Here is a 56,498-nt window from a genome sequence, read left to right as displayed (position 1 = left end):
CGGTAGGCCGGATCGGAGTGTATTTGGAGGCACTCTGGGCCGGCCTACGGTTCCCGCTTCATGGGTTTGTGAACGAGCTGCTCGTGGAGTACCAGTTAGTCCCGGCGCAGCTCGCTCCAAACGCATGGAGGACCATCATCGGGTTCCTGTCGCTATGTCTGGCGTACGGGATCCCGTCCTCTGTGAACGTCTTCCGGCGACTTTTTATGTTAAAGTCGAATCCGGAAGACGGGGAGTGGCTCTACATCGCCCTTCGGGCGGGTCGGCCACTCTTCCAGGGCGCTCCGTCGTCCATCTATGACTGGAAGAAGAAATTCTTCTTTTTGGGCTCGGAGCGAACATGGGGGTTTGACCCTAGGTGGAGGCCGAGCCGACTTAGGAGTGCCAATAAAATTCCCAAGCTTACTGCGCGCGAGCAGGGGATCCTCGACGACATTCGCAGCCTCGGGGACGGTATCCTCCTAAGCGGCCTCATAAGCGAGGACGCTTTAGTGAATGTAGGCCTGAGCTCGGCGCGTCCTCAGGGCAAGGGTAATAGTAGGAAGTTTGTTTTTTCCTCTCTCCTCTTTTTGTCTAACACATTCTGCTCGTCCCTGCAGACATCGCAAAGATGGTGACAAAGAGCGAGGTCATATATGCTCGGTTCCGCAAGAGGGCCGCCGAGCTCTCGGGGGAGCCGCTGGAGCCGAAGAAAAAGGCGAAGATCGCCGCTCCCCGAGTCGGCCCTTCCGAAGGCGCGAGGGGAGGTCGAAGCTCCGATCCCGGAGGCTCGGGGAGTGAGGTCTTGGTGCTGGCGTGCCCTGCGCCTATTTCACAAGTACCGGGCCGGCCTTCAACCCGGCCCGGGGGCTCGGCATCCGAGCCGAGCAGCAGCAGAAGGCCTGCGAGGCCGCCTTCCCCGGTGGCGGCGAGGCCCGGCTCTCCCGCCCCGCCAGAGGAGGAAGAACGAGGGGAGCGGACCTACACCGTCGAGTGGAGGCTATCCGAGGGCGACTCCGCCCTCGAAAACATCGAGACGGCGCGGCAACTCTTCCGTGTCGCAATCCTTCCCGCCGATAGGGCGAAGATTCAGGCCATGAGCCTGAATCAATTTCTGGATTCGGCCCGCCTCTCGGCCGTTCGGGTAAGTTTTTCTTTAGCGACTCTTTGTACCTAGCCCTTTACTTGTCCTCGACCTGACCCCTGTTTCGCTTACAGCATCTCCTCGAGGTCGACACTCTGATCACTCTGGGTGCCGATTACAAGGAACGGGCTCGCCGGTGCATGCGAGCCCAAGAAGAGGCCGAGAAGAGAGCACGAGAACTAGGGCTCCAGAAGGAGGGGCTTTTGCTTAGAGTAGGCGCTGCCGAGGATGAAGCCAAGCTCCTGACGATGGGGCTTGACGAGGAGAAGGCTGCCCATTCTTTGGCCAGGTCGGAGCTGCGGGCCTCCGAGGCTCGCCTGGCCGAGGCGCGGTCCTTGCTCGCCGTGCGTGAGCAAGCAATAAGAGAGGCGGAGCTCAAGGTCGAGGAGCTCCAGGCTCAGCTCGGAGTCCGAGAGGAGGAGGCCAAGAAGCGGGCCTTAGACGCTGTCCGGCTCTTCAAAGAGTCGGAGGAGTTCCAGGAGCTACTGGAGGAGGAAGCCGTCAACGGCCTTGTCCAAGGGTTCGACGACTTCCGCAACCAGCTGCACCAGCTCTGCCCCGAGTTCGATCTGGATCTGCTTCAGCCTGGAGCTGGAGTCGAGGGCCTCGGGACAGAGCCTGCCGAGGCGGCCCCGGAGGTCCCCGAAGAAGAGGCAGCTCGGGAATCCGCCCCCGAGATTGCGCCCGAAGGCAACGAGGTCGGTGAGCCCGGAGCTACCGCCGAGAGGGCCGAGGCCGAGGGCGCTGAAGTCGAGCCCGGGGAGATTCCGGTTGAAGGTGCCGCGCAAGCCGCGCCCTGACTTGTATATATTTTTTGTAACTCGGGGTCGGTCCGCGCCCGTCGCACGGCCGATCCCCAATTTTGTACTTGGCCTCTGGGCTTTTTTAAATGAATATACTTTTCAACTTTTGGTCTTTGTTCTCTAATGCTTCAAACCGAGCCGCTAATCGTACTATAGATCGGAGGATGCTCGGACCTGCCGAGCTGAGTTTGGGTCGCAATTTGGCGACTGTAGGGCTCGGGGTCCCCAAATATGGGGCGCCGTGCTCTTAATCATCGCGAGACCTCGAGCTCGGGATTAAACCTCACCGAGCGGTCAAAAAAGCAAACAAAGGTTAAGTAGGCGCATTCGACCAGGTTTCTGGCCGTAGTTGGCTCAGCTTAACACCCCGGTATCTATCGAGGTACTTCTCGCTAGAACTATCCAACGTAGGAACGAACATAGCATATATATCGAGCAGTGCATAGGCGCTAACCAAAGCGTACCTTTTCGGAGCTATAGAGGAGCCGTTCTCGAAGCCGCTACTGGCTTTCTGGGGCCCAGATCTTGATCTGGGTCTATCATTGGAATTATGCATCGATAATCGAGGCGGGCTCGATGCCGGATGGAGATCGAGCCGAGCTCGATGCCGGATGGAGATCGAGCCGAGCTCGATGCCGGATGGAGATCGAGCCGAGCTCGATGCCGGATGGAGATCGAGCCGAGCTCGATGGCGGATGGAGATCGAGCCGAGCTCGATGGCGGATGGAGATCGAGCCGAGCTCGATGGCGGATGGAGATCGAGCCGAGCTCGATGCCTGATGGAGATCGAGCCGAGCTCGATGCCTGATGGAGATCGATAGATGGAGGTATCGGCATTCCGAGTTTTTCGCTGCGGTGCCCGGCTTTGCTCGGTTCTATTTGCATCCGAGCAGGGTCGTATATACGAGCTGGGCCGGGTCATCTGGAAGCATGTAGACACCAAGAGAAATTTAGCATAGTTAAACAGTTGCAAATAAGTCAAATTTACAATTGATGCGGAGGACCCTTCGGGACATTATTGGTAGTACACCCGAAGGTTTTCGGAGCTCCAACTCCGTGGAATGGGAGTCCCGTCAAGAGATTTTAGCTTGTAGGCTCCGGGTCGCTGGACACGTGCGGTCCGGTAGGGTCCTTCCCAGTTCGGGGCCAGCTTCCCTTGTTCGGTTGGCTGGGAGGCTTCCGCCTTTCTGAGAATAAGGTCTCCTTCTTTGAAGGATTTGATTTTGACTCTGGCGTTGTAGTATTGCGCCGTCCTTTGCTGGTACTTTGCCATGCGAACTCGAGCAGCTTCTCTTACTTCCTCGATTAAGTCAAGATTATTTCTGAGCTACGAAGAGCTGGAGCTGGTATCAAAATGTTCTACCCTCGAAGAAGGGAGCCCAATCTCTAAGGGGATGACGGCTTCTGTCCCGTACGTCAAATTGAAGGGAGTTTCGCCGGTGGGCACCCGGAACGTGGTCCGGTAGGCCCACAGGACGTTGTACAGGTTTTCGACCCACTGTCCTTTGGACCGATCGAGCCTGGCCTTAAGCCCCTGCAAGATGGTTCGATTTGTTACCTCGGTTTCTCCATTTGTCTGTGGATGCGCGACCGAGGTGAAACGGTGGTCGATGCCAAGTTCGGAGCAGAATTTTCTAAAACGGGCGTTGTCGAACTGGCGACCATTATCTGATATGAGGATGCGGGGAAGCCCGAATCTGCAAATAATCGACTTCCAGACGAAGTCCCGCATCTTCTGCTCGGTGATCCGGGCAACCGGTTCGGCCTCCACCCACTTCGTAAAATAGTCGATGGCGACGACTATGAATTTCCTTTGCCCGGTCGCCAGAGGGAACGGTCCCAAGATGTCGATCCCCCACTGGGCAAATGGCCAGGGGGAACTGATCGAGATCAGTAGGGCCGAGGGTCATCGTTGGATGTTGGCGTTCCTCTGACATCGGTCGCACATCTGGACGAAGTCCAGGATATCTTTCTGGAGCGTCGGCCAGTAGTATCCTTGGCGCAGAATCTTGTGCGCTAATGCTCGTCCCCCCATATGGCTTCCACAAATCCCCTCGTGGACTTCGCGCATTGCATAATCCGCCTCGGACGGGCGGAGGCACCTGAGGAGGGGAGAGGTGAAAGATCTCCGATAGAGTTTACCTTCGTACAATATGTACCGGGCAGGCAAGCGCTTGACTCGGCGAGCCTCGCGTTCATCGCTGGGGAGGACTTCATCCCGCAAGTAGCTGATGAGCTCGTCCATCCAGCTCGGCTCAATTTCAATGCAGAGAGCCGGCTCGGGCTCTTCTGTGCTGGGTATTCAGAGGTACTCCAGCGCCGCTGCTTTTGGGAGCTCGCTCATGCGGAAGGACGCCAACTTCGATAGTTGATCCGCTCGGAGGTTCTCTGTCCGGGCGATGTGTTGGATGTGGAAGGAGCTCAGGGTCGAAGTGAGATCCCGCACTTTTCGGAGATACTCCTGCATCGTGGGTTCTTTGGCTTCAAAATCACCCAGGACTTGGTTCACGACCAGCTGGGAATCACTAAAGACCCTTAGGTCCCTTACTCCCAGCTCGCCGGCCAATTTGAGCCCGGCGATGAGAGCTTCATACTCCACCGCATTGTTGGAGGCGGGGAACTCGAAGCGTAGGGCCTGCTCGGCGACCACTCCATCTGGACTGGTGAGGATTAGGCCCGCTCCGCTACCCTCCGAGTTCGAGGAGCCATCGACATGTAAAGTCCAGATCGGACTCGGGGTCTGCTCCGCTGGAGCTAGCCTGGCTTCGGGCTCGTCCGGCACTGTGCACTCGACTATGAAGTCGGCGAGTGCCTGTGCCTTGATCGCTGGCCTGGGTTGGTACTCGATGTCGAACTCCCCGAGTTCAATGGCCCACTTCGTAATTCGACCGGCGCGATCTGATCGCTGCAGGATCTGCTTCACCGGTTGGTCGGTCAGCACGGCCACTGTGTGAGCTTGAAAATACGGCCGGAGCCTTCGAGCTGAGACGACCAAGGCATAAGCGGTCTTTTCCAGCTTAGAGTACTGGGTCTTGGCGTCCCTCAAGACCCGGCTCGTGTAATATACCGGCTTTTGGAGCTTGCTCTCCTCCCGAACTAGGACCGAGCTCACTGCTACGGGAGAGACAGCCAGGTACAAGTAGAGGAGCTCGCCCTGCTGAGGCTTCGTGAGCAGCGGGGGAGAGGCAAGAAGGCGTTTGAGCTCCTCGAAGGCTTGCTGACATTCGGCCGACCATAGGAAGTCCTTCGGCTTCTTGAGGGCCGCAAAGAACGGAAGGCAGCGCTCGGCCGATCGGGAGACGAACCTTCCAAGAGCTGCAACTCGGCCCGTAAGCCGCTGCACTTCCTTGATTGTCCTCGGAGGCATCATTTCCTGGAGCGCTCGGATCTTCTCGGAATTGGCTTCGATTCCTCGCTGTGTGATTACGAAGCCAAGGAACTTGCCCGAGGTGACTCCGAACGCACATTTAGCTGGATTAAGCTTCATCCGGTGCCTCCGAAGTGTAGAGAATGCTTCACTGAGGTCGGCCACATGATCTTGCGCTATCTGGCTTTTCACCAGCATGTCATCAACATAGACCTCCATGTTTCGGCCTAGTTGGTCTTTGAATATCCGGTTGACCAGCCTTTGATAAGTTGCTCCGGCAATTTTCAAGCCGAAAGGCATCACCTTGTAGCAGTAGGTACCTCCGTCGGTGATGAAGGCCGTCTTCTCCTCATCTTCTGGCGTCATCCGGATCTGATTGTATCCGGAGAAGGCGTCCATGAATGTCAGCAGCTCGTGCCCCGAAGTGGAGTCCGCAAGCTGATCAATGTTGGGGAGGGGGAAGCTGTCCTTTGGGCAGGCCTTGTTCAGGTCGGTGTAGTCCACGCACATGCGCCATTTTCCGCTAGCCTTTTTGACGAGGACCACGTTGGCGAGCCACTCTGGATAGGATATTTCCCGGATGAAGTTGGCCTTGAGGAGCTTGTCGACTTCCTCAGCTATCGCCCGTTGCCGCTCTGGGGCGGCGTTCCGCTTCTTCTGCCGCACAGGATTGCAGGGTTTCACCTGGAGTCGGTGGACCGCGACCTCTGGGTCTATCCCTGGCATGTCTGCGGGCGACCAAGCGAAGACATCCATGTTGTCCCGCAGGAAGCTGACGAGGCGATCTCTCTCGCGGACGTCAAGGCCGGAGCCGACCTGCACGGTTAGCTCGGAAAAATTTTCTCGTAAAGGAACTTGGATGAATAGCTCACCGGGCTCTACCCGATTTTTCTGAGGGCCGACCCGTGCCTCCAAGGCCTCGGCCGAGAGCTTTTTGTCTGCTGTCGGTTGCTTCGCCTCACGGGTCGCCATGTAGCATCGCCTCGCTACCATTTGGTCCCCACGAACCTCGCCGACCCCTTGGCTGGTGGGGAACCGCATAAGCAGGTGGCGTGTCGAGACCACAGCTCGGAGGACGTTGAGCCCTGGTCGTCCAAGGATGGCGTTGTAAACCGAGGGCAGGCGCACTACAAGGAAACTCATTTTCACGGTGCTCTCTCGGGGGGCGAGTCCGACCGTAACAAGGAACCTCACCCCAGTAAAGCCGACCAGCGGGGCGTTCATCCTCCGCAGTTGCTTTTCCGTCATCCCCATTCTGGAATAGGCATCAAAATACAAAACGTTCGCCGAGCTTCCATTATCAATCAAAACACGTTTTACATCAAATTTGTTCACAACCATAGAGACGACCACAGCATCGTCATGGGGAGTTTCAACTCCCTTCAGGTCCTCATCTGATAATGAGATGGCCTCCGAGGCGCGCAAGTGCTTTGAGGTGGTTCCTTCCTCTGGAGCTCCTCCAGCCGAGGCCCCGCCTCGGATGGTGTTGATAGTGCTGGCGATGGGCCTGTTGGCATTTGGATCTTCAGGTTGTGGGGGATTCTCCATCGGCCTTCCGATGGGCCGGTTCCGCACGAACCGGTCGAGCACCCCTCGGCGAATGAGTGCTTCGATCTCGTCCCGGAGCTGGAAGCACTCCTCCGTATCATGGCCGTGGTCCCGGTGAAAGCGGCAGTACTTCCGGGGGTTACGCCTGGCCCCGGGGTCTCGTCTCGGGGGCGGGGGCCGGAAGTAGTCTCGGCCCTCGATCTCCATAAGGATTTCGGCCCGAGGAGCGGTAAGGGGAGTGTAGTTTTCATACCTCCCGCTGGATGTGCGGGCTTGTGGAGACCTCGGGCGAGGCGGGGACCTCTGGCGAGGTGGCCTCCGCAGCCGGGGCGGACTCTTCAGGCGGGTCGGGTTCTTGGCTCGGCATGGGGACGGGCTCCTGGGACGGCCACGCTCCTCGCGGCGCCTTTTCTGCTTCTTGGAGGCCTGCTCGGCCCCGCCCCGTCTGGAAGCAACGGCTTCTTCGGCCTTCGCATACTTCCGCGCCCGAACCAGCATCTCGGTGAGATCAGCAGGGAAACTCTTCTCGATGGAGAAGAGGAATCTGTAGGACCGGGCTCCAGTCTTCAACGCTGACATGGCGATTGACTGGTCAAGTTCCCGGACCTCCCATGTTGCGGCGGTAAATCGGTCCAGGTACTCCCTGAGAGACTCCTCCTCCTTTTGTTTTATATCGAGGAGGGAGTCAGAGGTCCGCCGCTGGGGTCGGCTGGCAGCAAAGTTGCTGGCGAACTGCCTGCCGAGCTGCTCGAAGGATGAGACGGTACTAGGCTTCAGCTCGGTAAACTAGAGCCGGGCTGCTCCTCGGAGTGTTGCTGGAAAGGCTTTACAAAGCAGAGCCTTCGAGGCTCCCTGCAGGGCCATTAAGGCCCGATAGCTTTCCAGATGGTCGAGAGGGTCGGTCCTGCCGTTGTAGGGCTCCACCTGGGGCATCTTGAACCTTGGCGGGACCGGCTCATCTTCGATTTGCTGGGAGAAGGGGGACCTCGTGGTGAACTCAAAGTCACCATCGCGTCCTGTTTTCCTGCCACGGAGCGCCTCAATCTGACGCTCCAGGTTCTCGACTTTCTTGTCGAGCTCATCACTTGGAGAGACCGCCGCAGCGGTCCGCCCCGGCGGGAGTTGTCCTGGGACTGACTCGGCTTCTGACGGTTGTGGCCAGTCTCCAGGACCCCTCACCGGGTGTTCCCCCCAGGGGGAGGCCGGAACACGGTGATCTTGGTCTGGGAGGAGCGGTCCACTCACAGGGGGCGCCGGTTGAGCTGGGGCCGGAGGGAGTGGTGCCATCGGGACGCCCCTAGGTTGCAGGCCTTGGATAGCAGCAGCCAAGGCCTGAACCTGCTGCACCAGGGCATCAAACTGCTCCGGCCGAACTTGGGGAGTCGAATCGGCCGGAGGCGGCGAGTTCTGGACAGAGTGTCCAGGGCTAGGTGGAGGACGTCGGGAGGCGTTGGAAGCTCCCTTGCTTCTCAGCTTCATGGTCGCGACTCGGGCCCTTCCTCTAGCGCCAACTGTTGCTGGAAATTGGACCCGGGGGCGACCGTCGGCCGGAAGGGGGAGGCTCCGCCGCCTGAGTGGCGAGTGACGGTCCGTCGGCGGGTGGCGTCTTCCTGGAGACCTGCAAGAAGCCGGCGCCGGAGAGCCCGGCGCCGGCCCTCCGATGCTTTTGTCAGCACAGGGGCAATATGTGGGAAAATGGACCGAGAGAGAGAGAGAGAGAGAGAGCCCCCTTGAGTGGAGAAATACTCCTTTTATAGGAAGAGCTAGTTCACCTGTGATGTGACAGAGTCTGTCGTACGATCAATCTTTTAATGCCCGATCATGTAGGTCAATGCCATCATCGCAGGAGATTAGGCCGGAGCCCAAGTCGTCATGGAGCCATGCCGTCATTTATGGGCATGTGAGTTTGCCGTGAAAGGCTTGGTGTCCGTAAGCGATGGAAGCCATACGCCTTAATTGTTGAGTAAGCTGAGGGCCTGCGAACGCCATGCGCTTTGATTGTTGAGTAAACCGGGAGTCTGCACGACTCATATACGTCGGCTATTGGTGAAGTCAACACGTAATCTCCCGACTAAGCTGCGGGAGGACGTGGCCTCAGGATATGGTTTGGGCGTTCTTGGGTTGGCCAGACTAAGTATTGCTAGGTCGGACCCCGCCCAGGGGGTCCGCTCGGCTGGCTCCTCCTCAGAGGAATGCGCTCGGCTGGCTCCTGCTCGGAGGAATGCGCTCGGCCGGTTTCCGCGCAGGGGCTTGCTTGGCCGGCCCTCAGCCTGCTCGGCCGGCCCCTGCTCGGCGGAACGGGCTTGGCCGAGGATGCGGCAACACTTTTCCCCCCTAGCGGAAAGGTCTGTGCCTTATAATGAGGAGGTGCAAATCTTTCCTCCAGAGAGCCCTTTTGTAGGACAAAACCGTGCGGGCACGGAGATACTCATCAGGCGAGCCTCCGGAGCGGGGATACTCATCGGGCGAGCCCCCGGGACCCAGAGCGGACAATACCTCTGGAAGGGACGCGGATGCTTTCCCTGCTCGGTCGATGTGCGGGCTGGTGCCGGGGTGCAAACCCCGCATCAGATGGCGCTAGAGAAAGGGACCCGCCCACGCACAGACCTTCCCACTAGGGGAGCTGTGTTGTGGGATGGGGTTCCCAGTTTAGTCCCACATCGGCTAATCAGCGGAAAGGTCTGTGCCTTATAATGAGGAGGTGCAAACCTTTCCTCCAGAGGGCCCTTTTGTAGGACAAAACTGTGCGGGCACGGAGATACTCATCAGGCGAGCCTCCGGAGCGGGGATACTCATTGGGCGAGCCCCCGGCACGGGGATACTCATCGGGCAAGCCCCCGGGACCCAGAGCGGACAATACCTCTGGAAGGAACGCGGATGCTTTCCCTGCTCGGTCGATGTGCGGGCTGGTGCCGGGGTGCAAACCCCGCATCACTTATCATGCGCGCCTAAACCGGAAGCACCCAGTATCAGGATATACAAGATAAAATTTTTGAATTCAGCACCCTTCTAATCCTTCCATTCTACTTTCCATACACCATGAATATGTGGACATTGCACTGGTTCATGGGAATCCAATGACCGTGGACAACTATACAAATATACTAAAGAAAAGAAAAGAAAAAAGAAGTTAGCATTGATGGTCTATCTGGCTGACTCTCCACAAGTTCAGTAATCATCTTTTTCACCTTTGTATCTTATTCAGTGGCGATTTCGGATCCATCCAATGACTCTAATATTGTAGATACAACCATTAAGATAATTACACTGGTCGGAAATTTGGGAGCCTTACTGTAGGAGATAATACTTGTGCTTGACTATGCTGCTGCAGAATCACGAGGCATCCTTTCATACAATCGATAAATCAAAGCTGACCTCGACATTTGTGGCTCCCTCTCCAGGACCACAATCACGTCTTTGGCAGAGATGCGGCGTGCAATTTTTGGCAGCATTGTTGCTGAGCCCCTCCCAGATTTTCTCATGCCCCCTGAAAACATTTAAAGAGAACACTTAAATTAGAATACCACATTATCTCAGCATGAGGAGGGGATCCTCCATCTTGCAGTTCTTGAAATGAATTGATACAACGGTGACCTGCCTAGCAGCTCACTGTGCAATCCTAAACAAATATGAGAACCACCGGCTGGTTAATTATGAAGCTAAAGGAAACCTCTGAGCTAGGAAGAATGAATACATTACACTTGCCACATAAAAAAGCAGCAGGGGCGCCTCTTCTTCCAACTTCTTGTCGTTCACTTGAACTTCTTCCAGAGTTCGGCAAGGACTTGTTGCCTGTAATCTTATCTTGATGGCAACAAGAAGCCCCCTCCAGTCTCCCTTCACGCTTCTGCCTGGCCTGCTCAGCCATAAGTTGCCACTTTGAGAGAATATCATCCCCTCCAACTGCAGCTCGAGCAGCAACATTGGCAGCTGTGGCCCTGATTTTATCATCCTCCTTACTGATCTGCATGCAACAGAGTTCTACTGGGGGGAGAGAAGGCGAGAGAGAAGCACCAAACAAGGTCCATGAATCTCAACCATTACCTTGTGAGTCTTGGAACGACCTTCGTCTTTGTGCTTGTCTCCATCAGCCCCCGTGTTCCCCTCCCCCTGCATTCAACAATGTTGAAAATTATGTCAATTAAGGTTCTATAAATGCATAAGCAGCAGTCGGTGATCCTTCACAAAATCATAAAAGAAAACGTTATGATGATTTAGTTCAAAGAGAAAACATCTCGACAAGGAAAAGATATTTAACTTGCATGCTCCATCTGAAAGCAGCCAAAAATCTCTTCTTTCCAAGTGCTACTTGTGAATTAATTTCGGTTACTAAGGATGTTCACATTTATTACAAGAACAAACATGTGCTTTCATTCTGCCATATAATCTTGCTTATCTTATGGATGGGGGAACTCGAGCAAAAAAAAAACCTATAAACCCATAAATCAATGCCTTAAATAGCTTTTGGGAAATCTAAAAAAATTATTGCAAATAAGATATATGGTGAAGATGAACATCAACGAACTTAGGTGCATGCATGTGCACATGCAAGTGCATGCATACACACACGTGTACATGAATGTATGGATCTTCCAAGTGACAATTTTTTCTACCAAATTTTCAATGGTTTTTTTAGGTTAAATATTATTCAAAGAAATACATCTGAATGGTACACTACTGTAAATATTAGAAAAGTAATGTCCAGTTGCTTAAACTAACTCTTTGATACTTATCTCTAAGGGCTCGTTTGGTTTGCAGAAAGCATTTTTCCTCCTAGGTATATGATTTCTGGGAAGCAGATTCCTGGAAAGAGGATGCCTAAAAAAGTACTTTTGGCATGTTTGGTTGATAATGGAAAAGTGACAGATTTTCAGAGTACTTATGTTTGGTTGAGCATTCAATTTTCTAAAAAAGTTATATGTAATTCCAATTATACCCTTAATAAAAATTAGGTCTTTAATGCCTCTTTAATGCTGAAGGGCTTTTTTGAAAAAAAATAAAAATAGAGTGATTTCCGGCCAATGGAAAAATAACTTTTCCATATTTCTCATGGAAAAGACTTTTTCATGAAATGTGGGAATCATATTCCCATGGGAATACGACTTTTCCGTCTCTCTCCTTTGAAAACTCCAACCAAACAAAAGGTATTTCATTACTTTTCTGTTGACCCTACTTCCTCCCCCCCCCCCTCTCTTTTCCTGCGAACCAAACGAGCCCTAAATAATCTTCTCTCTTTCCAAAATTCTATCCTTCTAAACCCATTTGAATTTTTGATAGATCTCTTTTTTACTAAATATGCATATACATAGATAATGACCCATGCAGACCAGCCATGGTCCAGTTATCACCAGTGAGGTGCACGAGCCTAATCAATCTATGTATCTCAAATCCTCTTGTCAAAATATTTGAGGAAATGAGCAGTTATAGCTCTTTTAACATAAAATGTGTATCCTGTCCCTACTATATAAAACATATAACAGCTGGGTCCTAGGATGATATGACAATTGACTAGTAAAAAAAAATTAGAACACTCCCAGAAGGTGGCAAAGTAGCATGATAATTGAAGTGGAACCCACTATTTGTTATATAGATATCATTATCAACGTGCAAATTCATCCAAGAAAAAACACTCACCTAGTTTGGATTAAGAGAAATAGAGAAAAGAGGAGAAAATGAGGAGAGATATTGAGTTTCTCTCATTTGGTTAAGAAAATAATGGAAAAAGTGGAGAGAAAGAAGAGAAATGGAGAGAGAGTTCACATCTCTCCAAACCCACAAATTTCTCTATCCAAAAATTGAGAGATTTGGAGAGAAATGAAACCAGAAGCTCAAACTAAGTTTTTTTTATTCCTATTTTTCCCAAAAAAGGACAGTCCTAATACTTTTTTTCTTTCTTGTGCATCCAAACAAAAGAAGAGATGTGTTTTATTTCCATGCCTCTTCCTTTCTTCTCTTTTACCTTTTTCTCTTCTTTTCTCCTCTCCGTTGTAACTAAACAGAGTGTAAGAGTACTCACTTCATTATGTTTTCGAAGCTTGTCAGCTTCTTCAGCCTGCCTTTTCTCCCACTCCTCCTTGGCTTTACGATTCATCATTGAAATTTGGCGACAAACATCTGAGGTACCAACAAGTTGGTGCCTTGTCTTTTCAATATCAATCCTCTACAAACATATATGAAAAGGTCAGTACGGGAATATGAAAGCAACTCAGACCAACGAGCAAAGCAGTAAAACTTTACTTGTTTCGATAGTCTTATCAGATTGACTACTAATCCCCGCAAACGTTCCTCCAGGCACTAAAGAATGAAAATGAGTACGATCATGTAATCAAATTACAACAAAAAAAAATATTGCTACAAAGTCTCACCATTGACAGGCAGTGCTCCACATCACTGCTAACGCTCTGAATACCACATTTGGACACTGCCACAGACGCCAGAAATCAATCATTCTTTTCACATCTAGATCAATTTATTCAGTGGACAATGATGGTAACTGGCTCCGAGGTTAAGAGTAAATACTGATTTTTGCTATTTTTTTCTGAAGAGGGCCCTTCTGCAGAATTAACCTTTCTTCTTCTTTTTGTACCATTCTACGAGCTGTCTCTGAAGCCTGACTCTCCTCCTCGGGAGTAGACAAAAGTTGCTCTTCTTCTTCCTGTCATCCAATTAAATATCATTTCAGTCATGAATTCATGAATTAGATCATTTTACATTGAACAATGAAAACCAAAGAAATCATCGTACCTTCAAATCAACTCCACTGACAGCCGTAACATCATTGAGCTGTTCAATGCTTTGGGCAAGAAAAGCTCCAGAAGTCTTCTGCTTTTTGCTGTGTGACATCACTCAAAAAGATTCGCATAAGGAGATAGAAGAAAGATAGTAAGATTTAAATGACTTAGATCTGTTAAGTACCAAAAAATGAGAATCACCTCGACTGGGGAGGGGAAGTTTCTAGCACTTCAAGTGGTTTTTTCTGTCCAACAGTAATCTTCTTTGGAGGGGTTTTCGTAGCAGTTCCTGCAAGAACTGATGGGGTTGCAGATGAAATCTGAGAGTGCATCTGGTTTTACATGTAACAGAAGGCTCATGTTAATTAAACCATATATCTAATAATCAAGGGTGCAAACTATAGGTACTTCATTGCTCATGTAGCAGAAGTTTCGTAATGATGATTGGTTAAAGCATGTAAAATGCTACATAAAGTAATAGTGAGCATCCTGAAATGAAAAATATTTACACAAAGGTTTAAGGTCTTCTGCAGACATTGAGTAGATCAAATTGGAAACTATTTTGGCATGACAAAAGCAGTATATGCAAATAAGGAAAAGGCAACTAAAACTAACAGCTTAAAGAATATACATTGAATTGCTTAACGAATAACATAGCTTATGGTCATGAACTCAGAATGCATGTGGTTCCATAGTGAGGTACTGACACAAAGTCCAAAATAACATACTATCACCATTCGTCCTCCACAGGTAAAGCTTTATCCAAGAAATTGCTTTGTTTATGAAAGAAGCCAGTTTGCATTATCTTGGGATCCAAAAGCAATGTCACAAGCTAGAGCAAAATCATCTAAGTTGCTATACAATGGAAAATCACAGGGTTAGCAGCCTGGTGGATCATACAGACTGCTCTTGTTTGAGCTTTCTGTTCCTAAAGTTGTTTTGCCAATATTTGGCAATTTACTAATAGTCCCTTTCGTCACCAAGGGATATTTGTCTTTGTTTGATGGACTCCTTGTACCCAATGATTTGGACCAAGCTTCATACATACTCCCATCATGTTGAGCTGAAATGATAGCAGAAATGTATTTACTATTTAAAAAAGAATTTCATTAGCCAAGAAAATAAATAGGGAAGGCATTTGTGATAATTTTGATTGTGGCAAAAGAACTATAGTCTGATGCAAAAAATGAGGAAGAGCTTCTCGGTGTTGATTAGAACTCCTATTGCTGGATTCAACTCTGCTAAGAGAGAACCTGAAGGAAGAACTGACTAAATTTGGAACACCTTGAAATGATCACCAACATTCAATGCAGGTCCATATCACTGATTGCAAATCTTATAATTGGAACCATGATGGCTTATTTTCTATTAAGACTTCCTGTAAGTTCAGGTGGTCAATGCAAGAATCAGCCATTTGTGGAGCTAGTCCTCAGAATATTTAACCATGCAAAATGCAATTCTTTCTTTAGTTGCAAAATGAATAGAAGCTTTTTGACCTCTATGTATTTTGATTGTCATTTCTCCTCAAAAATGAGATCAGCTCAGCTTAGCAGACACTGTTATCAAATGCTTGTGCTAGACCATATGGCTAGAGCTCCTGGCTTTATCATATTGCTGGCATCACTCATGCTTGGTTAAAGTTGTTTCCTGCTTTAAATATGGTTTATCTCTGTTTTCCTGGACTTGCCAATGGAAAACTTCTATGCTGTTTTGCAGACTTCTGGATCTCATTATCATCTCCACCATAGATCTTGTCATAAAGTTTATGGTATGAAGGGGAAGCCACACATTCCCTCCACATAGCACTAGATTTATATAATAATGACAGCCGGGTGTTGTACTGCACCTTTCCTTGGCAGAAAGAGCAAGGAATATAAAAAACTCAATTCAATAGTGGTTTGATAACAGCTACTTTTTCCATTGATATGATATTGGACTGAAACACCTGATTTGGTGAATATAGCACCATATCAACCATGAATTAGGATAGTTTGTGGTCTTGATACCGAATGGGCCCTAAACTAGTGTGAACTAGCCCTTAATAGGCCGAACCACTTGGAATTGAGTAGTTTGGGTGGTTTTGTCCCAACCTAGGATCTCATCCAAAAAGGTTAGCCGGAAGATATTATTTGAGTTCCTTGATCCTCTATAAGACCCAAGATTTACCTAGTGAATAACTGATGTGGAACTAAACACACGCCCACAATGTCCTCACATACTTCCCCCGTTTAAGCTCTGATGTCTTCGTTAGGCTAAAAGTTCAAATCTAATCAAAAGCACCACGATCGGCCTGTGGTCGGTCCCAATGAATCCGTGTTGCAGTGTCCCCTAATCCATATAGGTTATGGGCTAGGTCCACTTTGATACCATTTGTCAAACCAAAGACTCCACCCAAAAAGGTTAGCCGAAAGGTATTATTTGGATTCTTTGATCCTGTATAAGTACCCAAGATCTACCCAGCAAATAATCAATCTGGAACTAAACACACGCCCTCATTGGTCCTTACATGTTTAGTACAGTAAGTGCCTGGTTCGAGCCTAATTAACCCCTCCTCAATAATTGAGGAAGAAGAGGTTGCCACACCCTTTTCTCCCTCTATTTTATTGATGAGCATCGTAACAGAGGAGAAAAAGAGGAGATGAGAAAGAGAGGGAGAGAGTGGAAGGGTGAGCAGGGAGGGCATATCTTTAGTTCAGCAAGGTATTTTCCTAGATACCCTTTTTCATTTTTTTTAATCCCATAAATAAGCAAAAAAGTGAAAAAAACTAAATCACACCAAAATTTTCTACTTTTGCATGATTTTGTGCTATATCATAGATCTTAGTCAAATCCACGCAATGCTATTTTTTTTTGATTTGTTATTTATTTTTATTAAAAATATTTTTAGATAAAAAATAACAAAAAATAAAGGAGATGTTAGATTTCAAAAATTAGTATCATATTTGCAATCTAGCATGCTATCCGCTGTTTTTTTCTAACAATAATTTGATTAATTTTTGATATATTAATTGCTTCTAAAATAAAAAGCCAAACTTTAGATTCCTAGATGAATTTAAGCTATTAGTGCTTAATATGGGCAGAAAAAAGCCAAGTCTTCATGTTTGACTAGGCATCATCCTTCTCAGTATCTGTGAGACTATGGATCAGACCTTGCGCAATTCTTTTTCAAATACCCTTCATTGTACCCAATGGCATAGAAATATCAACATGGCCAACATGTACAAATAGCCTACCAGGATCTCATGTGGGCATAATACTGAAACTGGAGTCAAGTCCCATAACATGATGCATATGTGTATGAGGGACATCGACACAACTTGGAATTCAACATTTGCATGCATATTTCATTTGCAATTTTTAATATAAGTATCTTACATTTTATATTATACTTAGTTAATTTAATATGTATATAGTCACACTATTCTTTAGGCAACGCAACATAAAAAATTAAAGTATATTACATTTAAACATCAAAAATAAATCACAAAATCCTCTTTTCCACTCGAAACTAAACAAAGAAAGCTTAAAAATCTCGAAACAAAGAATAAAAAATAGTTTTTTTGTGTGTATAGTATAGGTTGATGCATTACGATAGTAATATCATACCTACTAGTCTCCCACTGATACGTAGTTCGTATGGAGACGACGAAACCTTGATTTTTTCACATCCATATACGCATGTACATGTAAGATCACATCAGATCAAAAATTTGAATGCAGGATGTTTGGAGAGCACTTGAGTGGAGAAAATGAAATGGTGCAGAAGAAAGGAGTCTGATTCAGACAATAAAATCTGAAAAACAAAGAACGAAAGAATTATTTCTTTCCAAAATCTGTGGTTCTAAATTTTTCAGCTTGTGTACTAGTGGAAAAGCACAAAATGAGCTGTCCCTTTTCCCCCTTCCAACCATGATCACAATATTCATGCTAGGGTCAATGTTTTTGGGACACTATGCACTTGTGGACAGTGTCTATAATCCAAATATATAATGCTTGAACTGCCAAAAAATAATGGTATACATAAATGTCAACAAACAGACTAAGTTGACTAGCTGATGAAATTTTCTTCAAAAAGTTATATTTTTAATAAAATAATGAAAAGAAGAAAATATATGATGCTTCATAAAAACAACAGCATTAAATAATAATTCTGACACCTATAATTGTTAAGAGTTAAAGGGTCATCATTTGCGTAAGAGATTCTATTAGTTGGAATTCTGCATATGTATGTCATGTGGTATCTTGTTGTGTCCAAGGTTTGCCATCTTGGTACCGGTTCTCGTAGATCCGGTACTGGTACAATCCTATTATAGTCTCGGTATGCCGGAAACAATATCCAGTTCGGCATACTAAGTGTCAGTACGCCTCTCATACCACGTACTAGTTCAGTACTTGCATGGTACGGTACAATAGTAAAACTTGGTTGTGTCCAAGTGTCAAAAAAGATTCAACACTCGAATATTCTAGCAAAAATGAAGCATCAAGGCTAAACAATCTAGAGCAACTCTTTCAAAAACTGAGATTTTTTCTTCTAGTATATTCATTTAGTTTTCATTTTTCCCTGTAGCTCTAAAAGTAGGCAGCAGCAACACTAAAAGTTACATGTTCAACTCGTAAAGGAATGCATCTGCATATCATTTAACTACAATGGACGAGGTATATGCCATGCATATGAAGACATGAATTAAAGTGGTCTTGACTTCCATAACTTCAGTAACAAACATAAGAATTACAACTTAAATAACCTTACTTCTAGTTGTGCAAGAAATATTGGTTCTCAAATGCTCATTAGCACTCTTATCATGTTTCAAATAATAGGACTAACACTTTTTAGACTAATAAATTCTCAACTAAAAATATTTTTATTACGTTATGTATAAGTCCAAAGCCCCCTGCAATAGCAGCAATTGAAGTTCCATCCAGCTAATAGCCAAACGATATAAGCAGACAAAATAACCTAACCTGCATTATGGAAACTGATTGACTTGCCACTGAACCTGAAATCAGATTCTGTGTCATTGTACTTGTAGATGCAGATAAACCCACTCTAGATAACCTTTTTTCAAGTGTTTCATCCTTCATATGTCCAGATGTTGGACTCCCTTGGTCAGCATACTCTGATTCAAAAGAAGAACCTTTTGAAGCTCCAACTTGACTCTTGTTTTGAGGTTCAGCAGACTGATCAACTACTTCTTGCTTTACAAAAGGGAAGGGACTGTTTTTCGGATTTTTATTTAGTATATTAGCTGTAGGCAGCTGCCATGCATTTGGATTTTTCTTATGTGCTGATTGGTTTGACAGGTAAGACAGAGAGTCACCATGCAGTCTTTTGGTTTCATTTGACAAATTTTGCATCTCACATTTGGTCATATTCACTGCATTCATGGGCTGAGTGGACCTTGATTGTGTTGAAACAACGCCCTGAGAAGCCATAGCTTGCCTCATTTGTGAATTCTGAGGTTGAGGCCTCAAAGAAGTTGCTGCAGCACCAATAGAAGGCCTTGGATATGTACAAGCGTCTAAATTACTAATTGAGTTTCCATACATAGAGAAAGATGTTTGCGGAACTTGTAACTGTTGCCGTGACTTTTTAACTGCTTGTGATGAAAATGTTGAGATTTCCTTCTCTGGACTGACCACATTCATGCTGGTCGAAGGAGATGGGGCAGAATGCATCCCCTTGCAATCTGACATATTTTCAATTTTTTTGGACTTCCTACCGGTGTTCTCAGGAGTTGAGAAGCTTGTATCAGTCTGCAATTGAACAGTTGAAGCTGAAGCATGATGCTGGAGAGGAGATGATTTGTCTTCTTTCTGATTCTGTGATGAGGGCATGGGAGGGAGTAATGGAAACGTTTGAGGTCTGATATGCTGGTTAGTACCAGAATATAGAAGTTGTTGAGAAGAAGCTTGAATCTGTGGGTTACATTGGTTCTGATTTACTGCCTGAGCTTGTTGCTGCTGCCAGTTTCAACAAAAGCTAGTTATTTTGTGCATCAAGTATATTGCTATAAACCATACCTAATTAGCCTTGACCCATCTGTTCAATATTGACTTCTTGTGTCACCATTTGGTCTAATCATCCTCCAACATTATCAAGTTGATTGATGCTGTAAGCTTGTACAAAATCTTTTAATCTACTTGCCTGCATTACTTGATGAGCTGCCTGTCTAAGCAACTGGTCCCCAACAATATTCCCGCTGGCCCTTACGAAGTCTTCCGTGGAAATTTTGTTGTTCTGAGGATACAAAACAATGTAGTATATGGTGAGGATGTTCCGAAAGAGAAGAGTAATTCAAACAACAAAATTATTTTCTGCTGCCCCAAATAATACTTTCTAATCCATCAAAAAATTGATCTAGGATTTTATTAAGATTTAAACGGAAAGACATGGTAAAACAAATTTTCATTTTTTTTCCACATATTATGCAGACAAGTCATGAATCATATCTTTAAACTATATATCGTATAAATGGTTCTCAGTTATAACTTATAACAATGTTTTGTTTCTATTATTTAAACTCCAACGTTGGTCCAAATTTCATCAAATCTTTTGGCAAATCTCTGTCTTGCCAAATCTATCCTTAACCCAGATTTTGTTTATATAATGTTCCAGCTAAGATCTAGAGTATATGTGTAAATGTAACTGTGAGTTAGAAAAGCCCACCGCCAGTTTATCATATACAGCCTGAAGCTGCATGAATCTATCTTTATCAAGGTAAGGCTGTAATTTTGGAAACAACGTATATAATGGTATGCTATCTGCAACCTTAATCCACTTAATGAGTTGTTTGTTTGGCTAGCAGTTGGGGTTTCCTGACTATTTAACTGCTGCATCATATGTTGTTGGCTCTCTGAATGCTGAGCTCTATCCTGAATTATGCAATATGACGAATTCTTCTCAGAAATGTTGACCTGATTTTTGTCAAAAAACTGAAAGGGATTGTTTTTGATCCGTTGTTGCTGCTGATCATGGTGCAAATTCTCCTGCTCCAACACTGGCTGATTATGCCCCAATTGTCTATTTTGTTGGAGTTGGTCTTCTGCACCAAAATTATTCTGCATTGAACTCGCATGTGGTAAATGTCGCTCTATGGATTGGAACTGCTGATATTCTTCTTCCAGTCGAATATTCTGGACAAGATTTTTCTCTTGACTGGAAGTCTGCCACTGTCCAAATAACTGGCTTGACGTAGAACTATGCCCTTGCAACAATACTCCTGTTGAATTCAAATAAGAAGGTCAGAACAGATAACAACATTGTATCCCTAGAAAAAAAAGCAGAAGTTCTAGATTTTTCGATTGTCTGAAGCGAGACCCTTAAAAGAGAATACAAGACTGTTCCCCACAAAGTGCAAGCATGCTTCTGAACTATATAACATCTAAGTATATGTAGGCAGAAGGAGCCAGGAATGAACGGATATCTGAAAGGCAATGAGAAAATACTAATATAAAGAGAAGTGGAGAAGAAAAGCAGGGAGTGGGGTGGGGGGGGGGGAGGGGGAGGGGACATTTTGACAGCTTGCCGAGTAATTTATCATTGGTTGCCAGACAAGTCATGTTCTCTTTGTTACATAAGTAATCTAATATGAAAAATATGTTCTCTTTGTTAGATAAGTAATCTAATAGCCTAATGTGGGATGCAACTAAAGTTTGGGAGAGGGAGCAGCACCTTCTAGAAGATTTAGAAAAGTTTAAGCAGATTTATGATGGTTTCAGACATGGTCAGCACGTACCGTACCGGTAAAGAAGAAAGAAGAGAAAGAGGAGAAGAGGAAGAAGAAGAGGAAGAGGAGAAGAAGAAGAAGAGAAGAAGAAGACGGTTCGAAATACCTCGGGCTAATCCCCTCCCGAGCACCCCGACGCGCGCGCGCCCTCCCAACGGTTCCTTCCTTGCTTGCGGGAGAAGGAGGGAAAGAGAGGAGGAGAGAGGGAAAGAAAGAAGAGGAGGAAAGGGTTCGGGAAGGAAGAATAGGAAGGGAAGGAAGAATAGGAAGGGAAGGAAGAAATCTTTTTGCATGCAGGCAGCCCGCGAGCGGAGAATCGCTCGTCCTGCACGCGATTCCACGCGCAGGAATCTCGATCCCGTGCGGTTCCCCGCGCCCGCGCGGGGGGACTCGCGCGGGGCGTGTGGGGCATTTAATGCCACTCTGTGGCTAAAATATGTCCGTGCGCATTGCTCTCTTTTTTTTTTGGTTCCAGTTCGGCACGTAAGTTTTAAAGTTTTAGCATAACCTACCAGTTATCAGTCAATGTAGTCATCAACGGGGCAGATTTTAGGATTTCTTGGATGTTAAATTGTAAAACAGTTTGAAAAACGTAGACCCTTAATTAATATTAAATCCGATATAAAAGTTAAGATCCCCATTCTGACATCCGACGCACGATGATAAAGAATCTGAAGCGGACTAATAATCTAATATGGCACTTGATTATTACTCAATCCTACACAAATCGATGGCTACATGCAATAAAGACATAAGTTTACCAGATCTCCAAAAGAGATAGAATCAGACATTCAATTGGGGTATCGCAAATACCGGCATTGGAATCAGAGGGCTCGGAGGCGGAGGGAGCACCGCCACTGATGTCCCGGTTAAGAGCAGCGGTGAACGCCTCGACATCTGCGCCCGAATGCATGCTCTCGTCCTACCAATCCCATGGATCATATCAAGAACAAGTAGATCAAACAACATCAAGAAAACCGCAAACTAGACTAGACGGAGAATTCAAATTCCGATTTCAAGGTAATGAGTTCTTTTGAGAGGGGGGAGAGAGGGAGAGACCTCGTCTTCTTCCAAGAATTTCATGATGGAAGGATCCATGGCGGACGGCTGGATTGGTGGAAGAAATGTCCGTTACAGATGGGCACAAGAACCCAGAGACGAGAGCTTCGAGCTCGTAAACCACAAGGGACACCGGGGAAGCGCCTTATATAGGCGAGGAGTCCGGAGGGCGTTAGAATCAGCTCCCGATTCTGGCGGCAAGGCGATCAACTTAAGAGTACTCATAAACTTTATATGCGACCGTCAGATCTGCCGTCCATGTTTTCCACCAGAGTTGTCTTGTCCGGTCATTTATACATGTGAGGCTACGGACGGCTGATTTTGGCCCGCATATAAAAATATGCGGGCGTTCAGATGCAGCGTTCGCCGGTTCGGGCACCTTGGAGGGGACCCAGTTTTTATCATCCAGGGAGAGCATCTCATCTCACATATGCATCCATAAGATGATAAAATATCAAACAGGCTCTCTCCTCCGCCACCATGCCACTTTTTTTTTTTTTTTTTGGCTAAAACGAGCGAGTTATAGTATACGGGTAAAATCAGCAAATAAAATATCACGGAGTGTCATAGGCAGCTCTCCCTCTCGGGTCTACAAGGTACCACCAGAATGGCAGGCCATATAAGCAACCACCTAATCCACAGCCCTGTTGGCCTTCCTGAATATATGTTTGGCTTGAAAGGCCTTCCCATTCCTGCCCATCACCCAGATGTCTCGAATCAAAAGGTCCCCCTACCGCTCAGGCCACCCTGAATCCAACCGATCACTGTGGCCGTATCACCCTCCAATATGATTGAGCTGGCCTGCAGGGCATGCCATGCATGGCGAAGACCCACCCAGGTAGCTCGCAGCTCAGCACCGGAAATCGAGGTGTCAGATAGCTGATAGCCACTAGCCGCCGCCACCCTCGAACATGGGTCTTTGATGACAAAACCCGCACCCTCTCTACTTCCTCCATCTAGTGCCGATCCGCCGAAATTGACCTTGAGAAAGCTCGGGGATGGAGGCTCCCACATAAAGAACACCGTACATGGTTTTACCTGAGCAGAAAAGGAGTCCCAGATGTTCCAAACTGTCAAAGACCACCTTTAGAGGTACCATGACTGAGCTCCGCTACTTGTACCCCAGCACGCTCCACCACAAACCTCGAAGACAAGCTGCGTACACCAAAGGTCCAAGCGTTCCTGGCTAACCATATCTGTTAAGCAATGTAGGTGGCTCCGATAGCCACCCGGCGCTGCTGGGGGCAACCTGACCAATGCTGGACAACCTGCACGAACTGGTCCCTCTGATTCTAGGCATCCTGTGGGAACCTTGAAAGCCGCCAGATCCTCCTCGCCCATACACACTGAAACAACACGTGGTCTACCGTCTCGTCGACCCCACACGTCGCATACCGAGAGGGTATCCTCACCCTCCGTTTGCTTAGCATCGATCTCGTCGGAAGGCGATCCCAGACCACCTTCCATAGAAATAACACCTGTCTCGGGTGTAGATCGAACCGCCGGACCCAAGCATAATCAGGGCCTGCCTCATGCTCCTGCTGAAGGGCTTGAGCGACATCCCCCATCCTGACTCTGGTCTTGCATAACGACTGCCAAACCCGAACATCCAGTACCATACACCTCGATACCGGGAGAAGCCGCACACGCTCAGCAAGAGGCTCTCCGAACAGCTGCCGCGACCTGTCACCATCCCACTCTCCCCTCTCAAGACAAGAAGGTCACACACCCGTAGTCCGTCGTCCACCTCTATGCTAACCATAGTCAGCTATAGCCTCAAGGGTAGGGCATCCACCCATGTATCCCCCGCCACATCAATATTCCTCCCATCACCGATCAGCCATCTGGTATTTTCCAAAGCAGTTGGCAGATACCTTTCAATCTCACGCCATATAAAGGAGACTGTCCATCTGCACCGTATCACACATGCAAACCCAACTCGACTATATCTGGCTACCATGATCTGATTCTAGAACCCATGTGGCTCAAGAAAAAACCGCACCGTGTGTCGGGTGATGATCGCCTCGCGCCTCACCCGGAGAGACTGCACCCCAAGGCCGCCCTCCTTGAAAGGTCAGCAGACACTCTCCGAGGCCACCAGGTGCACCCCATGGCCCCCTCTATACGAACCCTAAAGGAAGCTCTGAAGAAGCCGCTCGATCGCGATCAACACTGTCTGCGGACCACTGTGTTGGCCATAAGGTATACGGGCACAAACTTAGCACTAACCTAGCCAACGTCAGTCTGCCCATCTTGGAGAGAGATGAAGCCTGCCAGCCCTCCAGCCCGCTTTGAACTTGCTGCACCAAGCCAGAGCACTTCGAGACTCGCAGCCTCCTTTCAGTGATAGGTACCCCCTAGATAGCTCCAGACCCCCTCCTACTCCGACATCTCAAGGATCCCCCTGATCTCCCGCCTGGCTTTGCGCTTCATACTCGGACTAAATGAGATGGATGACTTCTGGACACAGTACTCCACCAGCACTCCTTTGAGGACCTGTGCATCCCTCGCCCGCCACCATGCCGCTCTATTCTCGATCTACCTCACATTCTTCGCCCCATGCCCAAATTCTCCATCTATTTCGGTTCTCTCGTCACAATTGTTCTTGCCACCCCCACATGGGCAGATGCCTTGAAATCTAATGCCCTTTTCTTCTGGTCCACTGCATCCGGCTTGGAACCGATCTGATCAAACCTACCTCCATTCCGCAGTTGAATGGAGAGAGAGCCTGTTGCTCAGGCTTCGCCGGAAGAAAGAGGCCTCGACACTATTGTCTTGTTGGTGACCAACTCTACAATGATCTCATAATTGATTGATACATACCAAAGTTATTGTTGATGTATGTCTTATGATTTATTGATACACATAAATCTCAAATTGAGGTAATACGCATATAGTTTAAGTCAATATTTTTCTAATATATAATAGATCCACACACACATATATGAGCCAGCCTTCTCGATATGCTGCTATATACCCAACAATTCATAGATGCATGCCTATTTGGTGCCGATGCATAACACATATTCAGGCGTGTGCGTGTTCTTGGTATGCTGCCATATACCCAACAAGTTATATATGCACATCTATATGTTGATACATATCTTACGCTTTATTAATACTCACTTTAAATCAATATAATATAGAGTAAATAATTTTTTTTGTTAATACATAGTATATATCCCAGCAATGCAACCTCCTTCGTATTAGTATTTCATCTTTGCTAGCTTGATTTGAGGCAGCTTCTTAAGGTCCTCAACGATAGGCCACATATCAAGAATCCATGCTATTGTTCATGGTATCTATTAGTAGTATCTTCATCTTGACCCCATATCAAGCCACATATCAAAAATCCATGATTCTAGAAATTTTAAATTTTGAATTCAAAATTTTGAATTTAAAATAGCATAAATTTAAGATTGATCCTAGAGATTCATTTGTTGTTACTTTCTATCTTTATATCATCCTACTTATAATCTCTTGTATATTCTCAACTATAAATATACATGATAACTACCTCATGAGAGTAGGTATAAAAGTTTTTCACAATACTTTTCTTTTCCACATATTCTTCTTTCCCATATGGTATCAGAGCCTTCAACCTTTGCTATCTCTATGGCATCCTCTTCCAAATCCATGCCTACACCTACCACTCTGCCGTCAATTGCTGTTCAACTTAACAAAGATAATTTTATTACTTGGAAGGCATGTATTCAACCTCTTTTAACAGCCAACCGACTATGAAATCTTATCGATGGCACGACCTCGCCTCCACCTCCGGTGATTGTCACAACTTCAAATGATGGAACAATAGAGAAACCAATCTCTAATCTGGCATTTGAATCATAGCTTTTCCATGATCAAATCGCTTGGGCATGGCTCCTCAACAACATATCCAATGTGATGATGGTTCATGTTATCGGGTTTCCATAAGTACAAGATGTTTGGCTTGCTCTTGAATGACTTTATGGCATCCAGAGTAAAGCACATTACAGTACTCTTATGATGGATTTTCATGTTATTAATAAGGGCTCGCTCTCTATGAAGGATTATCTACAAGAGGCAAAGTGGATTTTTGACAACTTGGCTACCATTAATAGACCGAAATTGCCTGCCAATTTACGCCATCAAATCTTGTTCGACCTTGGTCTAAAGTACAAACACCTTGTCTTTACACTCTTTATCACAAAAATTGCCCCTAGTTTTGAATAACTATATGCATTCTTTTCCAACATGATACCCAACTAAGACTCCAAACTTTCAGAACTCATTCGGCTGTAGGTGGAATTCCACCTACTATAAATTATGTACAAAAAGGCAACCAACGAGGTCTGCCACAACATCCCCAGCAACCAATACATAACTCATTCAGATTTGTCCAATCTTCATCTTAGCTCCGACCGCGGTCCTGGCCAAGTTACCATAGGAGATGGTTCAGGGTTTGACTATAAAAACTATTGATCACTCTCTTTTACACATTTCTACTCATTCGTTCCAACTTAAGAACATCTTACATATCCCTCAAATCACCAAAAATATTTTATCTTTATCTCAATTACACGTGATAATTTCTGTTATTTTGAGTTTCACCCGGACCATTTTTGTGTAAAAGACCTCACCTTTACTCAAACCCTCCTCAAGGGCATGCTTAAGGACGGAGTTTACTGTTTCTCACTTGGGAGTGTCATCAAGAACGCTTATGTTGCATTTGCTGCTTCAACTAGTATTTCTCAATTTGTTTGGCATCAAACGTTTTGGCCATACTTCTATGCCCTTTGTTTCTAGAATTCTTAATTAAATTATGTCAGAATTTTCATGACAATAATTAAGTTTCAATTTGCTCTGCATGTCAATTAAGTAAGAGTCACTCTTTATCCATTTCACACTCTCAATCTAGATCTTCTTCTCCTCTTGAACTTGTGGATACTGATATTTGGAGGCCTTCTCATGTTCCATCGCATTTTGGGAATCAATACTATATATATTTTTTAGATGATTATAGCTGTTTCTCCTAATATTATCCATTGAAAAACTGTTTTGATATTTATCATGTCTTTCGTATTTTTTGATTGCATGTCGAAATTTTTTTTTACAATATAAAATCAAATTTCTCCAAACTGATTGTGCTTGTGAGTTTCAACTGCAACCGTTTTCAATAAAAATTGAATGGTCATGGAATTGGTCATCGCTTCTTATGCCCCCATACCTCCCAACAAAATGGGACTGTGGAGCGCAAATATTGCCATATTGTAAAAGTAGGTCTTGCTTTTCTTGCCCAATTTAATCTTCTTTCTAAATTTTAGGATATGACCTTTGAAATAGCTAATTTCATCATTAATCATTTATCCGCACGTACACTCTATTTTACTTCACTTTGAAAAAATATTTAATAAAAAGACAGATTATAATTTTTTTTTGTGTTTTTGGCTCCTTATGTTTTTCTTGCCTTCAGTCCTATAATATAAATAAATTAGAATATATTGTTCTCTTCCATGTGTCTTTTTTGCTTATATTATAGTTTTTCATGGGTATTGGTGCTATCATCCTTCATCTGGGCGTATTTTTATATCTTGTGATGTAATCTTTAATGAGACAGTATTTTCTTATGCAAAGAACTCTTCTAGTGACACTCCCAAGTCAACCAGTAGCCCTTCTAATACCTTTTCTTTATCATGGCCAACACCAAAGCCTAATGAACAGTTAATATCGACCCATATCAATCCATCCATATCTCCAGCCCCAAGTCCTCAAACTCAACCTAGTTCGTTACAAACACATGACAATGACCCAACCATGATATATGATCAACATTTTATAGCCATTGCTGAACCTGTTGCTCCTGAACCGGTGACTTCTTTTTCTTATATTGGTGGACATCATATGGTCACACGCTCCAAGGATGGCACGCTCAAGCCACATCGCTTTAGCACAAAATATCCTTTGGCATTTGTGACTTCCACTATCCCTGTCGAGCCCACGTGCTTCACACAAGCTCAACATGATCCTTAATGGCGTGAAGCGATAACAGATGAGTACAATGTCTTGCTCTCTAATGACACCTAACTTTTAGTTCTATCCCCTCATTCACGACATGTTATTGGCTGCAAATGGGTGTTCAAAATTAAAAAGGCAATTTGATGGCTCCATCGAGCGCTATAAAGCATGCTTGGTTGCTAAAGGCTTCGATTAACAAGAGGGTGTTCATTATGATGAGATGTTCAGCCCAGTTATTAAGCTTGTCACAATTTGCACTATTTTTTCTCTCGCAGTTTCTTAAAGTTGGCCTATTCAGAAATTAGATGTCCAAAATGTGTTCCTTCATAGACATCTTACTGAGGATGTTTATATGAAACAACCTCCTAGTTTCACTGACCTGGACTATCCCACTTATGTTTGCAAGCGACAACATTCTCTTTATGGTCTTAAACAGGTGCCATGTGCTTGATTTCTGCGGTTGAGCTCTCACTTACATACTCTTGGTTTTTATTGGTCATAGGCTGATGTACGTCCCACTTTTTATCAAAGACATCAAAGAATATGTGGCACTTCTTCTGGTTTATATAGATTATATTATTCTTACTAGTTCTCTTACTGCTCCATTAGATGACCTTTTTTTTTTCTTTACAAACTAAATTCACCAGGCTAAGACTACTATTTCTGGACTTCATCTGACCTAATTAAAGTATATTTCTGATATTCTTCTCAAAACCAACATGAATGGTCCTAAGCCTGTCTGGACACCTATATCTACTAGGTTCTAACTTTTTCATTTTGATGGTGTGCCACTTTTTGATCCGACTCAATATTGGAGTGTGGTGAGTTGAGTATATGTCAATATCTTACTCTTACACATCCTCGTCAATATCTTACTCTTACACATCTTGACATTGCTTTTGTAGTCAACCAAGAATGTCAGTTCATGAATAAGCCTGCTTCTATACACTGGCTTACAATCAAGCATATTCTTCACTACTTGAAGCATATTATCGACTATGGTATTTATTTAACCAAAGGCTCATCCTCTTTTTTTCATGCTTATTTCGACACCAGCCCTACCCTCCTCTATCACTGCCCACCTCCTCCACCTCTATGCCACCATTGCCACCTTTGGCCCCCATCCCGCCCCTTTCCTTCATTTTCTTTCCCTCCTCAAACCTGCACCATTGCCCGCTTCTTCTCCATGCGTGCCTAGGTCCTCACCATCGGCAGCTTCGATGTCGACCTCTTCCTCCAGAATACCCTCATCTCTATGTACATTGAGTGCTTCGACTTGGCGTCGACTTGCAAGGTGTTCGACGGAATGTATATCAGAGACATCCTACTTTCCCCCCAAACTCTTCCCCAAACATAAGATTCAAGGTTCCATTTCCTTATAGGTCAATTGCTTGCAATTTAAGTCGCAATGCAACTTGAGAGTTGTAGTGCAACTTCAACTATAGAGCTCTAAACAATCTCTATATTCAGCCAAAATTGTATATGGGAAAAGAAAACAAAAACAAGAGGTTGAGCATATTGCATGGTATGACCTCTTCTAGAGTGATAATGGATAAAAATAGAAAAGGCTAGTCGGGAGAGAACAACATCAACAGAAGGGTTAAAGAACTTAGAGAAGATCAACTATAGATAGTATGCCTCCCATCATCCTTAGATATAATTTTGTCATACAATCTCTAAGCTTTTTTATTTTCAAGCTTGGTAAAACCTCATGAATCATTTCTTGTTAGGTATGTTGAAGTAGCTTGTATTTAACTGCTAATTACCTCTATTTGCATAAGAGATTCACTTTATTAATATTTGCAATTTATTGACATAGTTGAGATGAGGTTTAAAACATATCAAAACTTTTGTATCGTATAGTTTATCTTCTTTCCTTGGAACATACCTATTTTTTATTGTACATTTAAGTAATTTTTGGATATTGCAAATTGCTTGTAATTTAACAATACCAAAGTCAATTGTCAATTCTTGTCGATAAATGACAAGGTACAAACAGATGTAGCTGGTAAAATCTTTAGGGTTTGGGGTTGGAATAGGAGGAAAGAGGGCAGAGTGATTAAGAGGGAGAGAAGAGAGGGGGAGGGAGAGAGAATAGAGGAGATAGCGAAAGAGAGTGGAGAGAGGAGAGAAGAGAGAGGAGAGAGAAAGAGAGCAGAGAGTGTGGGGGGAGAGAGAGAGAGAGGAGAATGGATCAGGCTTGAGGGCAATACCGAGCTGGGCCAAGGCTAGACCTGAGTCTAGCACAGAACTTTTCAGGCTTGGATTTCAAGCCCAAGCCCCACCCAACTCTTCTCGGGCCAGATCTGATGCCTAATGCCTGCCCGATTTGATAGGCCTTGGGCTAGCCTAAGCCCATTTCTAGCTCTCATAAGAGTTAATTGATACCATGGACCTAGCTTCGTTTCTTGCTCTCACCCGGATTTCAGTTGGGACATATCCTACACTAGTTCTTAAAAAAAATCAAATGATGACCCTCTTCACAAAAGGAGAAGAATTACTACTAGAGGTGCAATTATACTTGAACTAAAGCAACGGGCTTCATCAGTTTACTGCAGTTAAGCATGCTCGGGCAAGACAATAAAAGAGCTGCACTAGGATGGATGACCTACAAAGGAAGTCCTCATGTTGCAAAAATAGTCAATGGGTTTCCCATATTTTACATCAAAGAAAAAGAAGATACAATAAAGACTAATTTTAGCACAAAGTAGATGATCAGCTCAAGCATCAGCCATGCATTGGTCAGAAGATGTACATAACAGACTGAAGGTTTTAATCTATCAAGGTACCAAATGCCATTGACTGCCGAACTATAACGTACATTTGCAATCTATGAAGGTCATGCCATCTTGAGGCTCAAACATCGGACGAGCCAGGGTGGCTGCTTCAGCCCATCCTGTTTCATTCCTTCTTCAACATTAAAGGGACCGTCCCTCTCATTTGGAAAGCCAAGGTTTATGTCTTGCGCCTGCTGCAGCCTCCATTCAAGGCCTCTTGATTTCATCCCACTCGACTCGGTTGAAGATGAGGAAAAACTCGTTCCTGACTCGGAAGTAAAAGGAGTTCCATCTCTCTTCTTCCGGCTGCCTCCTATGGCCAGCGTTAGCTCTACATCGCTCTCTTGTTCAATATCTAACATCACCTCTTCTTCAGCATTTACTATGTACTCTTCTGCTGGGAGTTCCAGATTAAGAGGCCGATGAGGCCTTCTGTGTTTTTGTTTCTTCAGCTTAGTATTTTTCATATCACTCATCAGTAGCTTCTGAACTCTATACAAGCGATGGAGTTCATGGACCTGATCCGTATATAAAGAACAAATATTTAAGCTTTCAGACTTGGACAGAAAATGGCCAAACAGGTGAAGGGAAGAGGGGAGCTCAGCTGTGGAGAACCTACCTGCTGTCTGAAGGTTTCTTCATGCTTCAGGATGGCCATTTTCATTCGTTCTTTGTGATCATAGTTCCTCAGAAACTTCTCCATCAGTCTTCTGTGGACTGTCTATTGGTGCCTCCCTGCGGCCAGTCACAATTTCACAATTTGGTTTGCGTATCTCCGATTAGTACTTTGCCGAAGATGGATGTCAATTAGATGTCGATTTGTTGCGATTATGCTCGGTAGCTTTCGATTTTGAAATGCTGATCGAACCCTGCACGTATTCAGATTCAAAGTCATGGACGACGATTGTCTGGTTTTAGCACTTAATCAGATGCCTCATGATGATTGCAAAGATTGGAACTGATGGCCAAGATAACAACATAAAGGAAAAAGCTCAGATTCTATCTGACATTTTGAGCAGAGCAAAGAGATGGTGATAAAATTACAAAGTTATTCTGACACTTGGCAATCCACTTTCAGCAATGGTGTGCTCCAATGAGATAGGTTTACAATATTCCTGCTAAGGTGTTTTTCCTTCTTGGCTATACTTCTCTAGTTTGTTGCGGCAAATTCTGACTTTATAGTAGACAAACTAGATTCCATCAATGGCATCATATGAGTAAGTGCAGAGAATTTCTTCATGTTCTGGGAATCTCATTCATTCATTAAGTTGGTTGCTGGATGTCATATGATTGGGAGGAATAAATTGTAGTAGTGCAGCATTATATAAATTATAGATTCTATTTCTGATGTCCTAATAAATAAGGGAATGATAAAAAGTATGAGATGGAGAAAAATTCAAATGTCTATTATGCATCAAAGTAAGCATAATGGAGCAACATCTTCCAAAGTAATCCAATGCCAAAAGTAATTATAAGCAATCATGGAAAGGCAGCCAAGCCTGGATGTAGTGAGATGCAAACCTGTTGAAAAACTTCAGACCAATTCCATGGTACCATATCTTCGAGATTTTTGGGATTGCCATCTTAAACTTGTCTTAGGGATTAAAATTTACATGATCAGATGCATATCAGCTACTTCGTGCAGTCTCCAGGAACACACTGCCGTTAAAATGAATAGCAAAACAGATCTACCAACATAATTCTGCATTGCCAACAAAGGGACAGCAAGTCCATTTGCCCGATTAATGAGATTAGCTAAACTTTAGGAGTGGTTGTTTTAGGTATTCTAAAGTAATTGGCCGCATATTTTTGGCTTGTCATCTGTTTATCAGTAGGGATATTGTTATATGTTGAAGGAAAAGTGGCAAGATTGCATTAATTTCTTTGAGTGCGTCTCTCTAAACAGAAGTCAGGTGAAGAATCCACCATCTTGCCAGTACAGAAAACACATTACTTCCAATAAATTGCGACGATTCCTTAGGTCACATAGCAGAGATCCATAATGGATGGTGAATTGTGTACATTCAGAACACATATTTATAAAACATTGCAAGAACTATTGCTTACCTCGATGATAATAATGTTAATAATAACAAAAGTAGTAGTGATGATAATAATAAGAGTAAAACTAAAAAGAAATTAAAAAAAAATCAAATAGGTTTTAAATATGGAAGGCATCATAATAGAGAAGCCTCTTCTTTCTTACTGAAGCTTAAAACTATACAGGAAGAGAGTATCATCCGAAGAAAACTGCTTTAAACAAGTACATGCTTAAAACATCTAAAAATAAAAGAGAAGTTTTGCAATCACTTCCTATATGATTAACATTCTCTGCACAAGCTTAATAAGAGAGGAATCGAAAGAGCTCATGGCCGATGAAAAGAGGAGGAAGATATAAGAGTAAGTAGGCATTCTCACCTGTAAATATCTATGATTAGCTGCTATTAGCTATGAAGAGGGAGGGGAGAACATAGAGCTGCATCAATGAAGAAGTCAAGTCTTCCTCATTCTCATATTCTCCCTTCGGCCACAGTTTACCTTCGGATGAAAACAACAATCTTCTTATTCCCAATCCAGTGAGACAGGAAGTACATAAGGTTCCTCCTACAGGCTCTCAGCAGAATATTTTAGTGGGCTCCGAGGGCATGCCAAAGAAATCCCAGTCTCCTAGCCATTGCAGTTCAAGTGCATGAGGGAAAAGATGTCCCAAACAGTGCCAATAAAGTACAGGACTAAAGTTAAGTAGACCTACTTGTTATATGTTGCATTGGAAAATTAAGGAGCACTAATCCAGATAACCATCAAACAGAACAGCTAAACCTGCGATGGTAAACTATGTCCCTGGAACTCTAATGATCATTACCAGTTGTTTCAGTGTCTCATGTGGATTAAGATTCAGTTCTTGTACATAGAATTTGGCAGGGGGTGTAACACTTCCACATGAGAATATCTTCTATGTTTACAATTGTAACTGCATCAAGAAGGCACCTTGCTTATTACCATCAGCTCGAGAAGGGCCTGTGTGCAACCAATGAGTGCACTTTTATGTTTGTACAGGAGCTTCGAAGTTTCATCAGCTCATAATAATTCTTTCATGTAAATCTAAGCTCAGAATCGGAAACGGATTTTTAACGACGATTAAATTTGTCCTGCCGGTGCACTCTATCATCCATTAGCAGGATTTGAGGCTTCCTTGATTTGTGGGTCCTTGATTGTGAGATCTGATATAGAGGGTATGAGTGGGGTCTCTGAACCAGGAACAAGATATGGAGGCTTGTTCCTGCAGGGAGATTGGTCCGTGTTTTCCTATTTGTTGAGATACTTTCAATTACGCGTGTTAGATTCCTTGGAAAAAGATGGGTGTTTTTGTCTCCACAGCAAGAGTACTGTCCATGATGATTTTGGCTCTATGATAACTGTGTAGAATTATAAGAAGACATGGAGGCAAATCAGAGAATTCAAGCAAAAAATTTTGATCTTCTACTTTGGATTTTTTGTATTATTATTATTGTTGAAGCGGGCATTCAGCTCGGTTGCATGTACTAAATACACTCATTGACCTTGCACAAAACTAAATTCATTTGCAATCCCTCTCTCATTTATTTTACTCGTTTAAACAAAAAAAAATCCCATTTTCAGTTATCGAAATATCCTGCCATGCAAATCTTAATTCTTCTATTTTAATTTTTATCCCTTTTTTTTAATCTGTGCCTTCAGCAAAGGCCATTAAAATTCACCATGTTCCATTTCCCAAATTTAAATAAAAATCAAACATCACAATTCTATTTGATTTTACCAACTTATATCCATCATCTATAATCAGTCTCAATGGATCAACAAACTGGTGCATGAAGACCATGATGCCATTGCATTTACTTAGCAAAAGTGCAATATTTTTTCTTCCAGTACAGTGATGTCTTTCACAAAATATGCATGAATACAATAAATAAAATTAAAAAAAAAGAGAAAAAGGAACAGTGGCTTGGTAACCACCACTGAAACAAGCAATGACATCTTACCAAAAAAAAAAAAAAAAAACAAGTAAGGACACGTCAGTGTGTGTGCATAATTGCCATAATAGTACAAATCTATCCGTTTCTTTGGGAAGAGGAAAGGGCTAACTTGGTCCTCGGTGTGTACTGACAAAGGTCTCTTTAAGCGAGGCAAAGGCCCGTAGATCCAATCCCATGAAAGCAATGGATGGATATAAAGTAATACGCCCTTAGAAAAGAAAGAAAGAAAGAAAAAAGAAGTTGTTGGTCGTGAGCATCAATGGCGTTCCGCATCATCGCACGCTAAGCGGTCCCACGGACACTCCCCCCGGACTCAAATGCCAGGCGAAGGCCGGACATCGGTGCACGCGTTGCCGGCGAGAGAAGGCGCAGAAGTACGGGGTGATGGGTCCCGCGAGGCTTCTCAAAAGCACGAGCCATGGACCCACCACAATATCATAAGAGAGTCATAACAAGTCAATACGTCGAGCATAATTGATCAAATTATGTAACGAGCAATGGAATTAAAAGCTCCTCGCAAGGCAAAGAGACTAAAGCTATGGCCTTTTGTTAATGACCTGGGTAATAATAAAAGGAAGCAAAAGAGATTAAAGCTACTTTTGGTACCTCTACTTTAGAAACAAGGTCTTGATGATTAGACTTTTAATTCTCAAAGAAAGAACTTTAACGAGGGTTTATACTTTATACTATCGACTTTCTCTTTTTGCAATAGTCCATGCACTATGGCTTGCAGCAATGGCCAATTTTCCTCATGTATTGTTAAATATGGTGATGGCTGATGAAATGGTGATATACCTTTTGAGAAGAAGATAAAAATGGTGATCTGAGTCGAGTTCATCCATCATGTAGTTTGTTCTTTATCTTTACTCCAGCCGCAAATACGGGAAGACCAAATTATGAGGTGTTCCATCTCATGGCAATCTTGTTCCCGTAATAATTGGTTTAGGTGCACTTACTTGTGGTGGGGGGACCCAACCATTCAGATACACGCAATCTAAGAAGGGAAGACTGGATGACACTATTTTTAAATTATGCAAGATCGTAAGTTGATAGGTTTGATTGGTGACTAATTTTTATATATAGTTTATAAAGCGTAAGCATCATTATCCAACAACATGCCTATAATTCCACATGCTAAACCTCATTAGTTTCAGTGCTAGGCTTTTCAAATGCACATATATGCTATGTAATTATGTCTTGTAATTTAATACATTGCATCCCCCTTCTCTGTCTCTCTTGCATTGATATTATACTATTTTGTCAGGTACAATTTTCAGAGTTAGAATTTTAAATAGCATAAGGGGGCTTAGGCATGAATTCAATATTGTACGAGTAAAAATAAGGCAGTTCTGTACCTTATTACTTCCAACGATGGAGAAAAATGCCTAAATCTTCATATGGTAGATCATACCACAGAGTGCACGTATATCACATCCTATTTTTAATATTAATCACTTCCAATAGATTAGTCTTGATATTTAACTATGGGATTTATGATTGCTGATACGTGACAAGCACCCCAAGGAGCATAAGTATATGTCAAAAAAAAGATTATTAAAAGTTATTTTAGCAGATTTGGAGACAGGCCCTTATTTCTGATGCTCATGTTATCCCAATGCTATCTATCGATGAGTTTATTCAGAAGGTTAAAGAGAAATCTATGATGGATAGCCAAAGTTATAAGGCAGTGTTACTGTCCTATATTGTATATTAGATTTAGTTGGCTAGAAATAAGCGAGTGCTTTAAAGTTGCTACTAAAGATTCTTTGATAGCGGGAGAAAAGTGCGGCTTCTTTCCCACGGTCTCTACATCTCCTCAAATGATTTATTTTTCTTGGGAGCCACCACTTCCTTCTTTTCTCAAAGTTAATTTTCAATAAAGATGGGTTTGGTGGTATTAGTTTTGTCATTAGAAATACAAGTGGTGCACTAGTGGCAGCAGTGGAAGTCCATTTGTTTGAGACAGTACCAATGGCTAATTTATGTGCTGCTTGAAAAGGATTAAAGATTGCAATGATGCATTTGAAAGCTACCCATATTATACTTGAAGGTGACTTGATGACTGTGGTTAGATAGTTTTCTCTACTATTAGCAATTGTGATTACTTCCTATCCAATACCATACGATTGCTAGAGTATTGCTACTTTTTCACTATCTTATGAGATAACTTATGTCCACAGAAAAGCAAATAGTACAGCTAATTGGATAGCGATATATATAACTATTTTCTAGATGATTGTATGGAAAATTTCTTTATATTTTTTGTAGATTTTATATTCTGATTCACACATATGTATTTTGATTAGATTGATTTAATATATCCGATTTTAAAAAAATAAAAAAGTTATTTCAGCGTGTAGAACCTAAAGTTTTTTGCATACCAAACCCAGAATTCTGCCAATATTGCATATAAGACCTCCTCTTTATATATTTGCAAATCAAACCAGATAAAGCATGTTTATTTGCAAAACAGACCTTCTGTTAGGCTTCCATTTACCATAGTAACCATGATCTCTAGTTAAACTGGTCCACTCGATGGCAAGCCCCACCATACTTCCAGAATTGTTGCCAGTACGAATTAATGCGCAGCTCATGTGCACTACTAGAATGTACGAAAGGTACTACAGCCCCTAAATGTCACTCCATCCCCAGCCCTCCATTTTAATTCTTATTGTAGAGCCTGACAATGAACATTAGCATTTCCCCTCTGAGCCTTATTGGCATCCCCACAAGCCTTGCCACCATCTATTGATCATTGCTTTTTGCATGTTCTCCCCTGATGCAGTCCGAGTCACCACTGTTGGGCTATTTGATCTTGGCCATGGTCAATCAAACCTAGCCAAACCCCTTTGGACCCATTGAGAACACTATTGTGTCCATTACCTGATATGGTAGTTTTGTGTTGGTCAAATTAACCCTACAATCAACTTAATTAAGGCTTAGATTGTGGTGAAAGAGGGTGTAATTGAAGGGACCGAGCTAGGGTTGGAGGATTAGATGAATTAGGGTAGGCATCGATGAAGAAGACGAAGAACTAAGTCCGATTTAGGAATCAGAGCAGCGCCCAGATCACCTACTCAATAAAAACTCGTCGGTGTAAGATGGTGGTAGGTTGCGGGTCGCCTCCTCCTCGAGGGGGATTCGACCATAGTGATTGAGTGGATTTGGAGACGGAAGTGTTCAGTCGAGGATCTATCATTGCTCCACTTTATTTGCAGGGCACTGGGGGAGGCTAACTCTTATCAGGCCACGCACATATATTGGGAAGCGAACGGTGTTGTAGACTGGGTTGCTTCCTTCGCGCCTCATCACTTTGGAGGTTTCTCCTGGATAGACCACGGAGCTGTGCCTATGCTTTTGCGCAATATTTTGTTTTCTGATTTTGTTGGCTGTATCCACACCTGTCTGGTGCATGAGCGGTCCAAATACTAATGTATTTGGGGGCCTAAGGCCATTTTACCTTAGAGGCTTTTCCTGCAGGGGGCCAGTCTAAGGCGAACTCATAGGGAGGCCTTTTTTCTTTCCATTTTATCTTTGAGGTCTTTTCTGCGGTGAGCCTTCTTTAGGTCGGGGCTTTAGGCGACCGCTTAAGTCGCCTTAAGATTGGGCCGGCCCTGGTCTGGTGTGAGCCGTCGATGTGCCAAAAGAAAGAAAAGAAAAAAAGATGGTGGTAGGTCAGAAGGGTGTGTACAATGAGGGTGGTCTCTAAGTAAATGAAGAAATGATCATCCACTCGTCCGTTAGAGTTGATCGAACTTTAGGACCATTTTGAAAATAAATATAATTTTATCCGGATCAATTTGTAACTCAGAATAAGTAAAGATTTTATACATTAAAAAAAAAAATTCTAAATGTAATGTGCAAAAATAGCAACAAACTGTACAATCTATTACTATTCTAGTCCATAGCCCATTGACTTCTCTCTCATGTGTTCCCCCGCATGCCAAGCAAAACAGTGGAAGAAGAGTCCCGTGGGGCGGCCAGTTTCGGATCCCACGTCAAGCTATTCCTTGGGCACGCCCAAGTTGTCTCGGGGCTCGATTCCGGCCGGCACGGACCTATCACGCCACCCATTCCTCAACCCCCTCAAGCCTCAAGGCTTCTCAAAAGAATCAAAACTGACGAGCCATGACCTCACAATGTGGCCTCAAAAGAAGCCACATTCTTCCACCCTTCTTCCCTTCTATTCTTCAGTCTTCTTGTGGCCTTGGGCATTGCATCACACAGAGATTCTAAAGAAATAGTAATAATGATAATATCAATCCCAATGCCTCCCTTTTCGCATCGTGGCAACACATGGTGTCTTGCCCCTAGAAGTCAGTAAGTCACGCTTACGCTTGGAGCTGAATCATCGAGTACTTTTGTTATTGCTTCTTATTGTTCATCAATTGGTCTCGAGGAATAGGATCCTTTTGGTTGACATAGCTTTGGGATTACTCTTTCTTGGGTGGGACATGGCCTGGCTGGCCTTGGCCGTCCTTCTTGTCCATTTCTCTGGAATTAAGGAATAAAAAGATGGAGATTCAATGAACACGAACAGGAGATATGTTGCTTTGGAAAGATCTAAAGATCATGTGGCCTTGCCGTCACTCAGACATGGTTGCTTTTGGTTCATGTAAGGAAACCCCTTTGGACACTAGTTCTTGGCTTTTGCCAACGGGGATGGGATTAATCTCTGCAACGAGGAAATCTTTGTTTAATTATGGTTTTTTCTTGTCGTGATTTACTTAATATCTCTTGTTAGATTATTAGGATGGGATTCTTATTCACATAATGACCAAGAGTTTAGTGTTTAACGCATTGGATTTGGGATTTATATAATCATGTATAGATCTAGAGCTTCTGGCGAGCTCAGTTTGGTCATATAATGAGGGCCAAAAGCTGAAAAAGGAAAAACAAGAATAATATATCATAATTATAATTTCTTGATACAATAGTCATGGAATTAATTACACTATAGTTTGAACTTATACATTTATCTAGATAAAAAAGATAAAAAAATAATTTTAAAATTATATTATTTATGTGGTTTCTGCAAATTCATGAAACGTCATTCTTAAAAGAATAAATAATATAGATGGAATGAAGCATCATATAATAATTTATTGTTTTCAAAGACTACGGCATGGCAAAAAAAAATGAAATTATTAATAATAAACTATGATTTTTATGAAGTTGTAAAGTGAATATGTGATGGGGGTGTATGTCAATGCTTACACGACAACTAGGTTAGTTTCTATCCCTAGTGATCAAGTTGGGTTCAGCCATGTATGTTTAATCTAGGTATATTAGGATCCATTATGCAAGCAGCAAACAAATCATTCTAAGATCCTATCTAAAAATCCATACATTTAGTTAGATGAGTCTAAGAGTATATAAGCATCATTAGAATTTTTAATCTATCCGATATGGAACTATTATTCTTCAATATTTTCTCTCACGCGTAGATTTTGAGGGATAGAATCTGAAATGAAAAGCAATATATAGATTAGTAAGCATGTGTGTGAAGGTTTACATAGGCAAGAAAAATCAATGGGTTTTGATACTAAGTTAAGATTCTACTGATAAATATGGGCATTATAGATGGATGGGCTCAAAAGTGTATGTTTAATCTAAGCTTGCAGACTACCTAAATGAGCTAATTTTATTGAATATTCATTGAAAAGAGAGAAAATAAAAAGTTGGGATCCTCTCAAATTTCCCGGTGGTCTGGAGAGGACCTATAAGGATCTATTATGGAGAGAATCTGAAATCAAAAAACTGATTTTTCTTGTCCGACATCGAACTAGAGAGGATCCAATTATCCAGCAAAATTCGAACATAAACTTTGCTTTGGCAATATTTTTTCCTGGTCCAATTTCATTTGGCATCCAAGCCTCCATGTTCACTCTTTCGATTATTAGTCCATGCATTGTACAATGGCACACTATTCGGAGTAGATCGATTATGCCCGTCTAAGATCTAGAACAAATATTAAATACAAGAAAAAAATATTTGCAGAAAATTGCAAAAAGAAGTAATAATGAAATAAAAAATTTGGAAGCAAAAATAAATTTATTTAAAAAGAAATAAAAACTGAAATAAATAATTTGATTTTCTTTCGTAAGGAAGTCTTACGTCTCTCCAACATATTCCACCTTCTCCTTCTCTTCAAGTAATTTTCTCTTATTTTATATATAAAATATTATGCTACAAACAAAAATATCAACATCCCACTCCAACTACAAAATAAACTCATATATAAAGCTTAAGGCTCAACGTAAAGTTGCACTAAAACACAAACCATTCTTATTAGTATTGAAATAGATAATAAAAATAAAATAAAATAAAAATTAGTACAAATAAGATAAGCAATCGAGTTTTAACGTATGGCATGCATAGCCTACGAGACGTGAGACGCTGTGAACGTGCCATTCATGAGCCGGCGTACGTGCGGCTGCCACAAAGTAATCGGTCTTTCTTTTCGTAAACCACTAGTATTTGGCCGGTCATATGTCAAGCCTCAAAATGTGGCTTCCGTTCAGCTTATCTCCAATTAACACACACACACACACACACACACACACAGAGAGAGAGAGAGAGAGAGAGAGAGAGAGAGAGAGAGAGAGAGAGAGAGCAATTGGGTATTGGGCCTGAATTCACAAATTTGTAGCCGCATACATTGGCAATTCTAACAGTGCCAGCAAAATAGCCTCTTGGATAAATGGTCTTCAGCATCTCTTCCAAACATATTCTTTCTTCTTCTTCTTTTCAAAGAGTGTCATCTATTATTTCATCACTCAACAGACATAGAACCCACCAAACTGCGTTTCCAAGGTTGAAGTCACCGAAGATTTGATGATCAAATCTCATTAGTCATGCTTAATATGGTGAACCCGGGCTGGTTCATAGAATTTGGACCTTGCTATATAAACCTTTTTTTTCATGTTTCATATAGTGACAAATGGTTCACTGTATGGAAGCTGAAGATTATTATAAGCAATAAACCATAGACAATTTGATGATCAAATTCCATTAACCATGCAAATACGAAATCTGGGCTTTTCTGTAAATTTGTTTCTCATGTTTCATTTAGTGACCCCTGAATGGTTCCATGGCCATCGTATGAACAATAGAAACCATCATAAGTAAGAAACAATAGAAGATCTTGCAACCAAAAACTATTAGTTTGGCTTTTGTATGTAGGTGTCTTTTCACCCATTAAATTGAAGCTGATTATAATTTTTCAAGATTATACATTTGAGTACACATCAGTTTAGTTTTTCTTTTTTCCTTTATTTTAAGAACGGCTCCCAAACATATGCATCTAAGTACACATTTAAAACAAACAAACCAATGCAAACAAACTTGTATTACATAAATATAAATAATAATGTCATGTAAACAAAAATGGAAATTAAGCTGATCCTCTCTTTTTATCGAACTTTGCAACTACCCATATTTTAGAATTCTTCCACTACAACAGGTCTGCCAACCTCATCTACGACTTCCGCTCTCAAAACTGAAGGTATCGAGCTTGGGTGAGGTACTTTCCCTTCCCTTCCCCTCCATTTTCGGTTTCATCCTTTTGCAAAAATAAGCGCCCATCTAGTATGTCTTCCCGACGGTCGGCCGATTCCGGCCGGCAATCGAATCTCCTCTCCTTCCCTCTCCTATTTCTCTCTTTCTCCTCCTTTCTCCCTTTGCCCATCTCTCTCCTCTTCGGATGCTCTTAAAGCCAATCATCATTGGCTAGATCTAAAGCTATTTTTAGTCTAGGCTGGCGATCTTTATCACTCTTTCTGACTTTTCCTATGTTACTCCAACGATTGTCACTCTAGTTTGATCTCTTCTGACATCTGCCATGGCTTTTACCTAGCCCATGGGGCTCCTCCCACCTTGAATGCATCCTCGGTCCCAGCCTTGATAAGATTATCAAGAACGTCGCCTTTTCATGCTTGCCAACCCCTCCCCTCTTTCCTTGCTCCCCGCCTCTTTATATTTGCGAGTGTCCCTCCTCAACCAGTCTCTCCTCCCTCTCGGGATCAAGTAACAAAGAAGTGATACTTTGAACAGAGAAGAAAACGATAGAAAGCGGAAGACTAAAGTTTTATTTCTTCCAAAAATTACACATATTACAACATGAAGATAGCTATTTATAAGCAAGTCTGAAACTAACTTAACTAACTCAGTAATACAACTCTACTCTGGCTCAGCTACTGAGCTCAGTAAGTACAACTGAATTTAACTGTATTCAATTATCAATTGAATGCAAGTCTAACTGATTAACTGAATTTAATTAGTAGTTGAGCGTTCTCCTTATCCATCTCAGCTCCAGCTCTGCACAGCATCTCGTATCAGTATATCAGTTAGCAAATCAGTGGAGTATCAGTGGAGCTACAAGCTTCATCTTAGCATAGTTGAGTTCAATATATCATTGTTGATATCAGTTGAGCTTCAATCTCCCCCTCAAGTGAGCAATAAATGTTGTGAATGCTCATCTTGGATAGAAGAAAAGTAAATTGAGCAGAGCTAAGTGCTTTAGTGAGGATATCTGCTAATTAATATTGAGAACGAACATGTAAGGTGTGAATGAGTCCAGATTATATTTTTTTCTCGAATCAGATGGCAATCTAATTCGATATGCTTGGTTCTTTCATGATGAACTGGATTAGTAGCTATAGACAGGGCTGCTTGATTATCACAAAACAGCAGAGCAGGTTTAGGGTGTGGAATCCTAAGATCGGCCAAAATATATTTGATCCAAGTTATTTCACAGTTGGTAGAGGCCATTGCCTAGTATTCAGCCTCAGCAGATGACCTGGACACAGTTGATTGTTTCTTAGATTTCCATAAGATTAAAGATTTACCAAGAAACACACAATAACATGTAAGAGACCTCCTCGTTTTTGGGCAACCAGGCCAGTCCAACTCAGAGTAAGCTTTGATATGTAGTTGAGAAGAAGATGGAAAGAATAAGCCTTGACTAGGGAAAGCTTTAAGATATCTTAGCACACGATGGGTAGCGTCAAGATGAGGCTTGTCCATGAATTGACTAAGAACTTGTAAGCAATATGAGAGATCAAGGAGACATTTATACTTAGTAGCATCAGCAAGAGGTAAACCGGCATTTTTAACTAACTTTATATTTTGTTCAATAGGAGTTCTAGCCGGCTTAGCACCAAGAAAACCAATATCGGAGAGTATATCAAGTGTAAACTTGTGCTGACATAGGGAAATGCCCTCACTGGATCTTGCAACCTCAAGCCCCAAAAAATACTTGAGCTCTCCTAAGTCTTTATTTTTAAGATTATCAATAGCAGTAAGATCATTGCTGGCCAAGATGATATCATCAACATACACTAAAAGTGCTATGAATGATGAACCATATTGTTTTGTAAAAAGAGAGTAGTCAGCTTTGGATTGTACGAAACCAGTGACTAAAAAGAATTGAAATAGTTTGAAAAATCATTGCCTGAAAGCCTGTTTCAGACCATAGAGGGATTTGTTAAGTTTGCAAACTTTGGACTCCCCCTTGCTAGCAAAGCCAGGAGAAATTTTTATGTAAATCTTTTCATTCAGATCACCATGGAGAAAGGCATTATTGACATCAAGTTGATGAAGATGCCAATTGTTTACAACTGTAACAACCAAAAGAATTTTGATAGAAGTCAATTTTGCCACGGGTGAGAAGGTTTCAAAATAATCAAAATCTTCCTGTTGGGTGTATCCTTTAGCAACTAAGCGTGCCTTTTTGCATTCTACAGTACCATCAAAATTGAATTTTATCTTGTAAACACCACTTGCAATCAATGGCCTCTCTATCAGGTGGTAAATCAATGATAGTCCAAGTATTATTTTGTTCAAGAGCAGCTATCTCTTTGGCCATGGCTTCTCTCCATTCAGGGCATTGAATAGCCTGTTTGTATGAGGTGGGTTCAGCTTCATTGCTAACAGTAAGAACAAAGGATTTGTAGGCAGGAGAGAGTTTATTGTAGTCAAGAAAAAGGGAGATGTCATACTGATTATCTGGTAAAGGAGCAAAACCAATCACCATGGATTTTGATGGAGAAGCAGAGGAATGAGTAGCTAATTGACAGTGAAATTGCTAAAGATAAGAGGGTGGTTTTCTATTTCTAGTGGATCTTCTAACGGCCAAACATTTGATTCAGACGTAGGATGTGAATGTATGAGAGGTTCTATTAGATGTGAAGAAGGTTCTGATGAAGAGTGTTGAAGAGAAGAATTGGAATTTGATTGAACGGGCAAAAGAGGATTTGGAGAGGGATATATGTCAGGTACAGAATTTGGAATGATGAAATGGGAGTTAGAGCATTCTGAGGATAAAGAAGGAAACTGTTTCAATGGAAAAATGTGCTCATAAAAAACAACATTTCGAGAAACAGAAAATGATTTGGATTTCAAATTATAAATCTTGTAACCTTTCATCCCATAAGGAAAACCAAGAAAGATAGCTAGTTCAGCCCGAGAATCAAACTTAGTTCTATGTCATGTGAGAGTGGAGACATAACACAAATAGCCAAAAGTTTTGAAATGATCATAGGTAGGTTTTTGAAGAAAATAAGATATCATAAGGAGACTTATCGGACAATAAGGGGATGGCAATCTGTTAATGAGGTAAGTGGCTGTCAAAATACAGTCACTCCAAAATTTAAGAGGAACATTGGATTGGAACCTTAATACTCTAGAGAAGATGCTGATGTTTTCTTTCTACCGTGCCATTTTGCTGAGGAGTTTCAACACATGAGCGTTGATGAATGACTCTCTTTGAATTAAAGAACTCATGAAGATTAAATTCAGCACCATTATCAATGCATACAGATTTAATTTTAGTACCAAATTAAGTCTACTAGGTTAAAGAATAAGCGTATCAAGGATTATGTTTGTGACTTTGAGTTCATAAAAAAACCCAAGTGGATCGACTAAAATCATCAATTATGGTCCCAACACATCACAATGAATGAGTTCGAAAGGAAATTGAGATTTATTCAATGAAATGGTGAAAGGTAATCTATGTTGTTTGGCTGAAGGGCAAACAATGCAATGCTGTAACTTGGAATTTGCAATATCAGGGATACAATCATATAAAAAATGTATTCTAGATGAAGAAGGATGACTTAATCTGCAATGCCACAAATCGACAAAGACATTACTAATGGATGGTTTACAAACATTGTTAGATTTAACAATATAGTCTTGAACCATATAGTATAAGCCACCTTGTTCATTAGCCAAACCAATCATTGTCCAAGTGCACAGGTCCTGAATGAATAGGTAATCAAACAAGAAAATTAAACAGCATGATATCTGTTTTCGTAGAGAGCTGACAAAGATTAGGTTGAAAGAAAATGAAGGAACAACCAAAACATCGGTGAGGGTAATATATTTTGAAAGTTTGACAGTGCCTGTATATGTTACTGGGACAGAAATTTCATTAGGAAGTTTAACAAATATAGAAACTTTAGAAGTGATGGTTGTTAACATAGAGAGTGAGTGCACCATAAGATTGGTGGCACCTGTATCAATTATCCAATGTTTAGGAAAAGAAACAGAGGTAGAGGATAAAAAATGAGGATGTATACCTGCCATGTTGACCACTGAATTTTCAATTTTAGAGGTAGAAGCGGTAGATGCTTCTGGTGAAAGGGAACACTGAAGTTTGGAGAGCTGTGGGATTAGTATTATGAGTAGTGTCGGAGGAATGGTTGATGAGTCCAAGTAGCTGCCGGTATTGTTCCATCGTGAATGAAAGCTATAGAATATTGTTGAACTGCCTTGATGCATCTTGGGAAGCGACCTGGTTAGCAGAAATTTGAGATCCTCTGGTTTTAGGCTTATAGCTACGAGGATATCCATGTAACTTGTAGCATTTGTCCTTTGTATACCCAGTCATACCACAGTAACTACATATGGGGCATTCTCTTCTCTAAAACTGACTAGCCCCAGATCTGGTAGGATATAATGAAGCATTATTGTAGGTTAATCTACTCAAGAATGCTGCATTATTCATATTTGGATTGACAAAGAAAGTAATCTCTCTCTATTTTTCTTCTTGTAACACCTGTGAAAACAATTTGTTTATGGAGGGGAGAGGATCAATCAAGAGGATCTAACCTCGAATATGTGAGTAAGTGTCATTTAATCCTATTAGAAACTGCATAGTGCATTCTTGGTTTTGATATTCTATCAATTGCTTCATTGCACTACAAGAACAAGTAGGATTTGGTCTATAATTCTACAATTCCTCCAAAGACCCTTAAGCTTAGTGAAGTATGAACTAACACTAAACTGATTTTGTGATAAAGAAGCAATAGACTTCTGAATTTGAAAAATTTTAGGTCCATTACCTTGTGAGAATCTTTCTCGTAAATCACTCCAAACATCTCTAGCTGCATTGATGTACAGAACACTATCAGCGAGTTCTTTGGAGACTGAATTGAGAATCCATGAGGTACCATATCATTACATCGAATCCATACTGGAAGTAATGGATCAGATGAATCTGGCTTGGGAAGTGATCCATCGACAAAGGCAATCTTATTTTTGCCCTTAATGCCATTTCCATTGATCTGCACCAGCTTGGATAATTCTCTCCAGTGAGTATTTGTGAAACTAGAATGGTACCTAGATTATCTCCATAATGCAGAAAGTAAGGACTTGACTGATCATCAGAAGAATTTGAAGGGAAAGATGAATGAAAAGAATCAGACGTAGCATTAGTCATGGAAACTTGCTCTGATACCATAAAAAATATGTGATACTTTGAACAGAAAAGAAAAAGATAGGAGGAGGAAGACTAAAGTTTTATTTCTTCCAAAAATTACACATATTACAATATGAAGATAACTATTTATAAGCAAGTTTAAAACTAACTTAACTAACTCAGTAATACAACTCTATTCTGGCTCAGCTACTGAGCTCAATAAGTATAACTGAATTTAACTATATTTAATTATCAGTTGAATCCAAGTCTAACTGATTAACTGAATTTAGTTAGTAGTTGAGCTTTCTTCTTTTCCATCTCAGCTCCAGCTCTACACAGCATTCCGTATCAGTGTATCAGTCAGTGTATCAGTGGAGTATCAGTGGAGCTGCAAGCTTCATCTCAGCATAGTTGAGTTCAGCATATCATTGTGGATATCAGTTGATATGTCACATATTAGTTGAGCTTCAAGATCAAGCCCTCCTCTTTTTTCTCTCATTCTCTTTCTCTTTCTCTCTCTTCAGTTTAGATACCTGCTCCTAGATAACAAATGGTGATAGAGATGGTTGCGACAGATAGTAACGGTGGAGGTGGAGATGACAACGAGGGGAGGAGAGGTGGAGCTGTTGGAGGATGACGTAAAGGCTGATGCAAAGAGGTCCTTCATGAGCAGAAGATTTTTGTTTTGTTATTTTCATAAATTCTGGTGGTCCTTCTGGATCTCCTTGCCAATCAAAAGGCTTTAGCTCTCGGAACCCAGCAGACCCTGCCTTAAGCAAGGGACATGCATCCTAGCTGCGGGCTGCGTGCCCTAAGAAAGTGGACCCCACCAAAGCCATCAACATGGACCCCATCATCCCCTAGACCTCAGACAACTAGTACTGCAAGAGCCTTTAGAAGGGGATGGCCCTCTTCACCTCGGGGCACAGCCTCTTTACCGAGTCCCGGTCCAGGCCCACCATCAACTCCTGGGCCTAGAGCTCCTCTGCCTTCCATCTATTCAGAGTGACTTTTGTTATTGAAAATTGGAAACAATACAGAGGGTCTTGAAAGTTATGGTGATCTTGTTTGAAGGAGATTTTAGAGATTGTTGTTAATGAGAACACTGAACACCCAACGGTATAAGTGAGACACCATGCAAAACAAAATTAAAAAAGTGATTCTCAAGATTGGTCGCCTGAACATTGTGTTGTAGAGTTCTTTTCATCTTTCATTTGTTAGCCATGCTTCATTGGAGAGAATCATGAGAAAATGCTCATTGCCATCCTATGATATATCGCCAAAAATTTGGATTCATGGGATCGGCGGCTTGTTATTTTATTCTTTTACTCGTTCATATTTGACAAACATTCTATAAAAAAATATAAAATATATAAATAAACCTATCTCATTCTATCAATTTAAATTTTTAGAACAAGTGGTTATTTCAATATGGTATCAGAGCAGAGATTCTGAGTTCGAATCATGTCTCCGCACTCTTTAACTCTATTATTATTATTATTATTCTCATAGCCAAAGCCTGCCTCCAAATGGTAAATTTAAATAACAAATTTTCTATAATAAAAGAAAACAAAGGTTTTTAAAAAAGTCATCCAAAACCACAGGCAAAGATACCAAGGACCTGGTCTCGAGCACGAGTACAGATTTAAGAAACCAGCAGGAAGCCGCTCCACGCCAACCAAACCACGTCAAGAAAAGCTAGCTCCATGTCACCCTCCACCAACTACTCCTAGCATCCGTCCTTGTAAATTTCAGTTCCCATTTTCTCGCATGAGCCAACCCGTCATCCTGAAGGCGAAGTCAGCCATGAGCGAGTGGAACCCGTCCGAGCTCTCAAGTCTCTCTCGTTGCTCAACTGTAGACGATTTAAAACCAGATCAGTTCAGCCCTCCCTTCCACATTTCCCCACTCCAACTTTCACAGCCCAATCTCTCCCGCCTTCTCTCATTTGTTCTCTCCTTCGATACCGTTTGATGGGAAACCTTGGATTGGCCTCGCTGCTGTTCTTCCTTGGCATTTGCCTCCTTCCTCAGCTGGGCTCAGCTCAACTCCGGCAGAACTACTACGCCAACGTCTGCCCAAATGTTGAAAGCATCGTGAGAAACGTCGTCAAGACTAAATTCGACGAGACGTTCGTTACCGTCCCCGCGACCATTCGCCTCCTTTTCCATGACTGTTTCGTCCAGGTAACATCTTGGCAGAAGAAGAAAAAAAAATAAAGAGTTGGATTCTAATATAACGTTTACTTACTTTGTTTGGTTCCTTCTCTAAATCATTGCTGCTGCATGCTAGGGCTGTGATGCTTCAGTGCTAATTGCATCCACTGCGAATAACAGGGCCGAGAAGGACCACCCCGATAACCTATCCCTGGCCGGCGATGGATTTGATACCGTTGTCAAGGCCAAGGCGGCAATCGATGCCGTTCCACGATGCCGGAATAGGGTGTCCTGTGCGGATATCCTCGTGATGGCCACTCGGGATGTGATATCAATGGTTAGTCCCTCATATTCTGCATACTAATTATTCAGTACACCCACAATCCGAAATATCCAATCCCGCGCCCTCCTTCCGCTGGGATAAGGGTGTTATCAAGTATGCGTAGGAATCGAATATTGCTGAATGACGAGCTTTGGTGGCTGGTTTTGATGTTTGCGGAGATAGTCCGGTGGGCCATCTTATGCGGTGGAATTGGGGAGGTTGGACGGGCTGAGCTCGACCGCGGATAGCGTGGAAGGGAGATTACCGCAACCGGAATTCGATCTGGTCCAGCTGAACACCTTGTTCGCGGCTAATGGACTCACTCAGACGGATATGATAGCACTTTCAGGTACGGAAAGATAAGAACTAATTCACTCATCGATCAACTTTTCCTGGTTTCTAGTCTAGAGCCAAACATTAATAGCTCGGAGTCCTCCACATTTCCATGGGAATTGCAGTAAGCTAATAATGTTGGGCACATATACTGGAGGAAGCTTGATATCTTTGATGACATTAGGCTATTCTAATGTCAGACCCTCAAGGTTAAATGGAGTGGGATGCATTCTATCCATTGCATTTCTGATTTCTTCCATGTTTAAAATTAATATTTTGACGATGTCTGAGAACATGCATGCTCCGACTCAATTCTCTATTTATCTATTTATTTATTTGAGAAATAATTCTTTGCAAGTCATAATAGGTATATGAAGAGAGAAGAGGAAATTGTCTTGTGGAATAACTAAGAAAAAAAATGAAACCAATATATGCATTATGAAAACCAAATACAAAAGGTATGTAAGCCCGAATTTCAGCATGAACTCAATGCATATCCTATACTATTATTGAGAGTTGCATCTCATTCATTTCTAGTTGTGACTTGTGAGAACTGATAGTTGGCAGAGATTGTGACCAAAATTAATTTTTAGCAAATATTTAAATATAATTGCTATAGAATTTTCTTTGCTTGTGCTATTGATCTCTCATAAAGTATGATGAGCTACAGTACTTATGCACACGCATAAGATTTTTGAGAAAAAATAGTTATGCTTTGACATGTTGGTGCATGATAGCAATGCATGGGAGCTTGCGTGCCGTCCAAAGGGGCATAGCCAACACACTCTTGTGGGCATCGTGCTTCAATCTTGACTTTTCTAAGTGTAACTTTTATTTAGAAATTATAGATAATGTTTGGCTTGTTATCCATCAAATAAATTTGATAATATAGCTAGTCTACATTATTGACTACTCTAAGAAAAATCATTTAAGCAACATAGAACTAAATAATAAGCTCTTGATGCTTAAAAAGATATGCATACATCAGTGTCTTATATAAAGTCTAGTTGCAAAATTCCGTACAAGTCACAAACATAATGAACAATTTTATATTGTTCATACTTATCAGCATGACCTCAATTGACAGAGAATTGATCGCAATGTATATTAGGTTGGAGGGATAAATGAAGATAGTAGATAACTAGGAATAATTTTTTTTAAAAAAAAAAAACTAAAAGGATTCAAACTTGTGATCTTTAGCAAACCTGAGAAGTAATATCATCTAACTAATCAATTGACTCCAATAATCTAAGCAAGTATAGAATAGGTCAATAATATATATTAGGGTTAACTTATATAATAGCTGTAACCTCACATCTATCATTGCAGAATGGCTATATTCTATATAGGTCTCAAATAGTGGTGGGACCATATAGATTTGGATGTTAGTTAGAAATGGATGGCTGGAATATTGCTCTTCTGGTGACATGGATGATGCTTTAGTGTTCATGCCACCTCAGTTAACAAGCAAAGGTTCTTGATTTGAGTCCTTGAAGGCGCATCTCCAACTCCAAATGTTGAACTCGGGGTAATTGTAATGCTCATCAATTCTCTCAAACCATATACAAGAATCTAGCTCCTTCCTTACATTCAAACACTAAATCTTTGTGGTTGGTTAGGATATCACCTTTGTAATGTTATTACTTGCAAGTGTTGACAAATTTCCGATGTTTTGAGATCTCATAAAATTTTCCTATTTTAAGAAATTAAATAAATTATCTCAGAAAGCACATATTTATCTCCCAAAGTAGGCATTAGTTGTGCTAATAACAGTCAAAAATCTCTTTGAACCATTCACTTGCTATATGAATTATCGAAATAAATGTATCACAAAAAAAATTATTAGACTGCTAAGATCTTTCAACATCCAAAATTGCACCGAGGTATAAGATATCATTTTGCTTTGCCAACTTTCTCTCTTTTTTTTTTTAATATAATCTTTTGTTCCTCCAATTGTGCTGCAGCCGCGCACACTGTGGGTTTCTCCCACTGCAACAAGTTCGCCAACCGCATCTACAGCTTCAGCGCGGGGAACCCAGTGGACCCCACCCTTAACACGACGTACGCTTCCCAGCTGCGGGCCATCTGTCCCCAGAATGTGGACCCCACCGTAGCCATCAACATGGACCCCGTCAGCCCCCGGATCTTTGATAACCAATACTTCCTTAACCTGCTGCAAGGAATGGGCCTCTTCACATCGGACCAGGTCCTCTTCACGGACTCCCGGTCCAGGTCCACCGTCAACTCCTGGGCCCAAAGCTCCTTCGCCTTCCAACAGGCCTTCGTCGCCGCCATCGCCAAGCTCGGCCGAGTCGGAGTCAAGACCGGCTCCGGTGGCAACATCCGGCAGGATTGTGCCGCCTTCAATTAGGGAATTGCGAGTAGCCTTGTTCGGAGAAATTGAATGGAAGGAGAAAGGTTTTAATAGCTATGTGAGGATTGGTTGGTTGGCTAGTTGGACAAACTCGATAATAAGCAAGGCTACAATATTAGTATTTCAAAATATAATAAAAAGAATTATATATATATATATATATATATGTATTCCTCTCATGAGTTATTCTCTCTTTATTTTTGAAATGATTAGGTAGAAGTTTCGTGGATCATGCTTTGGCGGAATTAGTGGACTTGGAACTAATGGTGAGTGAGATCAATGAATTCACTTCCAACCGTTTAAGGTGTGACCATTTCATTGCCCTAGCATGGATTGATTAATTGGTCATTGAATGAGATATTAAGATTTTTGCCAAATTGCAATCTCAGCAACCATGCTTCTATTTGATCAAAAAAAATCAAAAAACAGCCATGCTTCTACCCCATAGACCTAGAAATAACCGCGCACAAAATTAGCAACTAGGCAAAGTAGATGTGTTTTTATGCTGATCTTCCTTTAGATGTGTCTTTATTTCTATCTTTTATATAATATTTTCATGATGAGCTTTATGACAATTACTGTAACCACCCTGAATAGTTTAATGCCTCTCTCTCTCTCTCTCTCTCTCTCTCTCTCTCTCTCTATATATATATATATATATATATATATATATATATATAGTTAAATGATAATTAATGAATATAAACATCCCAACGTGTAACATATTCTTCAAAATTTACTGTGACGGAAAACCCTAACGAGAGGTTACTAGAAAGTGCAAGATGTAGCACATATCAAGGTGGAAGAAAAATCAGCAAAATAATAGGATGATCATATGTCTTGTTTTTTTTTTTTTTTTGGTTTATGATTTTTTTTTCTTTCTGGTAATAAAAAGAAAGATAGGAAACCTCCTTGTAATTCAAAATGGATCTCGAGGCAACAAAAAAAGTATTGTGCAGCATCCTAAGGTGATAATACTATTAGAACTAATGCATAAATTGCCATTACAAAAAATACTAGCTCGGTAGTCTCTTTTGCAAAGGATCTTATAATGCCAAAATAAGTTCTTAAGAGGCAGACCACCCCCCTCTCTTCCCCAAAAGTACTTTTGTTTTCGAATATATATTTCCTTTTTATCTTCTTAATCTATAAAATTTTGATGTTATATATAGTAAGTGATAAGAATTAAGTAAAAAGTAAGTTTTTAAAAAAGTAAAAAGTAAAATGGAGAAGAAAGGGAAGAGATCTTGGCAATTTGATCCATGCCTTGGAAGCTCAAGCAAAATTAAGGACTGAAAGAATGGATGGCCGGTCAATTTGTATTTTTATCTTTTGAGAAAACGATATCCCGGAGTTATCTATCCAACATGGCATTCTGGAGAAATTGGTGGCTTTGTTTTGATTTCTTATCCTACCTTTGTCACACCAACGTACGAGCCACGGACGGAGAAACCAAGTGGCACCCTGTAGCCTTTTTTTTTTCTTTTGCTCTGGCACCTACTTTTGTCTTCTAATATGATATAATCCTCAAGTTGACCGCAAACCTAGAGTTTTATTGACAATTGAATGACAATGATATTAATATATATATATATATACACACACAGACTCATCTTTGTCCTTCCCTTGCATCTAAAAATATTCCTTTTCTATAAATACACCATCTTTTGTATTTTCCCTTCGTTTCTTTTTTTTTTCTAAGGAATCTCTCTTTGTTTTTATTTTTCTTTAAAAAAAAAGTTCAGATCTCTTTTTGGCAAAGAGAACAAGGGAAAGTTCTCAAGAATGTGTACATATAATTATCATTTACATTATTATTAAGTGATCATTTTTTTAAACTAATAATTAATAAACAATCATCAAATATACTAAGTCATAAGTAGATCTGTTTAAATACCGGATGGTCTGTCTGGCTTGCTCCAGAGCATCTCGAACAAGCCTAGGTTTAGTTTTTAAGCCTAAAGGGCTAGACCGAGCTTGGATTTACATCGACCCAATCCAAGCTTGACTCGAGCTCGGTATTTATATAATATATAATATAGTAAGTACAATACAATACAATAAAATATATATATCATATAATATAAAATATAATATAAAATACCTCTTTTCCATCTTCTTGGCTCATGACCCGTCTCTTCCCTCCATCCTGCCTCTAATCCATCCCCTTGACCACCACCGACATCAGAACCACCAGAGTTGGCGACACCGACAGCCTTGATGCAGCCACTAGCCTAGAGACGCCTCCCATCTGCTTGTATCTCGGTGATTGAGAGGGGTTTACTAGAAAAGAGGAACAATCAGTGACTCCACCCCAATGCCAACAATACTACCCCTAGACAAGGATGGATCGTGCACCTCGATCAACAATCTAGCGACAAAAGGTGACAGGGCTGGGCGATGAGGGCTGAAGAGATGGCCCGTGTTCACAGATGCCAGGGCAAAGGGTGGCGGACAACGTCCTCGAGGTTGTTGCAGTCGATGCAGATACACTACAATCGCTTAGGATCAATGAGTACCGGATCTGCAAAGACATGGATCGACGATAATGGTTAGGCCACTAGCCTCCCCAACTAGATCCTATCCAGCGCTCCTTGGAATTTGAAAAGATGTCCAACAATAGTCATGGCTATATGGGATCAGGGTAATAGTCCATAGTTTAGATTTTGCGAGAGTCCGGTAGCCCTCCACCTTGACCGATGACCGGTGAATGAAGAGATCCTCGCCATCGTCATCTGGCATGATAAAGTTGAGCCCCTTTCCCCCGTTGAACCACTTCACCATCCGCTTTGATCGATTGCTCGCGTTTGCCATCGGAAAAGATAACGAAGATTCGAAAAACCCATCATAGAGAAAGGGGGAGGGATGTCGAGGCCCGATCCAAAAGCTCAAAACCTAACAAGCCGATAAGTAGCGAGCTCGAGCATGAGAAGTCGGCCTAAAAGCCGGGTCAAGCTGACCCATGCCTGACTAGATCAAGTTGTACCCTTGGCTGTGCCCGACCCGATCTTTCCCATGTTTAAAAAAATACTCCTTATCAAATAAATACAAGTACATAATAAGTATTTTTCTAATATATCTATTATATAATATGAAAATATACTATGTAGAGCTCACATGTAACTTACACTTGGCCACAAACTTTTCACTAGCACGTCCCTTCATGATCCCACCTTTTGCCTTTAATAATTACACTGGCTATTTTTTTCATTGGACGTATGCCTATGAAACCACGTCAATCAATATTAGAAATATATTTATCAAATCATATAAATAATAAACAAAACTGGTGGGTTATGAGCAACCATCCATTTTGTCTTTCATTTGCATATCATGGCAATGAAAGAATGTCTGGACTCATCTCAAGTGCTAGGACATAGATTGAAGTCTTGAAATAATCATTTTGTACACACAAAAAAAAAAAAACTAAAGACTTGATTCTTTTTCCACTCTATCCCTACTACTATC

The 56,498-nt window shown here is 42.4% G+C and overlaps 4 protein-coding genes across 4 annotated transcripts; 2 read left to right on the top strand and 2 right to left on the bottom strand.

Annotated features, from left to right (window-relative positions):
• The first annotated feature begins 610 nt into the window (after positions 1-610).
• Positions 611-1,923, top strand: LOC120104134 (calmodulin-regulated spectrin-associated protein 1-like). Its single transcript, XM_039114674.1, has 2 exons — positions 611-1,123; positions 1,198-1,923. The coding sequence occupies exons 1-2, from the start codon at positions 611-613 to the stop codon at positions 1,921-1,923; spliced, it is 1,239 nt and encodes a 412-aa protein (XP_038970602.1).
• Positions 1,924-9,864: 7,941 nt separating this feature from the next.
• LOC103700906 (transcription initiation factor TFIID subunit 4b-like) lies at positions 9,865-23,699 on the bottom strand. The gene is made up of 16 exons (XM_039114673.1): positions 23,502-23,699; positions 23,193-23,396; positions 22,113-22,221; positions 20,488-20,792; positions 20,240-20,296; positions 19,718-19,810; positions 18,535-19,533; positions 13,774-13,904; positions 13,586-13,673; positions 13,361-13,496; positions 13,207-13,262; positions 13,079-13,135; positions 12,858-13,001; positions 10,886-10,945; positions 10,541-10,805; positions 9,865-10,328 (listed from the first exon to the last, which is right to left on the bottom strand). The coding sequence occupies exons 1-16, from the start codon at positions 23,697-23,699 to the stop codon at positions 10,159-10,161; spliced, it is 3,072 nt and encodes a 1,023-aa protein (XP_038970601.1). The 3' UTR covers positions 9,865-10,158.
• A 7,257-nt stretch (positions 23,700-30,956) lies between these two features.
• Positions 30,957-33,866, bottom strand: LOC103700813. Its single transcript, XM_008782691.4, has 3 exons — positions 33,548-33,866; positions 31,749-31,998; positions 30,957-31,647 (listed from the first exon to the last, which is right to left on the bottom strand). The coding sequence occupies exons 2-3, from the start codon at positions 31,830-31,832 to the stop codon at positions 31,192-31,194; spliced, it is 540 nt and encodes a 179-aa protein (XP_008780913.1). The 5' UTR covers positions 31,833-31,998; positions 33,548-33,866; the 3' UTR covers positions 30,957-31,191.
• Positions 33,867-49,693: 15,827 nt separating this feature from the next.
• Positions 49,694-53,202, top strand: LOC103700907 (peroxidase 51-like). The gene is made up of 4 exons (XM_008782807.3): positions 49,694-50,031; positions 50,138-50,338; positions 50,507-50,672; positions 52,621-53,202. Exons 1-4 carry the CDS (start codon positions 49,819-49,821, stop codon positions 53,025-53,027), a joined length of 987 nt encoding a protein of 328 aa, XP_008781029.1. The 5' UTR covers positions 49,694-49,818; the 3' UTR covers positions 53,028-53,202.
• The last annotated feature ends 3,296 nt before the right edge of the window (positions 53,203-56,498 follow it).

Source organism: Phoenix dactylifera, chromosome 16 (assembly GCF_009389715.1).
Source record: "Phoenix dactylifera cultivar Barhee BC4 chromosome 16, palm_55x_up_171113_PBpolish2nd_filt_p, whole genome shotgun sequence".
Classification (NCBI taxonomy): domain Eukaryota; kingdom Viridiplantae; phylum Streptophyta; class Magnoliopsida; order Arecales; family Arecaceae; genus Phoenix; species Phoenix dactylifera.
Note: the sequence above shows the minus strand (reverse complement) of the source record. Positions and strands in the feature narration are given on the sequence as shown.

Excerpts from the sequence above, each read along its gene's own strand:
- LOC103700907 (XM_008782807.3), top strand. The coding sequence starts at position 49,819 with ATGGGAAACCTTGGATTGGCCTCGCTGCTGTTCTTCCTTGGCATTTGC. Across the intron at positions 50,339-50,506 it reads CTCGGGATGTGATATCAATG|TCCGGTGGGCCATCTTATGC; the intron begins GTTAGTCCCTCA and ends TTGCGGAGATAG. Across the intron at positions 50,673-52,620 it reads GGATATGATAGCACTTTCAG|CCGCGCACACTGTGGGTTTC; the intron begins GTACGGAAAGAT and ends ATTGTGCTGCAG.
- LOC103700813 (XM_008782691.4), bottom strand. The coding sequence starts at position 31,832 with ATGGAGAAGTTTCTGAGGAACTATGATCACAAAGAACGAATGAAAATG. Across the intron at positions 31,648-31,748 it reads AAGAAACCTTCAGACAGCAG|GTCCATGAACTCCATCGCTT; the intron begins GTAGGTTCTCCA and ends TATACGGATCAG.
- LOC120104134 (XM_039114674.1), top strand. The coding sequence starts at position 611 with ATGGTGACAAAGAGCGAGGTCATATATGCTCGGTTCCGCAAGAGGGCC. Across the intron at positions 1,124-1,197 it reads CCCGCCTCTCGGCCGTTCGG|CATCTCCTCGAGGTCGACAC; the intron begins GTAAGTTTTTCT and ends TTTCGCTTACAG.
- LOC103700906 (XM_039114673.1), bottom strand. The coding sequence starts at position 23,699 with ATGGGCGAGGAGGATCTGGCGGCTTTCAAGGTTCCCACAGGATGCCTA. Across the intron at positions 13,905-18,534 it reads AATCAGTTTCCATAATGCAG|ATGCACTCTCAGATTTCATC; the intron begins GTTAGGTTATTT and ends ATGTAAAACCAG. Across the intron at positions 10,329-10,540 it reads TGCTTTTTTATGTGGCAAGT|GGGGCATGAGAAAATCTGGG; the intron begins GTAATGTATTCA and ends AAATGTTTTCAG.